Below are 62,718 nucleotides of genomic sequence, written 5' to 3'. Positions count from 1 at the left end.
AGCCAAAGACAATGGCATGGGGTTTTGATCCTACTTCATGTTCTGGCTGTGTGGGAGCCTAGCCAGTTTGGATGTTCACCTTCCTAGACATGGACGGAGGGGGGAGGACCTTGGACTTTCCACAGGGCAGGGAACCCTGACTGCTCTTTGGACTGGAGTGGGAGGGGGAGAAGAATGGGGGGAGGGGGAGAAGGGTGGGAGGAGGGGGAGGGAAATGGGAGGCTGGGAGGAGGGGGAAACTTTTTTTTTCCTTTTCTCAATAAAAAAAAATAAAATATATAAAAAAAAGAAAAAAGAAAAAAGAAAGTCATCCATCATGGAATTTCCCAAACACTCAGGTGGAAACATCAGGTGTACAGTTTACAGCAAAGGAGGACATCTCGGTTTATGTTGTCAGGGACCAGTTGCTATCAGGCGTACAGTTTACAGCAAATGAGGACATCTCGGTTTATGTTGTCAGGGACCAGTTGCTATCAGAGGATTCTTAGCTTTTAGGCTGATGGAGATTAGAAGCGTGCTGTTAACACACTGCAAAAGGTTTCCCTTAGTCACAAGGATGTCAGGACAAAAGTGACCAATGCTATTAAGGGAGCATGATAGCAAAAGATGGTTGTCTCTGGATAGTCAACATACCAACTGGGAAGTTCTGACCTCGGCATTGCAGGACCTTTTTATCATAGCTGTGGCTCCGCCACCACTTTAGTTAGCACATCTACATGATTATGTTTTTATTTATTCTGTTGCTGAAATATAGTTTCCTTGTGTATCGACTTATTTTGTACTGTTAGGAGATGATAGCACCTTGCCTGAGTCCGACAACAGACCGGATTTTTACACTTTTCCTGGCTCTTGGTGGCACATTCAGTATGTGAGGCTTTTCCGGATAATGTAGCTATTCCCCTTAGGTTTTTCCACCTGTGGTGTTTCACCCCAGTAAAGGTGAAACCCTCTGAGTTTGCCTACTTAAGCGAGGGCCTTCAGTTATGCATACCGCCTTATGGGGAGCCTGAACTGATTGCTGCCCCGTACATGTGGGTGATTGCCCCAAGAGGTACCTCTAGCTTGTATCTTGTAACTAGGCATCCCTTGTTAAACTGTTGTGATGTTTTAGGATGAAGCTGCCATTTAGTCAGCTTTGTTTTCAGCACAAACATGGATCCTATCGTGCACTTTCCAGAAACACAGCTTCTTGTATTTGCACATTTGTGTACTCTTTGCATTTCACACTTACTACTGTGGCAAGGACTCCACCAATCTTGAACTGTATAATTTTACCAGAAAAGCCTGTAGCTCTTTTTACTGACTGCTGAAAACATTAGTGCGTCGGTCATGGGATAGATGCTACAAAGAACAAATCCCTCTAAACTTAAGCTTACAGCAGAGTCTTGTATGAGCTGGTTTTACCCGTGAGGGTCAGGAGTCAGAAGCTTCAGAGGGCAGGTCTCTGAAGGTTAGGAGCCAGAAGCATCAGAGGGCAGGTCTCTGAAGGTGAGCCCAGTCCGAGCCGCTTCAGAGGCTGGATTAAAGGTCTGGCTGGGCTTCGATCCACTTTCCATTCAAGCTGTGTTGTCAGGAAGCTTCAGGTCCTTATCAAATAGGTGTTTTTGCAGTAGCCAAAGACTGCAAGTGGTTCCCCCAACACTAGTACTGGATAGAATGGTGGCTGTCAACACGTGGGTCAGGACCCTTTCACAGGGGTCACATACCAACTATCCTGCAGTCAGATATTTGCATTATGACTCATAACAGCAACAAAATTAGTTATGAAGTAGCAATGAAAATAATTGTGTGGACGGGGTGTCACTAAGCATGAGGAACTGTAGTCAAGGGGCACAGCATTAGGACGGTTGAGAGCCCTGAGAGATGAACAGAGAGGGGTTAGTGGTGAAGAGTCTCTGGGGTTCTCCCTACTGCCACAGTCTGTTGTCATCGGTGGATAGCAGGGAAGTGCAGCAGGGAGGGAAGGGGGTGGGGACCGCTGTAAGTACCTCTAGAGCAGTGCTGTGGCCCTCAACACAGCTCCTCACAGCTGTGCTGACCCCACCGTAAAATTAGTTCATTGTGTGTTTTCCAATGGTCTTAGGCAACTCCTGTGAAAGAATGGTTCAACCCCAAAGAAGTCATGACCCCCAGGTTAAGAACACATACTTAAGCTTATTTTTAATCTTATGATTAAAAATTAATAGAGCCTTAACACTATTTTTTAAAGGACCTTTATTGGAGTACTTGAACTACAACTTACCTGTGTAAGCATAGGAATAAAGTTGAATTTTGTTTCTACAGATGCAAAAAAAAAAAATACTTGCCCAAAGGCATTCATATGAAATAGAATATTAAGAACACAATTTTAAACTACCAAAAATCCGGGAGTGCAAAAAGTAAGAGAGAGTGATGGGGATGAATATTACCAAAGTACTTAATATGCATCCATGAAAATGTCACGATGAAATCTATTCCTTTTCTGGGTCTGGTCAAACACACCTGTAATTCCAGCACTTGGGAGGCTGAGATGGAGGCCAGCCTAAGCCACACAGCTAGACCTTGTCTTAAAAAGAAGCCAACCATTAGTTTTTACAGTCAATATACATGAACAAAAATGTGGAAGACTAATGTATCAATTAAGTGGAAAAAGATAAATTTAGATGGTAAGGCTTAGTGTCCAGCAAAAAAAATTCAAATAAAAATCTGCATGCAGGTGTGTAATAAAATTGTTTTGATGAGACTACTAAGACCACAGGCTAGATTTCTAAAGGATTTTTTGTTCCGTTCTGCAATTAAGATGTATTTAACCAGTCACTGAGTAAAAAGTGTTCTGACAGAAGCAACGAAGCCTTTATGGCCCTAGGTATAAAGCTACATAGCCCAGGGAACTGAGGTAGGGAAACTTAACGTGCTGCATTTTATGTAAGAAAAGTCACTATGAAAAATCGTGTGCACGACTCTGGGAAATTAAAACTATGTATGAGTCACCAAGCAACTACTGGGCGTGTGTGTAAAGGAAGTCCCTGTCAAACGAGCAGCTGGATTGTGTGCTCACTGCAGTTTTATTAACAAAAACAAGACACAAAACCAACGTAAGGTCCACCAAGGGATGAATATGAGGCATAGGCACACAATGAAGTCAGGGCCCATACAGGAGATACCATCATTTTAACAAGGGTGAACTGACAGGTGACAAGCGAAGACAGACTGGCACAGGACGACCACTACGGCATGATCTCACTTCTGTGTGGAACTGAAGAATGCCGGACTCAGACAAAAAGCACAGATGGTGAGTTCTGGGGCTCAAGAGGCAGAGTCGGCAGAGGAAAGGAAGATGCTGGGGAGACGTTGGTCAGGACACAAAATTTCAGGTAGGTAAAATAAATTCAAGTGTTCTCTTGTACAACCACAATAACTACAAAAATCCCAATATATCGTGCACTTGAAGAAATAGAAAATAAGGCCACTACTGTTATGACTTCTGCGCCCTGGAATGGTACACAAGAAAAATGACTGTCTGCTGAGAGGATGTAGTGGAAGAATGGGGAAACGTGCAGGTGGGAGGCAAAGTTAACACTTAAGTTTTCATGTTTCTTTTTGCTGAGTTGTGCATATTGTATATATTGTCAAACATTATAAAGTCACTCAACAAAATATATAAAACCTAGAATGAGTCAGAAGTTTCTGTTTTATTCCAAGACAGTCTTTTGAAACTTGAATCACATTGTCAAAATTATTCTTCCTATTAAAAAACTTCTGTGCTTTATTTTATGAAACAATGCAGAAAGCTAAGCTGTCAGCAACCTACACAACCTCTGAGTAAGACTTATTATCAATTATAAGGTGCAATATTCAGTCTCTCTACAGCAATCTGGATGCTTCCAACTTCTAGCTCAAACACCCAGTATGCTGCAAGCTCCTCTTGAGGTAGACATGGCATCCTCCAGTCTGCTCCCTGCACCCACCCAAGAGTCATTTTTTCACTGCAGCAATGAAAACCTTCCTATATGTTAATTACCTGTTCCATATGCCTAGTTCCAAAAAAGAAATAACTTATTTTTCAAATTATGAAACCCGATATGGTATATTTTTTTATGCAGCACACACAGGCACACAGCTTGTTCAAAAGATGCATAAAGCAAGATATTTTACTTCATGTTTCAAAATGCAGAGAGACCGAGTTGCATTAAGTCTTAAGACCATAAACAAATACTGTGGACTGACTACAAGGAGCCGCCTGACTTAAGTGCCAATGTGAAGACTATGACCGAGAAGGTGGCAAATGCATTTAGAAAAATCCATCTCCAAATGCTGTAAGATGTGCCCCTAACATTTAGGTTAGAATTCCTATTTTCACTAGTTGTAGACAGTTTGAAAACAAATTCAAAGTTACTTTATCATAGAAGAGCTTCCCACTATTTGGTAAATTCAATATTCATAAATTGTGCAGTTACACTACAAAGTAAATATATAATATACCGAAAAATAAACGCATTATATAAAGAAAACAGATGAGCTTGACAAGCAGTCACTTTTATATTATCTTTATAGCGCATCATTTCAATAACTGTAGAGAGTTTTATGTTGACATTTTATTTACTACTTGTCACACGTCACATCGTTTATGGATGTCATCCTCAAATGTCTTTGGCTGCTCCAAGTGTGATTCAGATGAAAGCTCTGGTCCTAAGACCTTCGCTCCTGAGTTACAGACATGACTGGATCTCTAGGTTGCAAGGCTTTATAAATATCCTTCTTAAAACAGGGTTATTTAGTGTGGTTTCTTTTTCTTTATATATACAGTGAGTGTTTTTGATACAAAAAATATATTCCACATAATAAAAAAGCATCAAAACAATGATTACATTTTATATAAGTTAAGCGACACACTCTTCTTTCTCCTGCTATTTGAATTAAACAGAGAAGTTCTATCACAGCCTTTAACTTTATGTTAAATATCCCATTATAAAAATAACTGCCATAGAAAGAATTAAAAATATGCAAAAGTAACAAGTTTGTTAAAATTTATACTTCATCATACATTGGGGCCAATCAAGAAATACTTAAGGATTAACACGGAATAATAGAAATCTGTTTGAGGCTTCAGTTATTGCTACACAATGACTACCTCATGGGTCATCTGGCCTGCTGTCCTCTGAAGAGTGTCAAATACAGTGGTGTGATTTTGTAAAGAAGGAGAAAGCGAAAGCACTGTGATACAAAAATATTACCTATGTATATTAGCAAAGATTTATAAAACACATTTCAAATCATATGTTGCTATGGAAACAACAGACTTAAATAGAGAAGCACAAAGTCCTGAAGCACCCACAATTATTTTAATCAGGAAAAATTATATATATATATATATAATATTTATGTGTGTATGTATATATATAATAATTTGGGAAGAAATAAAGGCAAAATTCTAGTTTAATCAGTTTATCTAACCATTCCATTTATACAAATAAGTAATTCGGTTTTATTCAAAGAACTAGCAGTCTAGAGTCCTACTGGTCTTCACTACTGAAATACATTTGAAAGACTCCAAACCCTGTTCTCACTAGTGTGCACACAAACCAGGGGTCCCTTCATAAACCATCCTTGGCAGAAAGAGGTATAACTAAGCACAGATACTTTGGCTTAACATTTAAGTCACACAGTAAATACTATAAATTTTAAGTTAGAAGATCTATTTTTCTTCTTAGTTCTTATGTTAAACATAAAGCTATAAAATGATGGATTCCTTAAATTCTTAGACATTTAAATATTGTGCTAATGATTTTGAAAAATCATTCCTGCCTAAAAAGCAAAATTATATATTTCAATTATCAAACATTTAGTGTTTGTAACATTTTAGTTTTAGTGCTGGGATTCATTTTAACAGGTCAGTTTGCAACATATAACATAGCACATTCTTTCACTCAACAAGGTTCTCTAAAATGAAAAATGCCAGCTCTATCTCTACGGGCACACTAGAGTTGGAGGTCCCACCGTGGATCACAGGTATCAGTGCACTATCGAGCTCGTTCAGGTAGTGTTGAGGCAGAAGCTGGCCTTCACAGCCTGCCTGAAATTCAACCTGGAAAAAAGAAATCTTGATAAGGTAATCCTAGAAAATTAGTCCTCTTGTGTTGCTCAGTAGATGAATATACAGAATATTTGAGTATTCAGCTTAATGATGTTAATAAAATAATGTTAGTTTCAAAAGTATACTCTCTCATTTCATCTCTTTACTAAATAAATAACATGTATTAAATATTGTCACTGCTTTATACTTTAGATTCTTTCAATTGAATAAATAAGTAAAAAAGTATGAAGCTTTTTTAATAATTAGCAATGTAACTTAAATTAAAAATTAACTGAAAAATCAATTTACCATGTTTCAAGTTGTTGTAATACTATGTTTTGTGTGAGATGTAAGTGCACTGTGTCCATGCGTACAGCTGCATTCATCTGTGTGTGTACAAGTCAAGTTCAGAGGTTGACTTGGGTATCTTCCACGACGGCTCTCCCCCTTACTTATACAGGGTCTCTCATTGTCTCAGCTAGACTGACTAAATAGCAAGTCCCAGGATCTTCTTGTTTCTGTCCCCATAGCACTAGGGTTATAGGCCTATGCCATCAGACCCAGCTTTGATGCAGGTGCTGGGGGTCCAAACTCAGGTTGTCATGTTTGTACAGCATGTACTCTATCCATTGAGCCATCTCTCAGGCCCTGCAATACGACTTAAGATATTGATGAAATTTTTGTTTTATATATTTAACTATAAAAGAAAACAGTGTTTGTTCACCTAATACTCATCAGGAGCTTCCTTGAAAAGGGATCTTTACTATAAAGTAATGAAAACAAAACTCCTCTTCCCACTAGGAAGCATGAGAAACACATCTTGCTGGAGAAGCAAACTAACCTATGAATGCTGTATAGAAAGCCAGAGTCTGGGCTGGAGAGATGGCTCAGCCGTTAAAGGCTAGGCTCACAACCAAAAATATAGAAAGCCAGATTCTAGTGAAGAATCTGCCTTGAAATACTCTACTGAATGTTTTGGCAAGAGTTACAAAATAAATATACCCAACAGATATACACTAGTCACTCTGGGAAAAATAGATGGTTTTTCCCATGTGAGAAGAGCACTAGTCATTGCCAGTAAAGATGTATACAGAGGCAACTCTGGGCTTCATACTGCACCTATCAAACTGTCAAAGTTCAAATGTCCAACTGGGCTTGAGGTACGGCAGACTAGCAGAGCACTTGCCTAGCATGTACAGCCTGGATTTGATCACACACTAAGTACAAGGGTGTGAATAATAAACTGTCTCAGAATTGGCAGACAGTAGCCAGGCCTGGTGGAAACAGGCCTGTAATCCAGCTACTCGGGCGGAGACAAGAGGATCATAACTGCAAGGTTCATCTGGGCTACAGGGTGAGGTCAAGGTCAGACTCTGCCTTCAAATACAAAACGACGGGCTAGAAAAAGACAGCTCTAAGATGGAATACCTGCCTTGCATACAGGGGACCTGGGTTCACGTTCTCAGTGCATATTTGGGGCAATATGTTGATATCCATTCAATGTGTACTTGGATATAGCCACTACATCTAGGAACTCATTTTATATATATTTATGCAAATGCAAAATACTGTCAAACTAAATTTCTATCAAAATATACCAAATAATACCTAATTAATTGTCATCCACTTATCTAATCAAATATGACTAATATACAACAATTAAAAAGAATATGTACTAGGGCTAGAGAGATGACTTAGTGGTTAAGAGCACTGGCTGCTCTTCCAGGGATCCTGAGTTCAATTCCTAGCAACCACATGGTGGCTCACAACCATCTCTACGGGATCTGATGCCCTCTTCTGTCATAACGGCATAAATGTAGATAGAGCACTCATATGCAAAAAATAAATAAGTCTTAAAAAGAATATGTACTAATAAATAACAATCTCTAATATATTAAAAAAGCATGTCAAAACATTTTGAAGAGGAGTGATAAAGGTTTTATGCTTGTACATACAATCACAAGAAATATAGACTAATAATTGCCTGATGAGGGGAACGATAATTAAGGAGAATCTGGATGAAGTAGTGCGTGGAAGGTAAGGATAAGAGGACATCTTTCTGGGGCGATGGCCTAGCTCTGCTGGGAAACATTAACTTTGCAGTCTAGAGCAGACCTCTCCAAGGCCCCCCAACTCCTTATTATACAGCATGACGGCTGCTCCTTGGAAACATTTCATGAAATGTTGTGTGTGTGCATGTGTGTGCGCGCGTGCATGTGCGTGGGTAATAAAAAATAGATTTTTTTTTTAAATTTTTGAGTCATGTAAATCTAATTAGATGAAATTTCAAAGCCTATCACACGGGACAATTAGAGATGATCAGACTCTGGTCTGCAGACCACCATGTTCGCTGGATCAGAGCCACCCTCATTCAGTCACACTCACAGCTTCGCACTGTGACAGGTGAATTGTGGGAGGAACCCTACAGACTGCAGTGCCCAAAGCAGCCACCCTTTGGCTGCTTATCAGAGGTGCTGCAGGTGAGTTGTGCAGCAGTTTCTGGCTCAGGGCTGGGAGGCGAGCTCAGTGGTAGAATACTTGTCTAGCGATGAGGCCTTGGGTTCCATTACCAGCACTAAAAACCAACAACAACAGCAACAAAAAAGCAACAACAAGAACAGAAGATTTTCTCAAAGGGCTAGATAAAAATCTTGCTATTTTAAGTATAAATCCTATCAATTTCAGGAGCAGCAAGGTGGCTCAGTGAGAAGTGTTTGTGGACAAGCCTGAAATCTGAGCTTAGTCCCAGGCCTCAAGTGCTAGGAGAGAGGACTGACTCCCAAGAGTTCTTTTTAACTTCTACATATGCACCCTGGCACACGTGCCCCACATATAGATATCTTTATATTCAGATAAATTCCAAAAGTATATCACAAAGATGTGTCTCACCATGTCAGTGTCGACGGAAACTCGGAGTCCAATTATGTTCATCCTCTTACTCTTCAGTGTCCTCAGGTGAGGGCACAGGGCGGCACTACAAGCTGTGGCTATTTCTTTTGCAAACTGATAACTAGTTGATAAAACAGATATATCTTGGTTCTTTAGGAAGTAGAACACCTGAAAAATAAATTAAATTAAAAAGAAATCATGATTACGATTACAAAGGCAACAATTACTGCTTTCAAATCAACTTTAATAAAATTCCAACATTAGATCTTTGAAATCACTGGTTGAGAGCATTCTGTATCGATAGCCTAAGTTTGTATGATAAACCAAAGTTTAAAACCAAAGATCAGATTATGGGAATGGCTCAGCTATTTTTGCACTAAGTCGACTTGTATCAATGAATTCCTTGTAAACTCAGTTCAGAGCCCATACTACAGGACCATCTGTATGGAATTAGCTCAGACAAAGATCAGTGCTCTGTGGTTGCTACATCCTCTACAATCTGCTCATTCTGCACAAGATGACAGAGGACTTCCCGACTGACTGAAAGGAGGACATGGACTGCTGGGCTGGGACACTGTGGCTCTGTAGCTTCACAGTCTCTTATTAAAAAGCAGAGATGTGCAAAAATGGTTTTCACATGGGTGATGATTATAAGCTGGTGTTAATAAACTCTTTTATTGTAACATAAAACAATATAGTAAAATAATAGTATAAAAGGGCAATCTTTCAAAATGTAACTATTAACTGTCAGGAAGTACTATCAAGATGAGAGCTTAAAATAAGTATATGCAAATTCAAATCTGAGGTGTGAGAGATTCTGAATGGGAATCTGTTTCAGTGTGGAAAGTGGAAGGCATAGTAAGTATACCTAAATATTCATAAGCTAATATGTAGTATTACCAAGTACACACACACAATGACTATCCAAACACAGCATGTAAGGAAAAAGACCTTCCTCCATACCTCGGTGCACTTCAATGTCTGCTCTTCAGTTTCAAAGTCTGCTTCCAGTTTTATTTTCTCACTTGGAAATTCTTCTAATGATATTCCATCTACTGAACTGATAACACTATGCAATAAAGTAGAATACAATACGTTAGTATCACAGTGCTTTCTATGATTACTGAATTTGGAAAATGAGATGAGAAAACTCAAAGTTTTACATTTAAAGCAGCAACAAATATCATTTGTATATAAATAATCATTTATCACGATTCCTTCATTGTGCAACAAACTTTTGTTTAATAAATTATATCTCCTTTTTCATATATCCAATTCAGACACAGGTTTCAAATACTTTAGTTTCTTAACAGAAAAGTTTATCACAAATTAAAAGAACCATTTTCTGGGGTTGGGGATGTAACTCATTTGATGGAGAGCCTGCCTAGCCTACAGGCAGCTCTGAGTCTGATCCCTAGCACTACACAGGCCTTTAACCCTAGCACTCAGGAAGCCAAAACAGGAGGACTTCAAGTCAAAAGCCATCCTGGGTCACATACTAAGTTCAAGTCCAGCCTGGTCTATATTGCAAGACCTTATTTCAAAAGTCTATTTTGGAATCCTTTCCTTTCCTTTCTTCTAGACTGCTTAACCCATCTCCAGAAAAGATTGAGGGGATGGACAAGTGAAAAGAATGGTCCTTCCTTCCTTCCTTCCTTCATTCCTTCCTTCCTTCCTTCCTTTTTTTTTCAAGACAGGGTTTCTCTGTGTAGCTTTGGAGCCTATCATGAAACTAGCTCTCGTAGACCAGGCTGGCCTCGAACTCAGAGATCCACCTGCCTCTGCCTCCCGAGTGCTGGGATTAAATGCGTGCGCCACCACAGCACGGCCTCATTTTGCCTTTTTTTAGCCCTTGCAGAAAACTACCTAATTGATGTTTTATAATTAACACCTCCCCAGCTGACTATTCATTATAGCTTCTTGCTCAAGAAAACTTACGGTCTGGTTAATTATATGTTTGAGAAAAATACTGTATTAATTAGGACAGAAACATTTAAATTATTGGCATAATTCTGTATTCATTCAAAAATATTTCATTGTATTAAAGAGATGTTTTATACTCCCACTCCCCACCATCAAATCACATACATTTTAGTAACAAGAAATACCTACCCTTTATTCTTCTTTTCTTCCGAGTCCACCCAGCAGATGTCCACATACTCTCTCAGGTCTACTGCATCAGCTTTCCCACAAGGGATTTTAAAGTCCTTTTGCTCTCGTAAAGCCAGCCGTAAGCCATCCATGGTCTCTGGAGTTATTTGTACCATTAACCCATCTAGAAATCAGAGTTATACTTCATATTGAGTTTGCCAAATTTCAGTATGTGTGCCAAGTAACAGAATTTATTATTAAAGATACAAGTTTTAAATATTCTCCTGTTAATCATTTAAATGTTTAGTTTTCACTAGGAAAATAAAACCATTTTGTAAAGTTAAGAATTACTTTTAAGGTTATGTAAAGACAATAAGTTATGCTTCTTACAGCACAACAAAAGCATCATGCAACATAGTTAAATAGGATTCATCCTAGGATGGAAATATGATTTGACATACGCAAATCAATAAACATCACGCCAACTGAAGTACAAAAATTTTGCATCAGTCATCTTGCAAAAGAAAACACTGGAAAAGATTCAACATCTGTTCATGAAAAAAATCTCAATAAATTAAGTTTAGAAGGAACATGCCTTAAAATAAAAAAGGCAATATAGGACAAACCCATGGCTAATACCACAATAAAAGGGGAAAAGCTGAAACCATTGCCTTTAAGACCAGGAACAAGACAAGGAACAAGCCTATTCTGAACACACTACTATAGCTCCCCAGACGCTGATTTGGACAGAAGCAAGAATGGGCATTCAAGCAGGGAAAAGGGAAGTAAAACTGCTCTTGTTTACAATTGTATGAGTCTGGCAGAAATTGGTTAAAACTGAATATAAATCAAGATATAAAATAAGGAACAGGCTTATGTAGGTAACAAACATGCTTACAAAGAAATCAAGACAGCAATCTCTCTCATAACAACAACAAAAAGGAGTAAACTTAATGGAGGAAACCAGATGATTTCTACAGTGAACATGACAAAAACCCCAATGAAAGACTTGCGGACACGCCATGTTCATGAATTAGAAGGACTAATATGGTCAAAACATTGATGCTATCCAGAGCAATTACAAATTCAAAATAGGCTCAATCTAGATAGCAAGGGCATTCTTCACAAAGGGAAACAAACAAATTCCCAATTCTAAAACTCTCAGGAAAGCACAAAACATGAGGCATCTTACTACCTACACACTATAAAGCTATAGTAATTTGAACAACACAATATGAACATTAACCACCACCACCACCACCACCACCACCACCACCACACACACACACACACACACACACACACACACACACCACAATCAAGCGCAGAAGAGAAAACCCAAAAATAAATTCATCCATTTAGGCTACTTGATTTTCAACAAAGGGGTCAAAACATTAACTGTAGAAAAAAAAAAAGTCTTAATAAATGGTACTAGAAAATGATTATCCAGTCAGTACAAAGAAGAATGAACATTACATCCCTACCTCTCACCATGAACAAAATCTCCTCAAAATGAAACAAAGGCAAAATGCGTGACCTGAAAATATGGGCTGCAGACATGGCTGAGGTTAAGAGCACTTACTGTCCCTCCAGAGGTCCTGAGTTCAATTCCCAGCAACCACATGGTGGCTCACAACCATCTGTAATAAAATCTGGTGCCCTCTTCTGGTCTGCAGGCATATATACAGGCAGAACACTATACATAATTAATAATTAATCTTAAAAAAAGACCTGAAAATACAAGCCTACTAAGAAAAAAACGCAGGAAAAGTATTTAAAATGTATGCATGGGCAGATCTTTCTCTCTTTTTGCATTTCTTATAAGAAATGAAAGCATAGCTGGGTGTGGCCACTTATGCCTGTAATCCTAGGGCCAGAAAGGGAAAATAAATGTAAAAAGATGAACCCAAAGCATCTTTGGTTCAAAATGTACATCAAATTAAGCCTCTCCTATATAACAAAGAAGAGTGCAGACTGAAACACAAAGAACAGGAGAAAACATTTGTAAATAAATATTTTCCGACAAGGAGCAGATGGGAACCGAGAAATCTCAACAGTTTGAGACTGGGTTAGTTTGTTTAAAAACAAAAGCGAAAACAGTAACAACAACAAATCCAGCCCCTGATTATGGAAGCAATTAATCCCAGCATTCTGGAGGAAATATGGGGGGAATAACAAGTTTTAGGCTAGCCTGGACTACAGACTGAGATTTTGTCTCACAAAATCAAAATCTGGCTAATAAATTCACAGAAGTTCTCAAGACATTTCTTTAAAGAGGTTTTACAAATGTCCAAGAAATAGATGAGAAAAAATATTTAGTATCACTACAGTGATATGCAAATCTAAACCACCATATTTTCCTCATTCTAGTCAGAACGGCTGTAATAAGAAACACAGGGACCAGAGAGACATTTAGAGTACTGGCTGGTCTTCCAGAAGACCCAGGCTCAAGTTCCAGCACCCACATGGCTGTTCACAACCCTCTGTAACTCCAGTTCCAGGGGATCCTATACCCTCTCTGGCCTCCATGGACACTGCATGCCTGTGGTGGACAGACACTTGCAGGCAAAACATCAATATGTATAAAAGTAAATAAATCTTAACTACATATTAAAATAAATGATATTAAGGAGGCAGAGAAATGGGAATTTGTCCTTTACTTATGCAACCATTCTATTTATTTATTCACTTACTCATTTACGTTGTGATGCTGGGAATGGGCGAGGGCTTCAGCACAAGCCAGTGCTCTAGCACTGAGCGACATTCCCAACCAGACACAAGGAGCCTTATACACTGCTGACAGGAAAATAACTAGTGCAGTCATGATGGAAAACAGTACAGGAGTTCCTCAGTAAGCCAGAATTATGACTACTTTATGATCCAACTATTCACCTACTGGGTGTGCCTCAAATGAAATTAAATAATTAATCAGAGATAAGCTAGGCATGACAGTTAAGGTCTGTGACCCAAGCATTCAGGAAGCACAGGCAGGAGAGTCAAAAATTTAAAATCAGCTAGAGCTACACAGTGAGCCCAAGGTAGCCTAAGATAGTAAGAATGTCCTCTGATGTTCCCCACCAAAAGAAATAATAAAAATAAAGAAAAAAGAGAGACTTCTACATCCTCCTATTGTAGTACTATTGTTAACAGCTACAATATTAAATCAAGAGGTGTTTATCAACAGAGGAATGAATTAAAATGTGGCATAAAGACATAATGGAATATTACTAGCCAGATGAAAAACTGAAATCCTGTCTTTTACAGCAACGTGGATGGAACTGGAGGTCAGACATTAGATTATGTGCACAATCACAGAAAGTCAAACACCACTTTGTTTCAGTCATATAAAAAATAAAATAGTGGTTCCTGCAAGTTAGGGAGCATAAATGTAGGACAGAAAAAGAGACTGTATGAGGGTTTCCATAATGCAGCTACATATCAAGAACGTTGCAAATTCAGAAAGGCAACTAAAACAATTTACACTTTATAAAGAATATGCAGAGGAATTTGGAATTTGTCAAGACAAAAATAACAAGGGTTTTAACAGAGGGAAATGGTAACTACCCTGATTAGTGTGATAGTGATCACACTATACATTCTAAACAATTATTATTTGCTAAACATGAAGAAGGGGGAAATCTATAATATGCAACATAAAAACTACAAAGCAATTTAAAATAAGACAACCAATAGAAAATAGGCAAAGGCTGTAAATGAGTATCTCACAAACAAAATAACGTGTTCTATAAATATGAAATAGGACATTCTATTCACTAATAAATAAGAAATATGCTTATAACAATGAGCATATTCAGAAACAACTGAAAGATTAACAAAGATAAGTAGACTAATAACACCATGTATGGAGACTATGTAGACTAGAGAGGAACTTAACAGCCTAATGGTAATAAGGATTGGTACATTCACTTTGCAAAACAATTTGGAAATATTCTGGCAAATATACATTTACCAATCTAATTGATTAAGAAATTCCAATCTTATATATTAGCACTACTGGTTGTCATAATAGAAATAAGAAACAATCTAGAAGTTCATAAATTATTACGTATTCACAAAGTATTTAATAGCACTGAAGCTGAGCAAATTATAGTTGTCAATATGCATAAACCAGAAACATGAACAATGTGCACATTATATATTATTCTTTTGCTTTATTTTCAAGACAGTTTCTCTATAGCTTTGGAACCTGTCCTGGAACTAGCTCTTTAGACCAGGTTGGCCTCGAACTCAAAGAGATCCACCTGCCTCTGCCTCTGCCTCTGCCTCCTGAGTGCTAGGATTAAAGGTGTGCACCCCCACTGTCTATCTGTAACTCTATTCTTAACAGCATAACTATGTAATATATTGTGTAACTATACTCTAAGACAATAATACAGCAGTCAGTCTAGTAGCTAACTCTTGAGGAGAGAAAGAAGATGTAAGTAGAACCAATAATGTTATGCTCTAGTGCTTGACTAGGGATTATTTTATTTAAGTCTGAAGTACTGACTGTTCTTAACTTACATTATTTTTTTTGTAAAAATCAAATATATTCTTTGGTTGTTTCGTTTTTTTGGTTGGTTGGTTTCTGTTTTGTTTTTTTGAGTTCTCACTATGTAGACCATGCTGCCCTCTAACTCTGAAATCCGCCCACCTTTGCCTCCCAAGTGTAATATTTTGAAAATATATTTCTTAAAGGCAAAGGAAAAATAACTTTACATTAAAACAATCAAAGATCAAGTCATACCTTCAACTATGCTGGACTTGGCAAGAAATCCTGAAGATGTTTTCAGAGCACCGTTGAATACCACGAAACTTGCTCCTGTCACTGATAATATATAATAAATTATATTTTAATCTGTTTATTTTATGCTATATTTATTACTCAAAATGTTGAGGTTGCACATTTTAAGTATTCAATAAATTTTATGCTCATAACACATCAGAAATATGATAAAAAACAAGATTAAAATATTGTATAAAATAGTATTTATAACTAATAATGTTTGTGCTTTTGTTAATGAGGGTGCCATGAATCAAACTCACTGAAGGTGAACACACAGTGTGAAAGTCTCTGTGGAACCCCCACTTGACAAAGTTAAACCGAATGTAACCTTAGGGGCTGGGGGGAGTGTGAAGTGTTTTCCGATACAAATATCAGTGCCAACACTAAGATCCCCGGGCACATGTAAATCCGGGGTGTGTGTGTGGTGGCCTGCCTGGATGCCAGTCTGTGCAGGCATGAAGAGGTGGACTCTTCAGATCAAGCTGGCTGGCAAGACTAGCCATATCAACGAGCTCTGAGTTTTACTCAGAGACCCTGCCTCAAAGAGTAGTGGAAGAGCAATGAAGCATGATTCCCAAAATCAAACTCAGGTCTCCACAAGCACAGCTACACATGTGCACCTAAAGACATGTAAAAACATACATGCACATAAACATCAACACCACACACAAATGAGAAGAAAAAAGAAAAAACAAATACAACCTTTGACACTAATTTCACTTCTAGGAATAGAAACATGTATGTATATAAGGTTATTCATAACAGCATTTTTACAAATATCTGAGGAATAGAAGTCATTTATGACAATAATAGTTAAATGATGAACAATTATAAAATTCTTTACTAATATAGAATAATCTCCAAAGAGTGTTAAAAACAAGGTGCACAACGAAACATGTTACAAGCTGGATCTGAAAACGTGGGAGAAAGACAAGTCCTGAGTGTATGCATACCCATTCACTTGCTTGATTACATACATTAAAACTAGTCTCTGGAAAGATACACAAGAAAGTAAACTGGTTTGTTGCTCTGTAAGAGGATGGTTAGATGGTTAAGAGAATACCTTTCACCACAATATGAATACAAATAGTCTGAATCTTACTATATATGTCCCGATAAACAAATAAATACTTAAAAAATACTTAAAACTCCATAATTTTAGGGATCATGAAGATAGTTTAGTCAGTGAAGTTCTTGCTGTACAGGAATGGAAACATGAGTTCAGGTTCTGCTGCCTTCAGGTAAAAGATGGAATGTGGCGGCTGCGACTGTGATCCCAGCATTGTGGAGGTGGAGAAAGGAGGATCCTGGGGGCTTGCTAGTCAGTAAGTGTTGTGAGATATTTGTGCACTGTGTGAAGGTGCATTGCTGTGACTGATATAATAAAAAGCTGAAATGGCCAACAGCTAGGCAGGAGGTAAAGGCAAGATTTCTGGGGAGAAAGGGAGGAAGGGAAGGAATCTAGGATGCCAGGAGGCACAAGAGGAAACATGCAAGACGGAAGAGAGGTAGCCTATGAGAAACTAATGCTATATATGGTATCCAACATAAAGATTTGAATATCCAAATATAGGGCCTGAGGAAGCTAAGAAAAGTTCTAAACAAGGAGTTGAGGTGACTTCCTGGTCCACAGTCTCTTAGGTGGACTGATGCTTGAGCCAGCTGCCATTGCCATGTGCTAAGCGGACTGTGCTGAGGACAGAAAGACTACAAGACAGGTGATGGATATGCGGATCCCTCTGCTTGGGAATAGCTCTGAGAGCAGATGAGACGTGACTCATTATTACATGCCATCCTTTCACATGGCATGGATAGAGATTTATATTTCAGTTTGGTTAGGTAGCACAAATGGACTTAGGAAGCTGGCAGATGCCATTTACCTGCTCAAACATAAAACAAAATATCATCTTCAGTTGACTTGGACACACCACACATCCAATACCCGAGTTAATGTTAACTTTAAAAGCTGGCATGTTTTCAGAAAAAAAAGACTAGACACCAATAAAGTACCCCAAGGGATCCAGCCTCTCCAAGTGCCTCTGCTGCAGTTTCCTCAAAATTCTGCATCCAGAACAACTTCAAAGATGCTAGCTGAGATGGCCGGCCCAGTTTCACATACAACTCCAGCCAAGACTTCAGATAAGCTCTACACTTTCCCATTACACAGAGAATAAACAAACAAACAAACAAACAAACAAACAAAAATACAGTTAGCTCTCCCAAGACATGACCATTATCCCAGTTTTCTTAGGGTTCCCTAAAGATGTCATCACGTCCAAACAACAAGAAGCAGTTTATAGAATATAATACCCATAGAGGCAGGGTGAGTGGGTTATAGATGTTTGTCATTGTTTAGGAGGGTTGGTTACAAGTTGTCACTGGCGTCCAACATGGGCTATTTTGCCCCCGACTCAGCGGGTAGCCTGCTAGCTAACACAGCACCCTCTCGGGTGCTGTTTTTTAATTCGTGACTCGGACCCCAGTGCCAAGTCCGAGACACACTCGGCCACACAGGCCCATTCTGCCTGCCTTGGCTGAGTTTGCAGCGGAACCCCACTGCCTGAATTAGCAGAAGCTCAAGTACCCGTGGTTTTGCAACAAAAGCCACCACAGTGGCAGATCTGGTATGATACAAAGTGACTTGGCCGGGCGGTGGTGGCGCACGCCTTTGATACCAGCACTTGGGAGGCAAAGGCAGGCAATCTCTGTGAGTTTGAGGCTGGCCAGGCGGTGGTAGCACACGCCTTTAATCCCAACACTTGGGAGGCAGAGACAGGCGGATCTCTGTGAGTTCGAGGCCAGCCTGGTCTACAAGAGCTAGTTCTAAGACAGGTTCCCAAAACACAGAAACCACCACTGGCAGGAACCGATCATTGCAGGTAAAAAATTTTTCTTTTATAAATAAAATGTCTGAACACATTACTGTTCAAGAATTTAACAGTTTTTTTAATTGTACCATGTGGGAGATTTTACAAGAGGTGTCAATCACCCCACATCTATGGATCCTTCTGGGATTCGTAGTTTTCATTGGCACTAAATGGTTTGATAATAGAAATATGATAAAGTCTTTACGAGACGAATCCAGATTCTTAAGGGAGAGATTGAACGCTTAAAAACAATTGAGAATGACAACAATCTTCTCAAGAATCAGTTTGAAGTTCTCCAGGCTGATGTTAAGGAGAAATTCATTACTATGGAAGAGGGAACAGCTGATCTGGATCGTAAGGTTCAGTCCCTTTCTGTAGGAATTGAAACATTAGTGGCTGATATTAAGGAGAAATTCATTACTATGGAAGAGGGAACAGCTGATTTGGATTGTAAGCTTCAGTCCCTTTCTGTAGGAAATGAAACATTAACATTTGAGAGAATCAAAACTGCTGAATGTGACAATCGGATTTTGTCTAAAGCTTATGACAGATTGACGGAAAGATTGTCAATACAAGAAGGCACGGTTTATGCCATAAAAATTATGTCCAAAGATGAGATGTTATCTCTAACAGACAAACTTTATACTTTAGAATCCTCAGTGAAGGCTTTGGAACATAATTCTGGACAGGAGATTAAGACATTGCAGAAGGCAATGGTGAATAGAATTGAAAAGACTGAGGAATTTCTAAATTCTGATGAAGAAGAGCAAAGGGTAGAAAGGCAAATTTTAACTACATCTGTGGGTAAAACTCTCCGGGACAATTTCCACAAAGCTCTACCTACAGCTCTACCTGCCTTTCCAGTAATAACAACAGAGAAGGTGATTGGTTCCAAAAACCCTAGGGTCATCAAGGAGGATACATGGGAGCCTGTCCGTATGAATGATCTCAAGGAAATAAAACAGGCTGTCATGACTTTTGGGATGCAAGCCTCTTTTGTTAAAGAGATGCTAAGAACTTGGGCCATGACAAGCAGAGCAACCCCCTCGGACTGGCTCCAGCTGAGTTCTGCGGTACTTGAGAGTGGACCACAATTGAAATGGAAATGCTTATTCAGGCAAGAGGCTAGACTCTTAGAACAGCAGGAAAAAGCGAAGGGAATTGACATTTCCCTAGATAAAATTCTAGGTGAAGGGCTCTTTTCCGACCCTCTGGAACAAGCTAATTTGGATGAAAACACACTCTCCATGTGTACTACAGTAGCCTTAAGGGCTTGGGACAGGGTACAAGACCCAGGACAGAGAATGGAATCATTTGTCAGAGTTAAACAGGGTCAGAGAGAATCCTTTAGTGACTTTTTACAAAGTTTAACTAAGGCTGTGCAAATAGGGATATCTGGCCCAGAAGCAAGACGTATAATGATTGAGTCTTTGGCTTATGAAAATGCAAATGTGGAATGCAAAAAGATGTTGGGGCCTTTGAAGTTCAGATCAGCGCCCTTGGAAGAATGGGTCTTGCATACACTCAATGTTGATACATTTGATTATGGCACTGAAGCATGCATGGGTAGAAGAAGCAATTTCCAATGGTAAAAGGAGACACCAGAATACCAAATGTTTTAATTGTGGCAAAATGGGTCATATGAAAAGGAATTGTAAACAGCGGGTTTTCAGAAATAATAATAATGCATCTTCTAGAAATAACAGAAATAGGAGGACTCAGCCTTCAGGTTTATGTAGAAGATGTGGCAAGGGCAGACATTGGACAAATGAATGCAGGTCTACAAGAGATAGACAAGGCAACCTGATACAGTCGGGAAACGTGAGGGGGGGCTCACAGGCACCCATGGCAAACATGGTTCAGTCATTTCCAGTTTCTGCAGAGAACGTGCCTCGTCAGGACAATTAGGAAGCCCCATGCCTACTGTTACAAGCAATAATGATCAGAAAGATAGGTTACGTGTGTTTTGGCAAACTTCTATAAATGATCAAAGACCTAAACTGAGAGTGTGTGTAAATGGCATTTTTATTACTGGCCTGCTGGACACAGGTGCTGATGTAAGTATCATTACCCCAGAATCTTGGCATCCGTATTGGCCTCTTCAGAATGTAAATGTTCAGCTCCTGGGAATTGGAACCCTATCTCGAGTAAGGCAGAGCACGAGATGGGTTGAATGTATAGGGCCAAAAAGACAAATAGGAAAATTAAGGCCATATGTAGCCAATATCGCAATGAATTTATGGGGTCGTGACCTATTAAAACAATGGAATACCGAAATTAACATTCCTGCTACTTCTAGAGACTATATTTCTGAGAATAATATTAAAAGATATTACAAACGGAGAAAACCGGCCATTCGGGCTGTACAAGAACAAGCAATTGATGTCCCTTCAGAGATACCAACAGCCTTGCCTCTAAAATGGTTGACTGAGAAACCAATATGGACAAAGCAATGGCCTTTAGCTGAGGAAAAGTTACAGGCTTTAGAACAGCTGGTACAAGAACAATTAGATGCTGGACATATAGAAGAATATACCAGCCCTTGGAATTCTCCTGTATTTGTGGTTAAGAAAAAAATCAGGTAAATGGAGAATGGTGACAGATCTCAGGGCCATCAACAAGGTTATTCAACCTATGGGCCCTCTGCAATCTGGAATTCCTTTGCCCTCTTTATTAACAAAAGGATGGCCTCTCATAGTTATTGATTTAAAGGATTGTTTTTTCACTATACCTTTGCAAAAAGAAGATAGAGAAAAATTTGCCTTCACAGTGCCTACTTATAACAATTCTCAACCTTCGAGGAGGTACCACTGGACCGTCCTCCCCCAGGGTATGTTAAATAGTCCCTCCCTGTGCCAATATTTTGCGAACCAACCATTGCAAATAATACGCAAGAAATTTCCCAAATCTATAGTATACCATTACATGGACGACATTTTGTTATCCGATTCAAACATGGATACCTTGAACAGACTGTTTGAAGAAATAAAGATACTTTTACCTAAATGGGGATTGCAAATCGCTCCTGAAAAGATTCAGAAGGGAGATTCTGTTAATTATTTAGGTTATAAAATAGGTTTGCAAAAAATTAAGACACAAAAAGCACAAATTAGGAGAGATCGCCTATGGACTCTTAATGACTTTCAAAGACTGTTAGGAGACATTTCCAGTCTACGACCAGCTATTGGAATAACACCTGATCTAATAATTCATTTGAACAAAACCTTGGATGGTGATAAAGATTTAAACAGTCCCAGAGAATTAACAGCTGAAGCAGAAAAGGAACTGACAATGATTGAGGAAAAATTACAACAGGCACATGTGGACAGGGTGAATCCAGAGCTCGATTGTATTCTCGTCATACTACCATCAAAAATTTCTCCTACAGGAATTTTAATGCAGAGAGATGATATTATTTTGGAATGGATCTTTTTACCACATAAACCAAGTAAGAAACTGAAAACTTATGTGGAAAAAGTCTCTGAGTTAATTATAAAAGGCAAGCTGAGACTTCGTCAACTAGCAGGCATAGACCCAGCAGAAATTATAGTGCCTTTCACTGCTGATGAACTAAAGAAATTATGGGAAGATAATGAACCATGGCAAAGAGCTTGTGCTAATTTTTTGGGAGACATTAAAAACAACTATCCAAAAAGCAAGCGGCTTAACTTCATAAAGAGAACTTCTTGGATTCTTTCTCGAATCGTCCGTGATGCTCCAATAACTGGAGCCTGTACATTCTATACTGATGCCAATAAATCAGGGAAGGCAGGTTACAAATCAGAAGACTTGGATAAGGTGGAACAAAGTCCGTATAATTCTGTCCAGAAGGCGGAATTATATGCCATTCTTATGGTACTAAGGGATTTTAAAGAACCTATTAATATAGTTACAGATTCACAATATGCAGAGTTATTTTACATATTGAAACTGCTGAATTTATACCTGATGATACTGAACTAACCTCATTGTTTCTCCAGGTTCAAGATTTGATCAGGAACAGGCTTTGCCCTATGTACATAACACACATCCGATCCCATACGGGTCTACCAGGTCCTCTAGCACAAGGTATGCAGAAATTGATCAATTATTGATTGATAGTGTGCTACAAGCCTCTGAATTTCATAAAAAACATCATGTTAATAGCAAAGGTTTGAAGAAAGAGTTTTCAATTACATGGCAACAAGCTAAGGAGATTGTAAAGAAATGCCCTACTTGCTCTTTCTATAACCAAACGCCACTGCCTGCAGGGGCTAATCCAAAGGGCACCCAAAGGAATGAAATCTGGCAGATGGATGTGTTCCACTTTGCAGAATTTGGCAAATTAAAATATGTTCATCACACCATTGACACTTATTCAGGCTTTCAGTGGGCAACTGCTTTAAGTTCAGAAAAAGCTGATTCAGTAATCACTCATTTATTAGAAGTCATGGCTATCATGGGTATACCTACACAAATAAAGACGGATAATGGTCCTGCTTATGTCTCTAGGAAAATGAAACGGTTTTTTCATTATTACAATATCAAGCACGTTACAGATATACCATACAATCCTACAGGTCAAGCAGTCATAGAAAGATCAAATCGAACTATAAAGGATATGTTGAACAAACAGAAAGGGGTGGAAAACACCCCCAGAAATAGGTTACATAATGCTTTGTTAACCTTGAATTTTCTCAACGCTAATGAGAAGGGAACAACGGCTGCAGAAAGACATTGGATAATGGAAAAGTCTACTGAACTAAATCAACCAGTTTATTTCAAGGATGTGCTGACCTCACAATGGAAGCCAGGAGATGTGCTACGTTGGGGAAGGGGTTTTGCTCTTATCTCCACAGGTGAGGAAAAATTGTGGATACCGTCAAAATTAATAAAGGTTTGGTTTGAAGAAGAGAAGCCACTTGGAAAAGATAAATAACAATTCTTTCATAAGAAGGGCGAGCATAATGATGGTAAGAAATACAGATAGGTTGGAGGCAGGGTTCTTTTCTTATCTCCACAGGAAAATACTCATCTTCAAAGAAATTAAGGGACCCTGAATATTTAATTACTGATGGATGGACACATTTTGTAAGTATTAATTTATATATATATATATATATTTCTTATTAAACATTTCTTTATAAATATTTAGAGCTGGTTTTGAAGTTGGACTCTGGCTTAGTCCCTCTCCAATTCCAAGCTTGTTAGTAAGAGAAAAACCCAGAGTTTCTGGAGTTTCTGTCTCATGTCAAGAGCCATGATATGGGACAGAAGGAAATATGAGTTTAGAAAACATCTTTGCTTTTCTTCATATCTATCATACTTTTCATTGAATATATCTATCATGCCTTTCATTGAATATATATATATATATATGTCTATATGATTAATGTTTAAGTTTTTCACAATGAACAATGAGTTTTTCCTGAAGTGACATTTGAAGTTTCCAGGAAGAAGATGGGGCCCCACAACAACAACTCTACCTGGTTGATATGACATCATGATGCTGATTGCGCTACTACAAGACCTGTTTTGGATACCAGCTGCACAAGACGACCCCAACTTGGTTAGCTGAAATGGTGCACATCTTGTACAACATTCTGGCCAGACCTCCACAAAATACTCAGAGACTATTTGCAATTTTAAAAGACACTGATCTTGAAATTTAACCATCATTTTACTTTCACAGGATCCCCCAGAAAGAACGTCGCCCCCATGACAGCTGGAAGTAATTCTAGAGGACGACGTCCCCTCTCCCAGTAAAGTTTGCCCTTGGGTTAGGGACATCATTTAGGGGTTTATTATAATTAGTATATGATTGAGGGTTGGGGGAGGAATTTGATAAGCTCAGGGATCATTTTGAAAAAAAGAAAAAAAAAGAGGGATGATGGGATAATAGATTTATAATTGTGAGTTACTGTTTTTAGACAAATATATTGGTATTGATTCTTGTATATTGATACAAAGTTAAATTATATTGACTATTGTATGCATGCATCTTTCTACCTCTGTTTAAAACATTTTTTATGTATTGACATATATTGTATTGATATATATTGTATATATTTACCATATTGCAGTATACATTGGCATATATTGTATTGATATATATATATTGTATATATTTACCATATTGTAGTGTACATTTCTACCTCTGACTAAGATATAATGTTTGTGTATTGATATATATTTACCATATTGCAATGTATATTTGTACAGTGTTTATATTTGGAGGTCATTATCCTCATTTGTTACACAGTTGTTTATTGTCTTAGTCTTTAAGTTAGATAGATATTGAGAATTACATAGATAAATAGTCATCTAAGTTTGTCATTTATAATCAGACTAATCAGGTTCTCTAGATATATAGAGATTATACTCAGTTTAGATAGATAATCTTCAACCTCTTCAAAGAACTATAGAAAATGGCCTTTAATCTAACTCAGAGTTTCGTGACAGTGAGACACAATTGCTCCTGGCAACACTGCTCATTTCCCGAGAGAATGTTGAGCACCAAAGACACTCCACCTGGAGCCTTTCTTTTTGGCAGAACGGGCCTTTGGGCAAAGAAATGCCCATACCTCAACCACTGACACAGATACAGAGCGTGCATCAATGGATAAAACAGGACTGTCATATCCTGCCAAGACAGGGTAAGATAGTTTTGAAAAGTTCCTTGCCTTTAATAATGGTATGTCAGTTATGTTAGGCCTTAGCCAAAATTGGTTGACTCAACATTGCAAACGAGACTTTGGGTGATTGCCCAGGTAGTCAGTTGTCTCTGTCAATTGTTGCACATTTTGGATATATCTCGTTTGTTGAGTAGTGTTTATTCCCTTCTCAGATCTTTGACTGAGTTGAAGATTATATAATTGTAGTTACTCTTTACATTATTTGGACTCCTTGAGATAGAATGTTTAGCAAAGCTTTTGTTCTCAATATTGTTTGTTATATTTATTATTTGTTGTTATTGTATGTAGTTGTATTTGGTTTAGTTCTGTCTTATTTAGACAAAAAGGGGAGATGTAGGGATAAGTACCGCCCCTAAGGGGGCGTGTTCGCCTCGGGCTAATGTTTGCCTATAAATTTGGCGAGCGTGCTCCCAGCCGTCCCTTCTGCTTTCCTGGTCTCCGCGGGAACGGTGGTTCTGTAAGTCTATTTCGCCATTAAAGCTGTATATATATTTTTACAATCTGTCTGCATTCGTTTACACTGTTACATACAGGAAGGGAAAAAAAGAGGATATAGGAATGATAGGATAAAAGGGTAGATTATTGACTCTACCTTTAAACTAAAAAAAAACCAAACAACTACAAGTCATAAATATTTTACACTGGTATAGATTTTTGTATACTGATACAAATTTAAGGTTATTTTTGTTATACTGTATATATGTTCTACTTTTGTTTAAAGTGTTTATTGTACCTAAACAGCTCATTTCAAGGTATAATGTAAAGTTCTAGTCCTTAGAGGCTATTATTACAAACTGTTTAGGATAATTATGAAATGTACTTTAGTAGTTAAGTCATGTAACAATCAAACTTGTAGTCATGTTAGGTATGTTTTCAAGATCAAACTGAAATATTTTAAATAGATGGGTGATCTTCAAAGACTTCAAAGACCTATAGAATATGGTATTTAAAATGTTTTTAATAAAATAAGGCTTTTCATGACAGTGAGATGTGTCTGCTCATGGTATCACCAATCTACTTCAAAAAAGATTATGGGCATTGAAGAACTTCCAGTATGGCGTTTGCTTTCTCTATGTCAAAAGCTAGTCATCTGGGCAAGAAACCGCCCTTAGCTCGACTGCTGACAGTATATTGTCCAAACTGGACAAGCAGAACACACAAAAAAAGTAAGTGTCAAACTTTGTCAAGACAAGATAGGACAGTCTTTCAAAATTCCTGCTTCACAGACAAACCTGTCAGATATTCTACTCATGCACGCAAAAGACGGATGTCCCGCAGTTACAGAGGACTCTTGGGTGACTGTCCAAGTAGCCAGTTGTCTCTGTCATTTTTATAGTTTTAGAAGTTGTTTGCTCTGCTCTTCAGGTTTAATCAGGTAATATTATATGCTCCTCAGATCTTTAATGGGGTTAAAGACTAGACAGTTATAGTTACAGTTTTCCTTGATACCAAATTCAAAAAAGAAATGCACATGAGAGATGTGAGGTTTATTAACCCTTTAAGACATAAAAACTTAAGTTGTTTATCTAAGAAGACATTTTAGGGTCTAAAATGATATTTTTATGATGGTAACACAAGTTATGATAAAAGAGGTTTAGGTATAAACCTATGGACTCACCAAGATAGGACAGATAATAAAGTACTTTCTCCAAAATTGCCAAATACAAATGGACTGGACATTGTGAATGTAATTCTTACCTGATAATTGTTCTTACAATATATAGTTTTACTATGTTAAACTCTATTATATAGAATTAAAACTTTGCTTTTTATTTAAACAAAAGAGGGAAATGTTATGGGATATTTGTACACTGTGTGAAGGTGTATTGCTGTGATTGGTATAATAAAAAGCTGGATAGCCATTAGCTAGGCAGGATGTAGAGGCACGATTTCTGGGGAAAGAAAGGAAGAGAAGGAGAAATCTAGGAGCACAGGAACACCAGGAGACACAAAGAGGAAACAGGAGGTACAAGATGGAAGAGAGGCTGGTAGCCAATGAGAAACCACTACTATTACAGGTAAGTCTAAGTGGCTCAGGCTCAGAGAGACCCTAGCTAGAAAACTAAGGTGGCGAGAGTTGAAAACATCTATGTCAATCTCTGTCCTCCATATGCATACATTCTTAAATTGCAATGACAAAAATGTCAGTTAATGTTAAGTAAAAAAGCAAAGTATAAAAGTATAAACATCAAGTATAAAACTATCTATTCAACCTATGTATTAAGAAATAAAAAAATACAGTAAAATGTCAACGATGGCCTTATTTTGGGCTCTCTCTGTTTGAGTGTGTGTTTTTGCGTGTGCATGTGTGTGTTTTATATGTGTGATGCAGATACCCTCAGAGTCCAGAAGAGGGCACCACATAACCTGAAGCTGGAGTGATAGGCAGTTACAAGAGGCCTGACATGTGTACTGGTAACCAAACTGGGTCCTCTGCAAGAACAGTACACATTCTTAACTGATGAAGTCCCTTTCCAGCCCTAAAAGATTTATTCATATCTAATCAGGTATATAAATGTGTGGCGGGGTATATGTACACATGAATGTAGTTGCCCACAGAAGGAAAAGAAAGCATCAGATCCCTTGGAGTTGTAGTTACACAGGATTATAAGCATGTGGGTGCTGAGAACCAAACTCAGTCCTCTATAAGAGCAATGCACATTCTTAACTGCAAGCCCTTTCTCTCGCCCCCACTTCACTGCTTTTCAGAACATTATCATATGAGTAGTGAAAGCATCAGGCTATTTCAATGCTGCCCTGTGATAGTGTGTTAATCTCACGAACCACTTCACTTCCACTGGACTTTCTGTCTGTCACCGTCACTGCAAGTCTAGCAATGGCAGCAGTCAGAGCTGAGGACGATGTCACAGAGGCTGCCCACTCCACCATCTTCATCTGTCCATTATCCTTCACCCTTGCCTACATTGTGCCCTCCTAAGTAACAGGAGCTAAGCAGAGACTGAACAAATGTAGAAACATCCCATTCAAAAAGAAACTATGGAAAATAAGTTTCTCACACTATGGGATACACTAAAGAACAGACTTCCAAATCTTTACATCTAATGTAGCCAGAAATAAAAACACAAAATAAAGCAATATTTTCAATCTATTCTTTATAAAACAAAAATTCTAAGCATACCACTCGATCATTAATTCAGGAAATATGTTAAGGAATTTATTTCTTTCTGGAGGGATCTCTTAAGTGGGGTTTCATAAATTACCTTTTCTGGGCTGACCAGTGGCACTATTGGCCTGAGTTTGATAAACTCCGTCACTCTGTACACACACCAGATGAGAGTCTGCTTCTGTACTAAAACTAGCTCCAATGCTGATGACGTGCTCGTTAGAAGAGTTTATCACCTTCATTACCTGAGGGAAAACACCCACCATATTTGTTAAGAAACATTTTCAACATTTGTGTCTAGTCTAGAAGTCATATTATTGATCAGCTTCATAATTACCAAGCTTTGGTCTGAACAACTTCTTGGGAATGTGACAAACAATACAAAGAAAAATCTCAATTAATAGATAAAACAATAAAGGGTTGAAATAACTGGATCAAGCAAATTCTCTATTAACAAACCAACTCTAAAAATGTAAAAACACTGTTATTATAAAACAGGTACCTTCATTCAAAACAACAACAAAAAGTCTAGTCTCAGGAACTCCGCTCTTCTACTATCTTTAGATCTGGACTGAGCAAGTATACTTACATCACTGTACTTTTTCCGAGGTATTTTTATACAGCTTTTTCCCATTTCCATATGAATCAACAGCTGATCGATGTTATGCAATGTATACTGGTAATTTCGAAGATCCTACATAGAATGATCACAGTTCCATCAACATTTGCCCATCCACTAAACATTTTCATCTGTAACTGTAGTTTAAGCCTTCTGACACAATTCTATCAAAATGCTACCCAGAAACAGTCCCAACTTGAAAAACAAAACACCCACCCATAAAAAAACCACAACTCAAAAGTAATAAAGAATATTCTCAGAGAGAGGGGCTACAGTGTTTGAAGAACACTCTCCTTTCCTTTTACAATTCTTCCCAAACAGCAAGAGTTATTTTTATAAGTGTTCTCAAAGGCTCATATGTTTAAAGGTTTGCTCATATCTCGTGGTGAGGCCTAGGGCTCTGGAGGTGTGCCTCTGCAGAGAATAGTAGGATTTAAGTCCATTCTGTTTCTTTCTTTGCTGCCCAGGCACAATAAGATGAACGGCTTCCTCCATCAAGTACTTCTCATGATGCCGCCACATGCCCAAAACAACAGAGCCAAGTGACCCTGGACTAAATCTTCTGAAGTCATAAGAAACAGTAAACTACTCTCTTTACAAAGATTATCTCCTATATTTGGAAAACGTAATAGAAAACTGAGAGCCTTCAAGCTAGAGATGGGAAATTAAAAGTAGTTTTGCTAACTACTTCAGCAAATATAAAATGACAAAGTTCTGGGTAGAAGGAGCCTCAGATGTCACCTTATCCAGGTTTCCTACTACAAATGAAGACACCAAGGTCATAAACTGCTCACACTCACAACGCTGATTTACTTTTCTAACACTTCCCCTAAAGCTCCATCAATTTCAGAGGTGTGTGGAGAAGTTTCCCATTGCCCCCAGTACATAAGAACAACAGCAGAGATAAGCAAAGAGCACTCAGAATTAGGGACCCATGCATCATGAAACACTGTATTCTAAAATGAAGCAGAGCTCATTTCTATGATGGGGACATATTATAGTAAGTCTTCAAATACCAAATGCTCCAAATTAAAATGAACAAATAAAACTAGGTCAAATATACTAAATAAAAGTTTAAAGAAACAGTATTTAAAAACAACACAATAGTTCAGTTACTTACAACAAGTAAGTTCATAATAGTGTGTCCTATTTCTCCAAAAAGAGGCTTCCTGCCTCTGACACTTGTTAGAGGAGCGGGATATGCTGCACATAAAAATGAGTAATTGGTCACTATCAACAATAATAGAAAGTCCTCCGTTTATTTTATTTATTTTTAATTTCAAAAAAACAATGGGATAAAACCGGACTCTCTGAACATGGCGAACAATGAGGGCTGATGAGACACCAAGGACAATGGCACAGGGTTTTGATCCTACTTGATGTGCTGGCTTTGTGGGAGCCTGGCCAGTTTGGATGTTCACCTTCCTGGATATGGACGGAGGGGGGAGGACCTGGGACTTGCCACAGGGCGGGGAACCCGGACTGCTCTGTGGACTGGAGGGGGAGGGGGAGAGGAGTGGGGGGAGGGGGAGAAGAGTGGGAGGAGGGGGAGGGAAGTGGGAGGCTGGGAGGAGGTGGAAACTTGTTTTAAAAAATTTAAAAAATAATTAAAATTATAAGAAAAAAATAAAAAATATATATAAAAAAACAATACATATAAACACCACTCAGTCAGTTATCAGAGAAAAGTAAAAGATGCCTGTGCATCTGCTAGATGCTACACTTACTGGTAACCTTCCACGGACCTCCTGACTCAAATCCTACAACAAGGGTTAATGAGAAATTGAAAAAACTTGGCATTTTGATGTTTTCTTCTGTAGTGTTGGGGATTGAATCCTGAGTCTTATATACACTATGTCAGCACTACACCACTCAATTATAATCCTGGTGCCCAAATTAGAGACTTTAAAGATTTTTACAGTCAATATTATTTTGTGGTAATTCAAAAAATGATCATATTTTTATAGTTCTTAGGTCATGATAATAAAAGGAACATAAAGAGTCAAAGGATCCAGGGCAGAAGGGCGCAAACAAGGGCCTTGTTGAATGTCTACTCTCTCGTTAGGGTGCCCACTATAAACATAGAACACTAAAAAGAAGACACCTTGCAGCCAACACAGAAGGACCCTGATGCTGACAAAAGGGGTAGACTTTTTCTATGATGACAAAGAACTGACACATTTTTAACATTAAGCTCTCAGCTCTTGAGATAAGCAATCTAGTATTTCTGGTATCTACTATACAAACATTCTTCCTTCAACTTCTAAGAAACACTGCACATCTGGCACTATTTTATAACCTGGAGTCAGAGCACCACATCCTTGCTAGTACAAATATATTTTGTAATCTTAAAAAAAAAAAACCTCCAAAGTTATTTGGACCATAGAAGGTCTAGACTGGTAAAAACACAGTTAGTGTTAAAAGACATGACTAAGAAAAATGCTTGCATTTCACCTTATCTTTTCATGAATGAGGTGCATCCTGTAATGACTAAAGGTCATTTTACTTGAGACACTGAACAGGTTATGGCTTAGAATGACATGCTATCAGTGTTACAGTCTTACGACTAATGTTAAAACAGGTAGTCACTGATCAGAGAAAGCGATTTTCATCCTTAATCTTGGGACTTTAACTTTTGTTACTGAATTTCCCACATATATATTCCATTAAAAATTTCAAGTCAGATGTAAACAGGCATGTCAGTGTCAGTCTACCTAAGGTCTGGTACAACAGAACACATACAGGGCACTGTTGAGGCTAGTTCATCTCCACTGACGACTCTTCCCATCACTATCACACAGCTTTGAGTTTCAGTGCTGTGATCTTTTGAGAAGTTCCTCATGTTACCACACAATAAACATCACTGTAGGGAAACTAGTCTTACCATTTTTAGGTGCTACTGTCCAAGCTCCTGTCCAAGCCCACAGACCAATGATTAACTAGTATATTGCCCTAATATTCATAAAAGACAGCATTCAAATGCTTTGATCAGCAACAAAACATTGAACTGGACGAAGAAAACGCTGGCTCAGTAAAATGCTGTGAATTCTTGGAATTATACTCAAAACCTGAGATTAAAGCTAACTTTCCACATAACAGAATCAAATGCTTAACTCTTTTTGTTTGTTTGTTTGTTTGTTTGTTTGTTTTTAGAGACAGGGTTTCTCTGTAGCTTCAAATGCTTAACTCTTAAATAAATAATAAGAAATATGTATCATCAAAGTCAGAATTTAACAGTTTGTCAAACAGAGGATTAAAACAAATTATCTTTCAGAACTGCCCATTCTGAAATAGAAATAACTTTTATTTTTCCCAAAACAAAATTGTCTCCAATATTACTTACTAAATTATTTAAGTCACATGCCTCGTAGTTAGATATAATATGTGGTAGATTAACAAAAATTACTTCTTTAGAAAATCCAGAAATAAAGAAACAAAGGAATGTTTAAAGTTTAACATTAGAGGGGGCTGGAGAGATGGCTCAGTGGTTAAGAGCATTGCCCGCTCTTCCAAAGGTCTTGAGTTCAATTCCCAGCAACCACATGGTGGCCCACAACCATCTGTAATGAGGTCTGGTACCCTCTTCTGGCTAACTGTATAAATAATAAATAAATAAATATTTTTTTTAAAAAGTTTAACATTAGAAATAGTTTGGAAATTACAAAAATAACTACATACAAAAGTCTGTAGTTATTTCAAAAGCAGGCATGTAAATACACACAAAAGCATGTATCTAAGTGATATATTCTATAGCACTTTTGAATAATTAGCTAACCATTACGAATATAAAAATCAAGAGAGGAATGTAAAACTTAGGGAAAAGGCAACCACCATCTCTAATCCATTATCTCTAAAACCTTTGACTACATCAGCAAGTAGACAACAATACTCCATCTAAGAAACACTGCTTGTATTGATGACGCAAGCGTGGGGGGGGGTGGACAGACAACAACACACACATAATTTGCCTAATGCATAGATAAACTCTCAATAATATATGGTCCTAAGAAGACTTCAACAAAGGTAACAATGTAAAGAACTTTGCTTTCTTTTGAAATAGCAAAGTGCAATCAAGCATGCCCGTGTAGGCCTGTGGCCTCAGCACTTAGGAAGAGAAGCAGAAGGATCAGGAGTGCAAGAGCATTATCAGCTTTAAGTGGTCTGAGGGCCTAGAGTGGCCTCATATAAATGAGACTGTCTCAAAAAAAATTAGATCTAAATTGTGAGCTAGGTTATATATAATTTATGAGCATCCTGAAAAAATTTAAATTGTGAGCTAAGATATATATAATTTATGAGCATCCTGAAAAAATTTAAATTGTGAGCTAAGTTATATATAATTTATGAGCATCCTCAAAAAATTTAAATTGTGAGCTAAGTTATATATAATTTATGAGTGTCCTAAAAAAAATCTCAATTGTGAGCTAAGTTACATATAATTTATGAGCATCCTGAAAGCTCACGGCACACAGGCTTTATCGCACTAATCTGATACAGCCAGACTGTCTTGGAAATTTAAAAATCCACCAAGTCAAAGTAGTTCTAGTAATTTAGTAAAAATTACTTAAATAATTTCCCTGAATCTATTGTTTCATCATCAGTATATCTGAAGATATGATATCTTATTATTCTCAAACTTACCTTTGTATTCTGCTCCCAGTCTCAACATTAAGCGCATAGGAAAAACTTTTGCCCAAGGAATCTCCAGTTTCTGGATGAGAATACCGCAGAGAAAAGGACTCCTTGGTACTGGGAGATCATCAAGTTTCTGAAAGGTAGGTGTAATAAACAGGAACCCTCCGTGATCCTTACTATTGAGAAAACTCTCAGTAAATGTCAGATTGTCCAAGTTTTCTATGTACTTTCCTGGAAATGATATTATTAATAAAAATATTTTAAGTTGTTAAATTATTATTTTGATGAAACATTCTGAGACTGAATGTCCTAATATAAATCTTAAGAAAAAGCAATATGCTTTTGTTTTGTTTGTATTTTTACTCAAAGCCTGTATTTGGACTGGGGTATAGCTCTTTGGTAGAACGACTTACCTCAAGGCCCTAGAGATTTAATACATGGCACCACGAAAACATTAAAAAGGAGTGGGAGGAAGAGAAGAACCTGGTGAACACTATGCACAGAGTTGAGCCACTCCTGGAGATTGGGTTGGGGATTGTAATTAAAAATTTGAAAATGTTTCCATTCCTAATTGTTTTTCTCCTTTGTGCATAGCAATAAGAAAAATCATCCCCTACATCTAGTACAGATGATAAGAATATAGATACATTTAAAAAAATTCAAGGAGGCAAAGGCAGTTCCATTTTTAAAATGAAAAAAAAATCTATGTGGAGACATTAATCACATAAAAGTCTAGATTTAAGGAAATTAATGGGGATTAAGCTCTTTAATTTCTTCACAAAATAAATCTTTAGTATAATTAGCATGGCTGAAATATAAATGCCTTTAACTACTTTCTTCATCCCCTAGTCTCAGCAGTTCAAAATAAAATAGTGTACCTTTTAAAGCATCCTTGTATATGGTGATGAACAGTCTAAAGATGTCCTTAGGAACTGTATCCTCGTTTGGCAAACATAGCAACAGGATAATAATTTCTGCCTGTCCCAAGCCATGCAATCCATTGGTTGAGAAGTACCAATATTTATCTGAGGCATCTTGAGGAAGAATGACATATGATTATAAACATCATATTTAAATTTAAAAATTAAACAGTTTTTGAAAAAATACAATTTATCAAATTTAAAAAATTCTCTTGATAAAAACTTTAAGTGTTTAGGATCCATGTAAGAAAGACCAAAGATTATTGTAGGAGTCAAGTAATAATAGTAAGAAACTTTAATGTAAAAGATACACTAAAATGCTAGAAGAATTGTATTTGTTTCAGAGGAAAACACAGATTAATACATTATTGAGTAGCAAAAATTATTTATTATTGAGGATAATTAACTTATTTTAATTAAGTCACATCATTGACTTTAAAAATGCCTTAAATGTGGTGGCCCAGCATTTGAGAGACAGAGGAAAGAAGGCTGCTGTTAAGTCCAAGGCCTGCCTGATCAATACAGTGAGTTCCAGACTAGTCAGGGATATGGAGAGTCTCTATGTCGATAAGAGAAGAGGAAAAGGTCTTTATTGCTACCAAGCCATGATTCCATTTACCATAGTTGACTTTATTTAAAAGGATAACAGCCAACAGTAAACATCCAAATGCCCTTCAGCTAGACTGCGGAGGCAACAGAGCAGCAGAATGCTTAGCTCCCACACACGATGCCCTAGGCTGACTAACCATGGGAGATGGGGAGAGAGGGAAGGAAGAGAGCTATAAAAGGGGAGAGAGGGAGAAGGAAATGAACAAAACAAAACGCCTCGACTAAGCTGAGCATGCCTGTAATCCCAGCACTCCAGAGGTAGAGTCAGAAGAGCCTCAAGTTGGAGACCAAACACCGTTAGCTAAAATTATATATAGTCACATTTGGCTGAAAAAAATTCAATATATTTATTTTTCACTATCGTCAATAAAATGTAACATGAAAATATAATTACTTTAGATATCTTTACTGAAAAATAATCAGAAAACTAAATTTCTACTTACAAAATACTAACTTGACATTCACAAGTAGGTTAGCATTGAGAACAAATGTGGCAGGAGGAAATCCTTCACCTTCAAGAAGCAAAATGATCTGCTCATGAGATGGGTGTTCTTGTATCACAGGCACTAAATAGCAGATATATATTAATCAGGATAATTATCCTCTCATATGCATATGATAAAAAGTATATAAATCTACAATAGACTGATTAAATTTAAACAAAACAAACATGTTTCTTGAAACCAATTACCACTCTGTTCTATAATTATATACTCATTTTACCTTCCTAACATAACAAATAGCTATAACTCAGATATATATGCATATACTTTTTGTGTACTTTTCAAGATAAAAAAAAACACTTTTATCAAAACTGGATTCTAGGGCCTGCGAAAGTGCATAGTAGGTTAAATTTCTTGGCTGTGGAAATTAGATTCCCTAGAACCTTCGGCGGAGGAGACAGCCTCACCCCACCAAGTTGTCCTCAGACTCCACACACAGGCTGTGGCATACACTGGCACTCACACACATCATACATCACAGTGGATTCTAATTTCTGAAGTCTATACTTGTGTTTCATATGCTGCTTGCTGCCATAGGCATGATATCAGTGACAGGTAGCCATAGCTAAACAAAACGACAGCCAACCAGAAAACATGCACAATATTCCAAGAACAGAGCTTAAAACACTCTTGTCTCTGTAGAGGTAAGCTCGCAGAATGTCTCTTACAGGCAACACAACACTGGCAAGCTTCATCTCTCTACATTAGCATGTGAACAACAAACCACAAGCTTCTGTTTCAGATGTCATATAAAGCTTGAGGCAACAGGCATCTCCCTAGGGAGCAACTCTGGGGTGGGAGTTAACCACAGTATCCTCAGCTCAGCTCATTTCCCTTCTTACAAGAAAAATGGAGACCCAATGAAACTAAATAACATGCTTAAAGTCATACGTGAAATAGGTAGCAAATGATGGCCTAAAATTCCTAATTCTGCCATTGAATTTAATGCTATTTCTTTGGAAACAATCCTTCTTAACACACACACACAAGCTAGAGTTAAAACCCCAAATAGAAACATTTCTGAGGGGTTTACCCATTATATTAGATTTTAATTCATCCTAAGACAGAGACCCATATGTAATAAATGACTCAAAAGTTCAAAAAGTTTTCTATTTGTTTTGTATAAATAAGACTTTCTATAAACTAAAGTTATCACCCCTTTTATATATCATAACAAAAATGTTTTAAAATGCATTTCCTGTACTACAGTCAAAATTAATATGTTCTTTGAGAAAGGTATTTCCCCTAGGATGGATATGGTAGCTCACTGTCCTCTCACAGGCCTGGGCTACAGAGCAAATTTCCTAACAGCCACAGCTACGTAGACCTTTTCTCGACAAACCCAAACCAAGGATTCCTGTTCAGTTTTAAGCAGCCACTATCCTACCTGATCCCTCTTCTCCAGATGTGGTCAGAAGGGGTGGCAGACCAACCTCGTCTTCAGGTAGAAGACTAATCTTGGTGCGGACGTGTGTGGCAATGCCACACAATAATCTGTAATCTGAGACACTAGCCACAGGCGAACCCGGGTGAGCAGGCACAACAGCAGAAGTAGACGGCTCCTCGCTGTCTACAAAAACATCATCTTCTAGTGTGAAAGGGCCAGGCATAGGCAAGCCTTCAGTGCCTGTTCTCAGAGGTCCATGAGAAACAGGACTCTGGGTTATCTCAGTTCTCGTGAGATCTCCTATTTCATTGTTCGGCTTTTCCACCACAGAATGGGTATGATCCACTTTATTTACAACCTGTAAAATAGGAGGGAAAGAAATCAGTCCATGTTCTGTGTTCAAGAGTGAAAGGTTGACCTCTATAACCAAATGTATTTTAATAAAAATAAAAGAAACCAATATAGGCTCCCAAATTCTTCTAAAGTTAAATTTCCATTTGACTTCCTTGATTGAGTTCAGGGGTATACCACATTAAGGAGTACAAGGGTTTAGCTAATGGCTGTACCCCTTACATAGTGACTAACTTAGCTCAGCTCAAGGCTTCCTCCCTCTTCTAACAGTTAAAACAGCCTGGAAGGATGGGGGAGGGCGCAGAGGAATGGCTGGGAAGCAGAGTGATAGAGTCCACACTAGCAACCACCCAGAAAAAGCTGTCGGTCATCTTCACCAGAAGCTCTTCCTCTTTTAAACCTTGCAGAATTAGTATTAAAGAGGTCATGGACTTAAGTGATATTTATAGTCTGTTTCAAACTTCCTTTCTGTTGGAACAAGATTGAGAATACACCACCTTTGGTAACTAGTTGTGCCTGCTGAAGAACTGTTACTTGCAGGTGGTGTCTACCTTCTACTACATCTGGTACAGCATGCAAATGGAAGCAGAAGATCACCAACAAATACTTTCTTGTATGCACGAAAACATTAAATTAGTATCAATCTAAAATAAATTATGATTCTCAAAGTGCAGTCCAGGGACTGCAGAAGTCCACAACATCCTTCAGAGAGACAGAACCCAAGAGTGCACCACACTGCACTACACACGGAAGCAAACTGAAACAATGCCGCTCTCTACTGAAGGGATGTGGCTTTAAAATAGTCTTTTTCTTCAAATAGTATCTCCTATTGGCTTATATAGTAAATAATTTATACATAGGTTTATTATGTTTAATTAATAAATATTTTAGTTTTCTCCATCTTAAGTTTTAAAAACAATAATTATAAATACATATAACCTACATAACTTTATAATCTTGGAGGATCTCTGTAACAATTAAAGCTTACAAAGAGGTTCTGAGATTTTTGTTAAAAAACTGAGAATCACTGCCAGAACAATACTAAAAAGGGTGAAACCGGGGCTGGAGAAATGGCTGGCAGTAAGAGAGCTTGGTTCCTGAGGAGGACTGGAGTTTGATTACCAGCACCCACACTGGGTGGTTCAAAACCACCTGCAGCTCCAGCTCCAGGGAATCTGATACCCTTTTCTGGCCTCTCTGGGTGCCTGTACATACATGTACATACCCACACAGACACACATACACATAAATTAAAACTAAAATAAATATTTCAAATGGTAAAAAACTCTATTAACAACATTAATCCAAGCATATCTCAAATTTAGGGAATCTAGGTCCATAGTAAAGCAAGTCTGAGAACATAAAAGTTATGTTTACACTGTAGCATAGTTTACTAGGTATGCAATAACACGGTATCTAAAGAAAAACATTAGAAACACTTTACTACTAAAAAAGGCTAATGACCACTTTGAGCTGTTAGATAAATGAGGTTGACAGGCCTGCTCCATCAACACTGCCCACAGTCTTCAGCTCATAAACAATGCCGTTTGCAAAGTGCTATGAGGGAAGCACAGCACAGCAAAACATGCACACACATATCTCTAGAAAGATTCAAGGCATCCAGAGGATAAGCACACTAATAAATCACACGAGGAATCATCTACAAAATAAAATTTATGTAGCATAAGCTATTTAGATCCTTACAGTGGGTACATCAGGTAAGACAGGACTACAGTCATCAGGACATCTTTTACTTCCGGATGATAGTTTGGTTGTATCGGCAACCTCACCATTAGGCAGAATGCCATCTGCGAACCACACTCGCTTCTGTTCTTTGGAACACGGTCCTAAAATGAGTTGGAAAGATGAACTGTTTTAGTTTGGCAATACTGCAGTGACACGTTTCCAGACAGGTCAGTTAATGTTTTCAGAACCCTTCTGCTATTCACGACAAGTCCTATATTCTCAGGGCTGCAGAATCCTACAAAAAGTAGATCTGGACCCTGAGCAAAGGCCATGCCTATCTAATTCACTCCAAGAAAGAGCCTAGAGCAGCTGTGGCTTGGGAGTCACCTGCTCTGAAAGGGAAGAAGTATTATACTTTATGGGCAGCGGGACAGACATAAGCCCTCTATTATTGAAGGGATGCATGGCATAGCATGCTAACTCAGCTTTCCACTGACAAAAGAAACCATGGAGAAAATGACTTAACGGGGAGTTTTCTGACTCATAGTTTCAAATTTTTCGCTCAAGGTGGCTTAGCTCTGTTTCCATGGGCTTTTGACAAGGTAGGACACCATGGTGGAAAAGATGCAGCAGAGCAGAGCTATTCCTCTCGTGGTGGCCAGGAAGCAGAGAAGACACAAAACAAGGAAAGGACAAGATGCGGACTTCCCAGAGGTACCCCTAGTGCTCTGCTTCCTCCAGCGAAGCCCCACCTTCTAGTCCCACTCACTGATTAGCTCGGAACCCTAGAACCCAATCACTTCCCTAATGGCTGATATCTGAACAATGTACTGGGGAACCAAGCCCTCAGCACATCGTCTTTGGGGACATGTCACATCCATACCATAGCAAGCAATGACTGGAGACAACTTAAGGGCTGAGCAAGGTGCAGGGATGAAAAGCAGGTATCAGAGCATAACAGATAAGCAAAGAAAATCATACAGATAAGAAAAAGAAAAGCGAAGGAAAGGTAAGTGGACCACTTAGGTATTTAAGAGACTTTTTTGTATTTTCACTTAATATGCAAACAGTAACACTGTAGTTCTTAGATAGGCCAAAAGCCTTCCTAACACTCATTACTGTTTCTTCTCAAATCTGGGATAAATATCTATTATAAGTAGGAATACTTGTTTTTGTTGTTGTTAGAAAGTATCCAGAAAGAAAGGTTAAGAGAATTAAAGTCAGATGATTTTAGAACAATATAAAAACACAAGCAGTTTAATGTCTACTTTTCAAAATGGAGAAAACATAGAAAAAGTTGGAATTATGTATATGTATTTGCAACATGAGCGGGTGTATTAACAAGATACCTTTCTTACATTTACGAAAGTTTGATAATTTAAGTTGTTGATTTGAGAACATACAAATCATTTTAAACACAAATTTATTATCTCTAGGGTTAAAATACACAATTTCATAACTACATCTTTGCTTGGATATGATTATAAATAGAAAATAGCAATTGAGTGATAACCTAACCTCCCCCCAATACACACAATACCAAAAGAATCAAATTTATCTTTAACTGATATTTCAGGCACTTTTTAAAATGTCACAGCCTTTGCTTCCAGAACAAATGTCTGCAAATACATACTGGCCCTATATAAGACTGAAAATGGACACAGCTAGAACAACAGCAGATAATTCAAAGGTTTTAAATATATTTTTGTGATAGTGCATGTCTGTAACCAATGACCTTGACACTAGCTTGAGTCTTAAAAACTAAAGACAATAAATAGATAATAGCTTGCTATTGCCATAAGATATATAATTAAAGAGAAGTTTTTAAAGAGCTATTTATTTGTTATCTGTAGACCCCAAGTCCCCCACACTACACTGAGCTCTTGGGTGCTATGCTTGGAAGTATGGAAAGTACAAATCCTAGCCTTCTTGGTCTGCTTGCTAACTGGCTGAAATCACTGCCAGGGTAGGGAGTGGTGGGAGAGGGAGAGCAAATGTGGGAATGGAAGGGATTCTTTCTGTCCTGTTTCCTTGTTGCAGTATCCCTGCAGCAGCAGTAGAAGCAGCAGGAGGAGAAAAAGAGGAATGTTGCATATCCCATAACTTTATCACTCTGAACATCAAATCTAGACTCTCTCTGTTGCTAGAGAACCAGTCATAAGAGACCCCCTTGATGCTTCCAGTATTTATCATATGGCATTTTCCCAGAGATCACAGCTTGTCACAAGGTGCTTCAACTCCCAACTCCCAGATCTGAGAGCTAAGCACCACCAGGTACCCCTTCTCTGAGAGCTACTACTGCCTTCTCCCCTTTTGTCCCCCCAGTTCTAGTGGTGGCAGCTGCTTCCTGTAGTTACTTGTCTGTTAAACTCCTGAGCAAGTCTCCAGCCTCCACCCGCACATGTTTAACCAATCCCCTGTATAAACCCCTCCTGATGCTGAGCTGGTTTCTCTTTCCTGTCTAGACCCTGACTGCTAACGCATTTCCATTTGAATAACTTATCTTAGGTGGAAAGTACAGCAGTTCACTCTGGTTACCTTCAACATTTGGCTGTTTCAGTGCTGAGGTGGGCACAGTCGTAGGTGAAGGACTACTGGATGTCTGGGTCTCCTGAAGTGGCTGGGTGGTGGCACAATCATTAGAATGATTAGACTTAAGACAAGAACCAACTGGACTCATCATCCTTTCAAATGCCTGGGCTATAAAGGGGAAAGAAGAGTATTAAAAACTCATGTTTTTAAATTTCCAGGTAAGCTATAATAAATATTTGATTTTTTAACTTGTAAAGAGAAAGTGTACTTGGCAAAGATGTCCGAGTGACTAGCACAGGTTCCTTAGGTAGCAGCACTCCAATAAGTAACAGACGAGGTATTTAAAATGTTTTTAATTAGTGTATACTTGATATCCACTACAGAAAAATTGTCTTCATTGAGTATGAGTGTCTCTGTATGAGTGGCCCTTTTACTCCCAGGCTCTACTAGCAACATACTCCAGAGTTATTCTTTAAGTCCTAAGTAATAATATTTCCTTAATACTCAGTTTAAATCCTTTATGGCTTTCTAATGGGAGTAAAACTTTAAGTTGTCTGAATGACAGACCACGTGGGCTCTACATCCCTAGCCTCATCTCAGTACAACCCACTGACTCATTGTGAGCCAGCGACCTGCACCTCCTTGTTCTTCAGGGTAAGCAAGTCTATGCTGCCCTCTGCCTAGACTGTTCTCTCTACAGGTTCTCACACAGATCCAGTCTATTTCCTTCAAGTTTCCATTGAAGTCCCTATCATAAAGCATTATTATGGCCACTGTCCTGTTTCTGTCTGTCTTGGTACATTTTAACATCCAGTTTAGGGTATTATTACCATCTGATGGCTTCTCTGTTTACTATTCCTTATCTCCACATTCAAAAATTCCACGTCAGCAGAACATTTATTTTGTTCTCTGCTGGAGCTCCAGAATACAGAATAGTGTCTGAATATCACTGAACACTTTTTCAGGCAATGATATCTTCAGCACTTTTTCAAACTGAACGCCCATAAGTGGTTATCACTGCTACAGTCTTCTTAATATCACCAAATGACAGCGCTCTTGGAAACTGCTTCTGCTAACCAGGAAAATCAGCACATGCCTACTACATTCTAGATTCCAAATCTTCCTGACAGCATTCACACAATGCTGAAACTCACACAATCTCAGCAGCTTTCGAACAGTCTCTATTCAACCTATTCTTCCAGTCCTTCATTGAATTTATCTCTCAGTCTTTGAGCCACCTTTTTATCTGATAACATGGCTTAAATGATTACTTCCATCATTTTCTAGCCTATAGTTGACATTTTCTTGTAATATATATAACCATTAATAGCTCCCTAAACAAAACTACGTAAGATACTGAAACAGAATAAAAACAGGCATCTAAATAAATTCAGCCCACAACACATTTGTGTGTGTGTGTTGATAATTAAACTCATGGTCTCGTACATGTGAGGCAAAAACTCTTAACACTGAGCTACATTTCTATCCCTCTACATTATATCTTTGATAGACCAAAATTTTATCTCAATATTCTATTAAGTCTCTTTAATGAGAATATCTTTCTTTCTCTATAGTCTTTCCAAAATCTGACCTGTCAACTCAAATTTTCATGGCTTTTTAATTAGGAGCTTTCATGTGGGAACTTGCTCTAAATTTGAATTCTAGCAAACTGCTTGGGCCAATAGCCCCGGCAGTTATCTTCTAGGCTATAGATACACTGCAAGAAGAAAAACAATTATAAGCAAGTAGCTTCTTCATAAACAATGGTAATAACATAAAAATATTTTTTTAATTATATTCTATTATCTTCCAGAGTATAGGTCAACATCAGGGAGTAGAACAGCTTACCTCAGGCTAACAGACTCACATCAGAGCTTTTTGGAGAATTGCTGAAAAAATTTATCTTCATTCAAAAGAGAAAAACAAATTATTATCAGGTATTTATTCTCCTGGCTAATAGGAGCTAGTTCATTGGCCTGGTCAAAAAAGGGTCAAGTATTTTTGTTGGGAATGAAATGGACAACAAATCTTTGAAAATGAAGAACCACTCAAAAGAACAGACATGTATCTAGGGGTGAAAGCACAACGTAACACACACATATACACACATGCACACAAACACACACACACAAAACCTGTGGGAATTCAAAGAAGACCACCAAGACCATTGCTGAAAATGGAAACTAGCTAGAGAGTTAAGAAACAATGGGAAACACACACGTTACATTCTAAAACCAAGAATGGAAAAAGATGAGACCAAAATGTGCAAACAGAATGGGGATCCTATGAATTTATAAAATCATATATAATACCTTATCTTTCACACTCATTTCAAGCAATTGTCTAAAGAATAAGAACTACTACCTCGCCTTATGACATTAATATATAGCACTGAGCACTACTTGTAGGAATGTTTCAACTAAGGTGATGAGGATGACAGTGACGACGAGCCAGCAGGCAGGTGAAATGAGGTACTAAGGACTTGGTACCTGTTAAAAGGTAATGAATGCCACTCCAGAACCTGAACGCTTCCTTTCCAGACTGGTAGTGTTAATTGTGAGAATGGAACAAAAAGAGAAACCAAGCCTTGGGATGTCCCACCTAAGCCAGATAAGTCAACACTAGATCCTTGCCTTAAGAAAATAAAGAAGTTTATCTTTGTCACAATCCAGTTACTCTTAATAATTCATTTAGTGGAAGACAACATGCCAGGTCAATACTCACCTTTATTGATAGTCTCATAGCAGATTATACACACTCTTGCTTCCTTTTCTAGATACTGAAGCTTACATTTCCTGTTACAACAGACACCACAAAATACCTATAAAATACAAAATACTAAATTTGTTTTTGTCTCAAGTATATTTATTAGAAGCAGAGGGATAGGAACTTAAAACCTAATAAGCCAAAACCTACTTTCTTTATTATATGATTCATTTTCCTAATCCCCATAATCATAAATAGAATTATTTAATGTTCTTTAACTTAAAGGATAGTTAATCTTGACTGTCGCCATCAGGTGGAGTGAGAGACGTCTAGGAGCTGTGGGTATGTCTGTGAGGGTGTGTCCAGACAGGATCAGCAAGTAGAATGATAACTCAGAGGGACAAACAAGCAGCACTGCCCGATGGACTTGAGGCCTGGCAAGTGTAAGTGTGGAAGGGCAAGGCAGCAGGGAGGAGAAGCTGCATTCCTTCTGAGTCTACGCTGCTGCCATCATTCGTGGACAGCAGACTCCAACTTCTTCAGCCACACTGATGGCTCTCCAGAGACCCCAGGCCTTCACACCGCTTTTTCTCAGGGGCTTCTGGTGCCCTGAACGAGGCAGTGACTGTACCATCTGCCTCTATCCAACAGATAGCCATTGTTGGACTAATGAGCCTCCTATCATCAAATCTAATAAATCCCTTTATAATTACACATATATATATACATACATATTTATCCATAAATATATATACATATAATTATTTTTCTAAAGAACTTTAATACAAGAAATATTTTATAATTTATAATCAAATTTCTGATATTTTTAAATCCATTATGTTAACTAAAAGGCAATAAAAACTTTAATAAATATGTCTATGATTTAAAAAGCTTCCTGTAGCAGTTAAATATATATCCTAGTGATAATGAGCCTGCCTACAATGTACACAGACCTGATCTCTTCTTAAAGATTTTTATTTATTATGTATATAGGTTTCTTCCTTCATGTATCCTGCAGTACAGAAGAGGACACCAGATCTCATTACAGATCGTTGTGAGGCACCATGTGGTTGCTGGGAATTGAACTCAGGACCTCTGGAAGAGCAGCCAGTGCTCTATTCCTCTGAGCCATCTCTCCAGCCACCCAGACCTGATTTTTATAACTAGGACATTATTTTGCTAAGATATAGTAGTTTGCATGGACTGGAGAGGGAGGGGGAGGGAGAGGGGAGGAGAGGAGTGAGGTGGGAGGAGGGGAGGAGGTGGAAATTTAAAATAAAAATTAAATAAATTTAAAAAAAGATATAGTAGTTTGATCTGAACCCAACACATTACTGCAAAGTACTAAATAAAAAGCACACTAGCATTTAAAGACAGCTTCCTTGGAGTGTGCAGACAGCACCTTTATCATCAATAAGAACACAAACAAGGTCAGGTATGGCATTCTATACAAGCCAACTGGCTTTCCGGTGTTCTCCTAGGCAGTGATCAGGAAACTGGCTACATAATGGTCTTAAAATTAAGTATTTGAGGAAAAGGAGGATCTACTAAGCTTAGAGCACCTGATTTATGAATATTAGAGCGCATAGACACTTGGAGCAGCAGTTCTCAACTGTACAGTCATAACAGTACAAAATTACAGCTATGAAGTAGCAATAAAATAATTTAGTGACTGGGGGTCACCACAGCATAAGGAACTGTATTAAAGGATTACAGCACTATGATGGTTGACTATGAATCACTGACTTAACAGGGCAGAGAAGTAACTCAGAATTTGCCTTATGTGAGAGGACCTAGTTTTAATCCACAGGACCATGTCAGAATAATAAAAAGCCAACATTTTTATAACTTACTTTCCCACATGCTCGGCAGTGGTGTCGCCGTTTTGTGAAAGTGAATTTGACTTGGCAATTCATACAGTTTGGAGCTTCTGAATCAGGAACCCAAGTAGGTTGTTTCTGGCCCAAAATCAAGCCTTCTTTGCAAATGTTTTCAGGCAGAGAATCCTTGTTTGCAGTTACAAAGCTGGATCCACCTTCAAAATTACTTTCTATGTCAATGTAATTGGAATTGAAGCTAGCCTGAGAATCAGGTATATGGTCGGCAGAGCAAACAGATGCAGCAACAGCATTTGCTATGCTTGCCTCACCTTCTGGAACATCTGGAACATCTGGCTTATTCAGTTCCTTTGAACTCCTTGGTCCTGGAGGAAGGCTAAGCAGCTGCTTAGGTCTGGCCCCTCCAACAGCTTGGGTGTTAATACTGGGCACTGGCAATTCATTCACTACGTCAGACTTACTGGTAGATATCCTTCTTTCAGTTGGAACTGTGCTTTCTCCTACAGAAAGACCACCATTTACTTGGGTGTTTTCTTTATCAATTGTTTCACAAATCACAACACCTCCATTTTCACCAGCAGCTCCTGCTTCAGCACTGAAATCCGTATTGCCCGCATTTTCATCCTTTAGTCCTTTCACATCTATCTGATTCAGCTGAGACTGGGAATCACTTACGCTTTCTTCAAAAGACATTGTGTTAGGGTTCTGAAGACACTGTTCATTCAGGAAAGCATCCAGTTCAGCATCACTAATTAGTGTGCCACTTCTCATGCTCCCATCAATATTAAAGTAATCTAACTCCTGCCCATCCATGTCACTGCTGGCAAAGGTGAGACCTTCACATCTGTCAGGAGACTCTGGAGCATTTGAAGCATAGAGTGCCATTTGAGACTCTGCAGCTGAGGAAGAGCTGGAATCCTCAGGGTATTCCAAAGATTCACCACTGATTACCATCTGCTCAGGTTCAAACTTTCCATCCACTTTCTTTTCAGTTACTGGCTGAAGAAATATGCTCTTACACTTTTCCTTTTTCAAAAGATCTGTCTCCCCGTCTAAAACAGCACTCTTCTGTATTTCTTCAGGTACAGTCATTACCTCATCTTTCCGATCTTCAGACTCTTCAGGAGGTAAACAATCACCATGCACATCATCGTCAATTAACGGTTCACACAACAACCCAGATGATGAGAGACAGGACGGGGAAGAGGGCACACCTTCCTCTGAAACATGTGAAGATGGAGAGGAAACCTGGACTATATCACTATTATCTTTAAGGTCTACATTTCTTGAGTCTTCTTTTACAGACTGTTTCATGAATACAGCAGCCTTATTTTCCAGAAAGGAAGGGCCAGGTAACTTGAAATTTTCATCTTTTGAATCTGTGTCACTTTGACATATTCCTTCATTTTTTGGAAGATTACAAGGCAAAGCAATTGTCTTACCTCCTTCTTCTGAACACTCTGTATTTACGACTGCCACACCTACTCCCTCTTCTGCTAAAGAGCCATCACCTTTTAAAGACTCACAAGGTAGCCTCTTATACTGTGGGTTATCTTTGGCATTAGATGTTTCAGAATTTTGTTCAGTCAAAGCAAATGACATGTCAAAATCAATTGTTTCTAACTCATTAGAGATCTTTTCATCCTTTAAATTTTCTGTTCTACTATATTTACAAGAATCAGAAAGTGCTGTGTCTACTTTCACATCCAATTCTTTAATCCTACTAAAATCTCTGCTTTGTGGGCTGGAGTCATTCTGTTTTTCTCCAACAGCATCACTATCATGGTCGACTGAAGAAACAGTGAGGCTATCTGAAACTGAAGACGAATCCAATGCGATTAAAGCATCTACACTGGACTTAGAATCATCTGACAATAACTTTTTAATGTCTTCTTCACTACTGGTGGCATGTACTAAGTTACCCATGTCACTTATCAGGTCACAGACAGGCTTACTACATCTTCCCATGCATGAAGGCTGGATTTCATCTGAAGCACTAGCATCTACAGAAGAAAGAAGGTCGAGTCCCGTGACATTTTTTTCATTCTGTCTAGAGGTTAACCCCTCGCGTGCTTTCTCGTCGAGGAAAGTCTCATTTGCTTCACAGCACGTTTCTGGTGAGATACAACTACCAACACATCTTTGGTCCTTTGGCAAGAGGAAAGCTAACTGTGGAGAAGCCAACTCTGAAGAAACTGAACAGTGCTTAGAAACATATACATTCTGTGCATCTTGGAGATAATCTTGTTTATCTAGTGAAAAACAGAAACACAAAGTTATTCAGAAGACCCAAATCAAGTAAAGATTACAAAAATATGCTTTCTAGAACTTTCAATCAACTTTTTATTTGCCCTTAACTATTCTAGTTTTTACTTAATACAGTCTTAAGACGACAGAAATTTACTGGGCAGTGGTGGCGCACGCCTTTAATTCCAGCATTTGAGAGGCAGAGGCAGGCGGATCTCTGTGAGTTTGAGGCCAGCCTGGTCTACAGAGTGAGTTCCAGGACAGGCTCTAAAGCTACACAGAAAAATCCTGTCTCAGAAAAAAAAATGGACAGAAATGCTGTCAATAACTTAGCTACAGTATAAACCAAACTGAAAAGGCTGATGAGCTATTTTATCTTTAGCTACTTTTGTTCTGTCATTGTCCTGACTGGCTTTTTGTGAACTTGGCACCAGCCAGAGTCAACTGGGAAGAGGAACCTCAATTAAGAAAATGCCTCCACCATAGGCCTGTAGGCCAGTCTGTGAAGCATTACCTTGATTAATGGGTAGATGTGAGAGGGTTCAGCCCATTGTGGTGGGGAGACTCCTGGCCAGGTGGTTCTGGGTCATTAGGTGGCCCTCCTCCATGGGCTCTGCTTCAGTTCCTGCCTTGAGTTCCTACCCTGACTTCCCTTAATGGTGGACTGACTATATACTGTAAGGTGAAGCAAACCCTTTCCCCCTCAAGTCACTTTTGGTCATGGTATTTATTAAAGCAACAGAAATCTGGCTAGTATAGCTCTCCCGTTTCCTAAGTTCATTCTGAGGAAATATCTCTTACAGTAATGACATCATAACTTAAAGAGTTCTACCAAATTGCTTTGATCTTCCTTATAGAGATTTTCTTCTAAGTTTGTATCTACACAATAACTTTTATTTCTGGCTAATAAACTAATACGTTATAATGAAATAGACAAACTTTTTAAAGAATACAACAATGTAACCAAGACTGAAATAAAATTTTGTTAAAAGGACATTTTAGATTCTAGTGGCAAAGTAGAAAAACCAACAAACCTGGGTTCTGCTCAAAATCATCAAGAAGTTTGTCCAGGTCACTGACAGCTGCTTTGAAGTAACTGTCCATTCTACCTGTAGGCTTACTCAGAATTTAATTCTTGTATGTCTAGAAAATAAAAGTACAATATTATATTTAATTTTCTACCAGGCAAATATTATGCTATCTATTCTGTGCCAATACAACTATCCAAGTAGAAACAAAAAAATAAAGGTGTGGCTCACACCTTTAATCCTAGCACTCAGAAGGTGGAGGCAGGCAGAGCTCTGTCTGAAGCCAGCCTGGTCTACAAAGTGTGTTCCAGGACAGCCAGGAGTGTTATACAGAGAAATCCTGCCTTGAAAAACCTAATTAATTAATTAATTAAAAAAAAGTAAAATTAAGTAACTTTAATTTTAAAATAATTAATTTACTAAAATTAAATGAAATTAAATTACTTCTTTTCCATAACACAGGTAGGAAATGCTCTCTTCATGAAAGCGACAAGAAAGCCAACTTCTAAACACAACCTCGGAGCACAAGCTACTGCATGAGAGTGTCCTGCACGCACATAAGTGTGCAAGTGGAGACCGGGGGACAGTGCACATCTTCCTCCGTCACGCTCTAGTCACTGCCTTAAGATAGGGTCTCTCGCTGACTGGAAGCCCATCATTTAGGCCAAGTGGGCTGGCCAGCAAGCTCTGAGGAGCTACCTGTCCCACAATGTTGGGGTCACAGGTATACACAGCCATGTCTGGCTTTACTATGGCTTCAATAACTTCAAACTCATGTCCTAACCCTGCATGACATGCAGTCTTTCTCACTTACTGGACTTCTCTCCAATCCAGTATTATGAATTTTAAAACACTTATCTAAATAATTCACAAGTCGAAGAATAATTAACAATGAAATGTTACAAATACTTAAATGTTAAAAGACAAGTAATATATACTATATACAAACAAAACAGCACAGAAAACTAAAATGAGCTTTATGAAAAGATCTGTGAGTAGCTAACGCAGAAACCAAATGAGCTGAAGATATGACAAGACTCTACCAGTGACCAACATCAGAAGGAAAGAACCCAAGCTAAGGGGTTCTTTCTCACTGAAATGGGATACGTGAACATCAAAACAATGAAGAACACACAGAACTGAAAACAAATCAAATAAAACTTAAAAACCAAGCAATCACAACATTACGTTAAGCTCAAAACCAAAGAACCCCACCTACGGGAAGGCTGCTAGGGTAATAGTAATCTGAAAATTAATAAATTAAGGAAAATTAGCAGAGAATTAATCCTTAACTTATTTACAGAATACACTTCCAGGTAATACAGTAGTTACCAAGAGAATGCTCTTTATGTAAGAATTCCAGTAAAAATATGCAGAAGGATTTAAACTTTTAAGAAAATCTTTTTATAGCTCCTAATGCAATAAGTGGACTAAGCAATTGTTACCAACGAATGTTAAAACTTTAGAGGAAAAGTCTGATGGGAACTCATGATGCTAGGACTGGGTCAGCAATTGCAATCCAATCATCAGTTTTACCATCAGTCACGTGGAAGAACACCAGCACACAGAACATGGGCCTGAACCTAATCAAACCTGAACACTAACTGTCTGCAGGAAATCCAATCATCTAAAGACAGCTAAATGACATTTTAAAAAAAACAACTATGTAAATCAACCCAGAAAGTAGAAGACTATGTTCTTCAAGCTGTCTATCGTGTATGACTAGTTTGTTTTTTAAAAAAACTTCCAAAGTGTTGCCAACTATCATTTTGTAGAGCAAAGTAAAGCTTTGCAAATTTTGTAAGAATACATGTAAAGGTATAGGATAATTAGAAACATTCAAATCTTGCCTGGAATAGAGAATGAACAGGAGTGAGATAAGGTTTTTTTGAGAACTGGTTATGACTGAAAGACATAAACTAAGGCTCAGATGACTCAGAAGTGCCGAGCACAATGAGAGATTTCACCTAAACAAAGCACAGAGAAATGAGGAGCAGATGAATATAAAACAGAAGCTCAGAAATCCAACAACAGAATGAGAATAGAGTTCCACAGGGGAAAGCAGTATGGGAACATTTCCTTTGAAGGCAAATGCCAGGAATTTTTTTCAGAGTTCATGAAAAATCGAACAAACAAAAAATGATACTTCATACCACAATAAAACAGAAATTTACACTTTTAAGTACATTACAGGGAAACAACAAAACTCCAAACAGAAAAGCTCATTTCAGAGTTATAAGTATCCTCACAACAAGCTTAAACAAAGGTACACTTCAGAAGCACTCGGGAGGGAGAGGCAGGCAGATCTCTGTGAGTTCGAGGCCAGCCTGGTCTACAAGAGCTAGTTCCAGGACAGGCACCAAAGCTACAGAGAAACCTTGTCTCAAAAAACAAACAAACAAAACCAAACATATGACACATCCCGATTCAATAAAGCCTGTTAGCTCTTGTTTCCAACATACACAGAAATGTACACTAAAACACAGATATTAAGCCAATGAAAGGGGGTAGGGGGAAGAAACAATGCAGGAACTAAGAAAACAGCAAAGCATATTCTGAGAGAAAGAAGCATCCACGCAACTGTGAAACAGGAACAGAAAACCATAAGGAAGGAACATAAGGGGAACAACAGCTGATCATAAGTCAACGGCAGAAATCTTAGGGGCTGGAGGGACCCAGTAAAAACAGCTCTTTCATCAGACACAGTAACAGGATTAACTGAATTTATTAAAAAGAAAGCAAAACTTGAAATCAACAGTTTAAACTTCCAATTTGGGAAACTATATTGGAAAATCAGCTTACCCTAAACGAGAAGAAAAATGAAAACTAAAGAGTGCTGGGTCTATAGGTATAGACCAGCTTACCTGCACTCATGTGTGCATTGTGGTGTACTCACAGTGCTTTGCTCTTTCTAAAAATTGTTTATATTTTTTTAGATTTTTGACAGGGTCTTATCTAGCCCAGCATGCCTTTAACATTCTCAATAGATTAGATAGATAGATAGATAGATAGATAGATAGATAGATAGATAGATAGATATAGATATATATCAAGGTTATATATATATAACCCCAAAGATGACCTTGAACTCCTGACCCTCTTGCCGCCACTTCTCCAGTGCTTCTGCTACAGGTATACATCACCATTTGGAAGAGAATGCATTGAGTGACTTCATTCATTCACAACTACCAAAAAAGGTGGAAGCAACCACGACCATGTGTCTTTGATTGTCACACGAATAATATTAATGAAATGTGCTAACCAAGCCACAAAAGCATAGGAATTATCTCTAAACGCATACTGCTAAATAGAAGAATCTATACTTACTCTATGATCCCATCACATATCATTCTGGGAAAGTAAGACTATATATAGAGATAATGAACATGCCAGTGATTGCCAATGGTCAGGAGGGCTAGAGAGGGCTGGATCCAGTAGATGTTTCATGGGAATGAAGCTATTGTGTGAAATGCAATGGCTAACCCAGAGAAAAGGCGCTGGACATACCCATAGAACTTTACACCACAAAGAACACACCGCAATGTACACAATGACAACATTTACTAGCCAAGAACTGTGGCTCACGCCTATAATCCTAGCACTAGGGACTGAATTATAGCAGCAGGATTGCAGCATATTCAAGGTCTGGCTAGGCTGCACAGTAAGTTCTAGGCCAGGGCTATAGAGTAAGACCTGACAAAAACCAAAAGACCTTTAAGGTAAGGGATCCCAGAATGAAATGTTGATGCCATTACCTGGAACGGAGGGAAAGGAAAAGGTACTGACTTTTGGAAATGTTTAACAGCAAAAGGAACACAAGCACGGGACTCTTCCATTTCCTATAGCAACTACTCACTTTATGTCCTCGTAGGGTATTATAGAAGTTACTACATTTATTGTTTAAACACCCAAAGGACAGGGCCTGGTACTTTGTTCACTCATATATTCAGTGTCTTTTTTCACATTTTTTTGTTATTTTACATGTATAGGTGATTTGCCTATGAGTATGTCTGTGTACCACATGAATAACTGAAGCAGTATCAGATGAGTTATAGGCAGTTGTGAGCCACACATGTGCTGGGAATTGAGCCCAGGTCCTCTTAAAGAGTATCCAGCGCTCTTAACTGATGAGTCATCTCTCTAGCCCGATATTCAGTGTCTTTATCAGTACCCATCATATACAGTGTGTTGTTGAGTAAATATAAAGGTTTCTAGAGAGAAGTAACAGAATTGGTTATCATTCCAGCATTATACTGCTCAACAGTAACACCAGAACAAAGAACACTGGAGCCATGCCTCTAAAATTCTAGAAGTAACAACTGACACTATCACCCAAGTGTGATGGTTGGAAAATCGACTAGATATACCTACACGTGTGGTCTACAAATATGATGGATACTCCAAGAAAGATAAAAACTTGAGTCTAGAAAACAAGCTATTCCATGAGAGAGAGACAAATAGAATTCATACGAGATATAAAACAGTAGCCCAGGAAAACTGCTATATTGCAGGACCAGAGACAGAAGCTAGGCACCACACATCTGATGAGAGAGACTGCAAAGTAAAGACATTATTGTATACATTTGAACCTACTCATACGTGAATATCATATCTTGTCTGAGGGGTTAAAATCTCAAAGAATATAAAGTATACATTAAAAATATAATGCATGGTGGCGCACACTTTTAGTTCCAGCACTCAGGAAGCAGAGGCAGGTAGAGCTTGGAATTCAAAGCCAGACTGATCAACAGAGTGAGTTCCAGGACAGTCAGGGTTACACAAGGATTAAAGTGTATATAAAATACATTCATAAAGATGCATGAGAGGATGAGAGGTAGATACAAAAAAAAATAAGGTCACTTGTAACTCTAGGAAAGCAGTAATTATATAATGATATAAACACAAAGTAGCTCAAAGTTAACAAGTAACTAGCTAGAGAATACCAGGGAAAGAATGGGCATTGCAGTGTTCAAAGAGAAGAGTGGAAGCAGCAAATCTAACTCCTATAAACTATGACACAAAATGGTTCCCAAACTAGAATAGGGTGGGAGTGAGGAGGGAGATAACTAGATAGCTAAATATGCTACTTAAACATCTGGCAGCTAAAAAAAAAATCTGAAGTCATTGGCACTCAAGCAGCCTGCCTCAGTTTTGTGAGAGAATTGCCCTACAGTATCCATCTAGTAACAAATTAACTCCATTCGAGGGCATGTAAAGTATTATTATTATTTGTATTATCCATGGAAGGATTGGGAAATAGTTGCTGAAACCATTTTCTATGGGCTATGATTCACCGAGGGGGCCTAGACTAAGATGGTTTCTCTGGAAAGTAGAATTCTGAGTAAGAAGAGCAAGAAAGGGTAACTGGGCTTTTCATTATACATCTTTAGTATCATTTAAATAAAAGAGTAAAGGAACTCTGAATACAGAATGTATTAAAAAAACGAAAACCAAAAAACTACTACCAACTGGGTGGTGGTGGCACACACCTAGCACTTGAGAGGCATAGGCAGGGAATCTGAGTTTGAGGCCAGCCTGGTCTACAGAGTGAGTCCAGGACAGCCAGGGCTACTCAGAGAAACCCTGTCTCAAAAATCAAAACCAAACAAACAAATAAAAACTATCACCAAAAGTTCTAAAAACAGTTTCTCATTAGTAAAATCCAGAGGGTTTTTTAAAAAACAAACAAACAAACCAAAGACTGCATTAAAGAACATCTATTTACAGAGCATCTCAACATAGTAACACACTGCTAAGCATTATATTATTTGAAGTGGAAAAAGTACAGGACACAATTCAACAATTTGTAAAAGGTATGACAATGCAAATATTTACATTGATACTTTTTAACACGAAGTACTAGTAAGGTGTGGATTTACTCATTTCAACCAAATAGAAAGTACTTTTGGTCTAGCAATCTAATATAAATAGAAGAAACAAACAAAATGTACAATATACTCTATATTTTAAAGTTTATGTGAAGAAGCACTGACAAGACTGTTTTTAAATCTCCTGTACATGAGAATGAGCTGCTTGTTTACTTTCATTTATTTATCTGTGTGGGTGTGGAGGTCAGCTGAAAACTTTCAGAAGTGGAATAATTTTGTCCTTCCATCATGTGTCCTGGAAGCAAACGCCTCAGGCTGTCAGACTGTGGCTGTACGAACCTTTACCCACCATTTTGCCCATCCAACAAGACTTGATATAGTTTCATTAACTTAGCCATTTATATACTCTCAGATTTCCAAAAGATTTTTTATAATACTCACTTTTAAAAATGGTTTTAAAAGTCTCTTCACGGTTTTAAAAAATTGGTAGTAACAGGGAAGAGTAATAAGAAAAAAGTAACACTAAAATTGATAAGGTGAGATACGGTGAGGACATGAGGATGAGAAGAAACAAAAGCAGTTAAAGGATCTGAACTTTTGGAGACTGAAGCAAAGGAGAAGGCTGGAACTAACAAGAGGCGTCCACTGTGGGTGACTGGGTAGACCAATGGAGATACACTGACTATCACAGGTTATTCAAGACGAGCAGGAAGAAGTGAGACACTTTGAACTCCGTGTCAAGTACCTTGAGAACATCCTGGGGGAGATGTCCAAGAGGCTGTTGAATGTAAGGACCTGGAATGCAGAGAAGAGTCTGAGACAGAGATTTGAAAATTGGCAAATATAGCTGTTAAAGGAAGTGACCTAGGGAAAGAATATAAGAGTACAGGAGTCTATTAGACAACTAATGATCCCCCAAACCTACTGGGATAAAACTATGCCCTGGGTTACACACGCTTCTGTAGAAAATATCCAATATGCAGTGTTGAAGGAAAGAAAATTACAAAACTCTGTACAATATAAAACTATTCTCTACAAATAAGTTGTTAAGATAGTAACAAAGGGGAAATATGGAGAAATAAACACCAAACAAAATCTAGCAGAGGTATTTATGTGAGTCTTTCAGAGATAGTTTTTAAAAAGAAAAAGGCATACACTTTTGTAAACAAGGTAGAAAAAGATAAAATTTATTTTCCTTAAAAGTGATATAATGAAGCCTTACACTATAAAACATCTGTTAGAAGGCACTTGGACACAAGTGGGTAAAACAAATTATATGGAAAAACATAATATGATCATAAAAAGTTTAATGTACATTAAATAATTAAGATTTAAAAACACCATGGGTTACTTACTAAGTTGAAATAAAGTTTCTTTACTATAATAAAGCACTCGATGTTGGCGAGGTGTGAGGTTTAAGAAAGAATCTCAACTGCTACTGACAGAAAGTGTTATTGCCTCTCAGGCAATAGACGCAACAATATGTAGAAACGGTCTGGGGGGATTCCAATTCTCTCTTTAAATTCACGAAAATAACTCAAAACTACTGAAAAATATACAGACACTTTGTCAATCATTAGGTGAAATAAATTCAAATAAATGACATGGGAACACAACAGAAAATTATGAAAATCATCCAAATTAATTACTATGTCTATCACAATACAAAGGGGCGGGGGGCAGGATCTAGCCATTCAACCTGCAGAAAAACACCAGCACCTGTGCCCCGGAACACAAGAAACTTTGAATGCGCAAAGTTTGCAAGTGAGAAGCACAAGATAATAGGTTATTTAATAGAAGAAATCTTAAATCAGTTTTCTCATGCTTCCAGATCGTCTCTTTTCTAATCATGTAACTAGGCGAAGACAGATCTTCTTCCTGTACCTTAATCTAAACAAGTCAGCGCACCAGGACAAACTAAGAAATACAAGAATTCAGCTGTCTTCTATGACGCCAGATATTAAAGTAACTTGCCTCCAGGTAAAACGATACCACCTGGCCCCTAAACTTAGTTTTGGAATGATAGTTGATTTTTAATCGAGATACTTAGCAAGTACAATAATGCTCTTACTTTTATCTAGCTTTATTTGGGGGACAGTAATTTACTGTGTACACAGGATAGTCTGTAGCTCGATCCTCCTGCCTCTCTACAGTTACTTGCTGGGATTATGGTCATGATCCACCATGCTTCATTATAATACTATTTTTAGGTGAATACATGAAAAAAAGAATTTTCTGAGTTTTAATTTCCGAAACGGTAACTATGCTGCATGAACAATTATTTTTTCCTCAACATTTTTCAATTGTCATTGCTCTCAATCATAGGGGTACTATGTGTAACACAGTATTATTACTGGGGATAAAAGAAGTTTAGTTTTATCTGCGAGGTAGCAACTTCAAAAGATGCTTTTGCTTATATGTGTACAGTAAAAGGATGATCGGTATATGTGTAATGCTTTTAAAAACATGGGAAAGCCAAGCAACCTGATCCTTAAGTTCAAAATGCAACGAGGGCAAAAAGGACAAAGAAAAATGTCAAAATGTTGAGCGGCTGGTTACTTTTGCAAGCTAGAACGCTATTATTCCTTATTCCTTGCTGTAATTTTAAAACAGCTTACCACTAAATATGTAGTTTAATACCCGAGAGAGAGAGAGAGAGAGAGAGAGAGAGAGAGAGAGAGAGGGAGAAGTTACGTGAAATATCAGAGCTCGACTGAATCAAACCACTAAACTTTTGCCAACTCAAGAAACGCCAAACTCAGATAAGTAAATGACAGAACCGAATGACATGACATCACTAAATTATTCACTGAACAAAAAGATGAACGTAATGTTAAATTCACGGGCCGGCTTTCTGACCTGTCCAAGCAAGAACGTGGGTCTAAACTGTAGTCATTTGCAATCACGGTCGTACAAACAGGCTAACGGCTAAAAGTCAGGCCACCTCTGACTTCAGAGGCACTAAAGAAAAGGCAGCGGGAGAGGACACTGGTGCATCCCTGCGACGGAGGCGGCGACAAGCGGCAGCGGACTCGCGGGGGCCAGTGCACTCCGGGCCGGGCCTGCGGTGGGGTCGGGTATCCCGGCTGCTCAGCGCCCAGGGCGGCCGGCTAGTCTCCGAGGAAGGCAAGGCCCGGCTGTCGGAGCCCGGCGAGTCCGCGGCCACCCCGCCCCTCCGCCCGCAGGACGCTGAGGAGAGGCCGGCGGCGGCTCCGGGGCGCTTACCTCCCCGCACCCCGCCGAGCTCTCGGGGACTCGTCGCGACGCCGCAGTGAGGCGTGAAGAGAGACCCGATCAAGACACCCGGGGCTGCGCGTCGCCGACCCAGTGCCCGTCCCCTGCCGACCCAGCCGAGCGGCGCGCAGGCGCGGAGAAGGTTCCCAGCTGCCACGCCCCCTCCGGGAGGCTAGGCGTCTGCGCATGCGCACTGCTCGGGTCCGAGCTGGCGCGCCGGAAGTGGCTGAGTTTCTTGTCTTCAGAGTGGAAAGTCGTTGCTGTGTCGTGGTCCACAGGCCTGTGTGCCCCTGGGCTCGGGGGCGACTCGAGCCGCAGCCTAGCTCCGGTTTACACCGTCACACCAGCGGCTCACACCGTGTCTCACCCCCGGCAGCTCCCAGAAGTTGTCCCCGCGACAGAGTGGACCCGGCTGGCGCCTCTGACCGCGCCCTGCCCTTTGGCTGTACTTCTGCGTCGCCATCCGGTTGTGGTCTTTAGAGCTGCTGCTGTCTAAAAAACAGAAGCCAGCTGACCTCTCCGAAGGAGAAGCTGACACTACTGCCTGCTTCGGCCTTCGTTATTTTCATCCCAAGTTTTCTAAAGTTCAAAGCAGAAGAAGAGAAATCTGGGATCCGGACCTTCACGGGGACAGCTGGCGCGCCTCTGCTTTCAAGATTGCGTTATCGCTGCGATTTGCTCTCAGAGACTTTACATCCTCAATCGGCAATTTGCAGCTATAGTCTTTGATCCTTCAGAGATTTTGATTCTCCAATTTTCGTTTTCCTACTCTTGAGATGGAATTGTGTGATTTTAGCTCGAGTAAATCTTTTGGTTGCGTGATATGATTTATATGTTCTATGACTGATAATGCATAAGAGATGTTTTGCTTACATTACCTTATTGATTTTAAGAATAATTCCACAAAATACAGTGTATTCTGTCTCTTTAAGAGACATGCCACGCCCACTCCCTCCCCCTTCCACTCCCTCCCCCTTCAGCTGAGGCAGGCAGATCTTCCTATCTGCTTGCAGCCTGAGTCTCATCCCCTTATCCCCCCCCCCCTCTCTCTCCCTCCCTCCCTCCCTCCCTTCCTCCCAGGGTCTCATGGCCTACCTATTTTCCCACTGCCTCCAGCCACTTGGGAGACCTGTAGTGTTTTTGCAGGTGCAGCGTCAGGGCTCCTCAGTATTTTAGTTAATCCATTTCAGTATGACTTTTCTCTAATTCTCTACTTTGAACACTGTTCACGGATAAAATCGGTTCCTCGCCTTTCGGAACCTCAATTCAGAATCAGGAACCCATTTATACAAATTCATATAAGGGGCAAAGTATCTATATAGTATAGCTTAAAGACCGAAAAGAGACATTTAAAAATAAAGAAAACATAAACACTTAATAGTGTACGTACATCAATTCACAAACTTGCATAAATTACTACCACATTTTATTCATATTCAAACTCAATAATAACAAAGACAGAAGTAGAGTATTCTCTATAAACCTGATTTACCAATTTGCTTAACTTATGGATGAATTCCGTTGGTGGAAATGATGCAGATACTCTCATACGCTGGTGTGGATATAAGTTAGGAAAAATTTTGCATATAAAGTAGATCTTTTGAAAGTTGTCAAATCGTATCAAGGACCTTACAAATTTCATATGACCGAATTAAATGATTTTCCCTTTGAAAATATCTAAAGAAGTACTTTAGAACAGAGCTATTTATATGCAAAAATACTTAGCATAGCTTTTTAATTGACAAGAGGACTAATGAGATGGAGCAGTGGACTTAAGTGTTCGCCATGCAAGTCTGAGACCTAAGTTTGAATCCTCAGAACCGGCTTAGTAACCAGGTGCAGTGGCACGGGTTTAATCCTTACACCTGTAAGGAGAAGGGAGGCGAAGACAGGAGAACTTGAGACACTCTTAGGCCAGGATGCTTTCCCTCCCCGGCCCCCACCATTTTTCCTATCTTTCTCTTCTGCCTCACTCGCCTGAGTAGGAGTGTGTTCTTGATCACAGAAGCTAAGACTCCAGGCCCCTGCTCCCTCCTCCCCTTTTCACTGCCTGAATTTGAATTCTAGTCCTATCACATATTAGCTGTGTGACAGAAATTGCTAGGCTTAAACACTCTTAGTCAGATTGTGATAGAAATAATGCATAGCATGAAATACCCACGTAGCACAGTTAAAATGGGGAACTCAAGTGGATCATCACTGTTCCTGGTGGCTTTGTTCCTTCTGTGAGCTGTTGGATTCTAGTCATGCCCTAAGATCATGGCACATCGATGTCTTCAAACAGATTTCAAAACTGACTTTCTGGGGATGGAGAGATGGCTCGTCAGTTAGCAGCACTGTCAGCTCTTTCAGAGGACCCAAATTCAATTCAAAACTGACTTTCTGGGGCTGAAGAGATGGCTCATGAGTTAGCAGCACTGTCAGCTCTTTCAGAGGACCCAAATTCAATGTAAAGCACTCATGTGGCAGCCCATACCAGTTCTGGGGGTGGGGGCAGCACCTTGGGTACACGAGTGGTGCACAGACATATATATGGGCAACATAGACATCAAAGAAAATGAATGTTCAAAACGCTGACTCTCTTAACCAAGAACAAGTCTTAACAGCGAATATATGTGACTGCCACCTCGGAAAGATCTGGGTTTCTTGTTTTGTTTTGGTTTTTTTTTTGTTGTTCCTGTTTTTCAAGGCCTGATCTAAAATATCTATAGCGCCAGGGTTGATTTAACCAGCTAGTTTAATGTTGATGGAGCGGCGGGCTGCGTTCTGCCACCTGGCTTATCTTTACCCAAAATAATTACGCGGAAACTGTATTCTTTTAAACACTGCTTGGCCCATTAGTTTTAACCTCTTATTGGCTAGCTCTTACACATTGATCTAACCCATTTCTAATATTCTGTGTAGCACCACGAGCTGGCTTACCAAGAAAGATCTTAACCTGCGTCTGTCTGGAGTGGGAGAATCATGGCGACTGCCTGACTCAGCTTCTTTCTCCCAGCATTCTGTTCTGTTTACTCCGCCTACCTAATTCTCTGTCCTATCAAAGGCCAAGCAGTTTCTTTATTAATTAACCAATGAAATCAACACAAAACAGAAGACTCCCATATCATTTCCCCTTTTTCTGTTTGAACAAATAAGAAAGGCTTTAACTTTAATATAGTAAGATTATATATAACAAGACAGTTACCAAGCAAGAATTACAGTTACAATATTTATATCTATTTTTATCATAACTAAGAAAAACTATAACTAGAAATAACCATTCTTCAATTCCATCAAAGACTCCAGAAGGATATAATACTACCTAAGTAAACAAGAGGTATGCAACTTCCAAAACTCTAGAAATGACAGAGACATCTCGCTGCCTGTACAGTCACCCAAAGTTCCTCTGTACCGTTGGGGCATCCATTTTTGGCCTTCAGGCCCATAGTATCCAGCAGACTTTTCCATGAAGCAGGAAATTTTAAAGGTAGTTCAGTCACTATCTGCTGTGTCCTGCAGAATGTCTCGCAGACTCTTTCATGAATCAGGAACCCCGAAAGACCATCTCACCTTTAGGCAAGTTCAGCAGTCCTCTTTCTGCGGGTTCTTTGTATCCAGTTCATGCATCAGTCCAAACAAGAGCAGTTTCTTGCTGAAATGGCTATCAAACTTCATAAAGAGCCTCTTCGATGCCCATCTTCTTCTCAAAGTAAATTGGTGCTGCCAGGAGCAGACATGTCTCATTGTCATGAAAAGTCCTAAGTTATTATAACATTTAAATGCCATATTTTACAGTCTTTGAAAGATAGGAAGAATGCCTATCTGAAATATATCTATGCACATCTAGAAAATCTAACTAACATGACTACAAGCTTGACCATTATTGATGGTTATCCATTAACAACCTATATACATTACATTTTTAAATGAACTACACAATCACAATACCTTAATCAATATCAGAAATACATATACATATAACAAAATTGACCTTAAAATCCATACCAATGCAAATTATTCATATCTATATCAGTTTAAAACCAGTATTTCCAATTTTTGGTCAACAGTCCCTTTTTCTGTGGTGACTACAAGCACAGATCTGAGTTCAGAGAGTTTCTTCACTAAGGCAG

General features: G+C 38.6%; 1 protein-coding gene across 3 annotated transcripts; it reads right to left on the bottom strand.

Moving 5' to 3' along the window:
* Positions 1 to 4,510: 4,510 nt before the first annotated feature.
* Zfyve16 (zinc finger FYVE-type containing 16) lies at positions 4,511 to 58,725 on the bottom strand. 3 transcript variants are annotated; one of them, XM_041663442.1, is made up of 19 exons: positions 58,598 to 58,715; positions 56,118 to 56,167; positions 49,551 to 49,659; positions 46,285 to 48,521; positions 44,450 to 44,546; positions 41,732 to 41,893; positions 39,212 to 39,354; positions 37,157 to 37,514; positions 35,710 to 35,832; positions 34,616 to 34,771; positions 33,744 to 33,968; positions 30,223 to 30,305; positions 29,073 to 29,177; positions 28,581 to 28,728; positions 15,780 to 15,860; positions 11,054 to 11,216; positions 9,905 to 10,010; positions 8,942 to 9,109; positions 4,511 to 6,064 (listed from the first exon to the last, which is right to left on the bottom strand). In XM_041663442.1, the coding sequence occupies exons 3-19, from the start codon at positions 49,618 to 49,620 to the stop codon at positions 5,903 to 5,905; spliced, it is 4,587 nt and encodes a 1,528-aa protein (XP_041519376.1). In that variant the 5' UTR covers positions 49,621 to 49,659; positions 56,118 to 56,167; positions 58,598 to 58,715; the 3' UTR covers positions 4,511 to 5,902. The 3 variants fall into 3 exon arrangements, with proteins under 3 accessions (XP_041519376.1, XP_041519375.1, XP_041519378.1); XM_041663441.1 differs by lacking the exon at positions 56,118 to 56,167 and having other exon boundaries at positions 58,598 to 58,725; XM_041663444.1 differs by lacking the exons at positions 56,118 to 56,167; positions 58,598 to 58,715 and adding an exon at positions 58,232 to 58,577.
* Between the last annotated feature and the right edge of the window lie 3,993 nt (positions 58,726 to 62,718).

The sequence above is a fragment of the Microtus oregoni genome, unplaced genomic scaffold, assembly GCF_018167655.1.
Source record: "Microtus oregoni isolate MIOR12 unplaced genomic scaffold, Mior012 000014F_ref0000157, whole genome shotgun sequence".
In the NCBI taxonomy this organism is placed as follows: Eukaryota; Metazoa; Chordata; class Mammalia; order Rodentia; family Cricetidae; genus Microtus; species Microtus oregoni.
This window is presented reverse-complemented; position numbering and strand designations above follow the sequence as displayed.

Excerpts from the sequence above, each read along its gene's own strand:
- Zfyve16 (XM_041663441.1), bottom strand. The coding sequence starts at position 49,620 with ATGGACAGTTACTTCAAAGCAGCTGTCAGTGACCTGGACAAACTTCTT. Across the intron at positions 34,772-35,709 it reads GAATGTCAAGTTAGTATTTT|ATGCCTCAGATAAATATTGG; the intron begins GTAAGTAGAAAT and ends TTCTTCCTCAAG. Across the intron at positions 29,178-30,222 it reads CTATTATGAACTTACTTGTT|GATCTTCGAAATTACCAGTA; the intron begins GTAAGTAACTGA and ends CATTCTATGTAG.